This window comes from Pyrus communis, chromosome 16 (assembly GCF_963583255.1).
Source record: "Pyrus communis chromosome 16, drPyrComm1.1, whole genome shotgun sequence".
NCBI classification, from domain to species: Eukaryota; Viridiplantae; Streptophyta; class Magnoliopsida; order Rosales; family Rosaceae; genus Pyrus; species Pyrus communis.
Window position 1 is genome coordinate 17,414,940 of NC_084818.1, and position 72,089 is coordinate 17,487,028.

At 39.1% G+C, this 72,089-nt stretch overlaps 1 long non-coding RNA gene, 1 other non-coding gene and 1 pseudogene across 2 annotated transcripts; 1 reads left to right on the forward strand and 2 right to left on the reverse strand.

Annotated features, from left to right (window-relative positions):
* Positions 1-11,000: 11,000 nt before the first annotated feature.
* Positions 11,001-11,737, reverse strand: LOC137719653 (uncharacterized). The gene is made up of 3 exons (XR_011066429.1): positions 11,628-11,737; positions 11,385-11,486; positions 11,001-11,285 (listed from the first exon to the last, which is right to left on the reverse strand). It is a non-coding gene; the product is annotated as an uncharacterized lncRNA (long non-coding RNA).
* A 21,108-nt stretch (positions 11,738-32,845) lies between these two features.
* On the forward strand, positions 32,846-32,926 carry TRNAL-AAG (transfer RNA leucine (anticodon AAG)). The gene has a single exon. It is a non-coding gene; the product is annotated as a tRNA-Leu (tRNA).
* Positions 32,927-35,722: 2,796 nt separating this feature from the next.
* Positions 35,723-45,725, reverse strand: LOC137719452 (4-alpha-glucanotransferase, chloroplastic/amyloplastic-like; annotated as a pseudogene).
* Positions 45,726-72,089: the final 26,364 nt, after the last annotated feature.

The following is a 72,089-nucleotide window of genomic DNA, read 5'->3' on the forward strand; positions in this document are numbered from 1 at the left end:
CTTCTTCCTTCGATCGCCGGCAACGTCGCCGGCGCCGGAAACTGGGAAAACCTGCAACTCAGGTTTTCTCACTCATTTTTCAACCGTTTTTCGTGATTTTTGGACCAAATGAAAGCCCTACACTAGAAGAACAAGTCCCAACAAGTTTTAAGGGCTAAAACTAAGAGATTATACCTGCCCAAAAACTCCAAGTTCGGCCAACTTCGAACCAGGCCTTCCCAACGTCCAAAATCGTCCAACGAGCTTCTCCGACACTCCTGGGAACCTCACAAACACCACTACGAGTTCAGAAAACCCAAAAACTTAATGTACAAACTTTGCATGAACAGTACACAATTCGGACCACTTCGAAACGACGTGAAAATGGTAGTTTTCTTACCTGAAAATGGTACCACTAGACTCCTCTTAACTTCACGAGCTTGAAGGTGTACCTGGCTCCCTCGATCTACTAAGATTTGAGGGGTTTTGGGGTTGTCCGTACCGTTTCTAAGGAGAAGGGAGGAAGAGAGCACGGGAGAGACAGAGAGAAGACAGAAGGAGAGAGAGAGACAGTGTCTGTCTGTGGGAGTGTGTGTGTGGTCCAACATATGCCACACCACACCAAAACAACCCACAACGTGACAAAAAAAAAACGAACTAAGGGTAAAAAGGTAATTTCACACGTGCGTTTAATAATCCCGGGACGGGATGTCACATAAACCACACAACACCACAACCATTCAAGGGTACTTTAGTAATTTCACGCCATCAATACAAATATTTCGGGACAGGCTGTCACATATATATAGGTCCATTTTTCCACGTTCTTACAAGATTGTAATGGAATTACCTTTCTCCATTTTTGGCAAATAATATTTCCTTTCATCGACGAACAAAAGAACGTGACTCAATATCAATACAGCTCATTGATGAATTTAGTAGCTACCTGTAAAAACCAAAATTACCATTGGTTGTCATCAATCATTGATCCCATATTCTCATGTGCATGCACATGCATAAAAGCTTTTCATTTCTTTGGATATCCATTGCCTTTTCAAGGGCATTACACTATTTCTTCCAGGATAGTTATAATTTAGAGAATGCGAATCATAACCTCCTCTAGAGCGTTATAGAGCTGGGATTTTAATCTCCACTTCTGGGGTTGAGTCATTGGAACCTATATGTCTATCATGCTTCATGCATGAGACATCAATATTCCCATGTCCGCAGATTGTCCTTTTTGGGACATGTATCCATACAGTGACTGCCATGCTTCCGATATGCAACAATTATGCTTTAGGAATGCAATAGTTCAGTATTGTCATATTCTTCTTCTTTCGAAGTACTGAACCTTTTGAATCTAAGGGTCTGTCATGCTTCAGGCGAGTAACAGATTTGTTGCCACATTATTTTGTCCAACAGGAACATCAATTCATGTAAGCACATTTGCAACAAGTATATGTGATTTTATTACTTTTGTTGCATCATTAAATGCATCTGGCATTTGATTTGCATATCGTTGCATCATTCAATTATTCTCACTTTGTTTTTATATTGATTGCTTCATGAATCAAAATAAGACAAATTCTCTTTGTTCTTCTGGAACAGTTTTTTCTCATTATTCTTCTGGAATGATATTTTCTCATCGTTCTTCTGGAACGATGTTATTTTCTTCCCCTAATGGTGGGAAAATTGTCTTATCAAAATCCTAGTCTGCAAGCCACCCGGTAAACATATCCCCAGTCAAGGGTTCCAAATGTTGAATGAAAGATGTGGAATCAAATTCAACATAAATTTCCAATTTGCCTTCAGGCCTCATTTTTAGTACATTATGGCAGTGCAATAGGCACGTAGATAATATAATAAAAAAACTCGTACATGTCTAATGTTTGGCTGGTGCCCAAACATGAGTTGTATTGAGAAATATTGATGGTTGGTAACTGGTCTCAACCAAACTTAATAGTGAATTATGTATAATGGTATGTCCATGTGTAGAAAAACTTGCAATCTCATTTTCATGAGTAGAGCGTGGGTAATCAATTTTATCCACTTAATAAATGCTTCTGCTAAATCATTTTTTAGTATGAACATAAGGAACATGGTATTCAACATCAATGCCCAATGACATGGAATAATTATCGAAACTTTGAGATGTAAACTCTCCAGCAAAATGTATTATACATCAAGGAACTTCTGGTCCTTATTTAATAGCCTATGAATTAAGACTCTCATGGCCTTTATTACAATTAAGTTATGGCACTTCAGCTCTTCAAACTTAAGGTACTTATCAAGAAACTTCATGCCCGATCTTGAGGATCTAAGGACTTCATGCCTGATCTTTTTGCATAATGGAACTTCGAGTCCAATCATTTTATGTGATGGGGATCAAGAAACTTCAAGTTCTAATCTGATCAAGGAACTTCGGGTCCAGTATGTACTCATCGTAACAAAAAGAAGTACAATAAATAAATTAATGCAATAGGCAGTAATTCCAACCATGGTAGATAAATTGCTTTTAAGTAAATAAAGCTTGTGACAAGGGCTTTGATTCAACACCATTCAAATAAATATCAAAGTTTTAAAGCAAAGGGTAATAATTCTACCCACTATAAATAAATATAACTTGTGATAGGGCTTTAAACCAACACCATGCACATAAATATGCCAAAATAGAAAATGCAACGATTAAGTCCCCATCTTTTGCTTTTTCTTTTTATTGGTCTGCCACTTCTTTTGTTTCATTCTTTTTATTTTATTTTTCATTTCACAACTCTAAGTCTTTTTACTTACGCACGAAGTAATAGTAACAATAAATTCCAATTGGTGTTCCTCCTCCGGTAAATTTCGAAAAAGTCGAAACGGTTCCCATAAGTTTTGGAGTCAAGAGTGTATGCAACTTATGAGAAGATCAAACTGTTAGATTTAGCTCAAATTTTAATATGATATGGATAAGAGGATACCAAACAACTTTTGTGAACAAACAATTTCTATCTGAGTTACTGAAATGGAGGTTTGGTACTCATAAGATGCCTGTCCAATTTTCTGTGGAAATTGGAAACTGGTTTGATATTTCAAGCATCTGCGATGATCGCACCATTGGAATTTTCTGAAAATTTAATATGTTGTAGGTACTAGGCGGACAAACAACTTTGAAGAAGAAAGTATTTCAATCTGAGGTCTGCAAGTTGGAGTTTCGAGGTTGTTTACATGGCTCCAGATTCCCTACGAATTTTGAGTTTGTACTCTTTTGCTTTTGCAAAGGATTATATTATATACAATCATACAACAACATACATATATATATATATATATGCTTCAGGAAAATCAGTAGTACAAAGATTTTAAGATGAAATGAAAAGATTTTCTTATCTGTGAGATTTCAAGCGACAAAGGTGAACAGGATTTGTGGCATTGTGCTTTCCATTGACACGAGAGCTTCTCATGATAATAACGTCTTGTAAAACTGACGGTGTGTGCAGTGGAATAAATAAACAAAACACAAAATTTATGAGGTTCCTCTACAGTTAGTGTGATTGGAATACATCCTTGGGGCAACAGTGGTGCTTTCATTATTATCTAGAATAATAAGATTACATAGATAACTCTTTCTATTATCTCCTATCTTCTTCCTCTCTTCTTTCTTCCTCTACCAGCCGTATGTCTATCTGTGTGTATTTGCTCTCCTTCTTTTCATCCATTTTATAGACAAAGTTGTGGTGGGATGAACAGTGGATTGGTAGTGGGATAGGTGGCCATCCACAATGAATGGCCTGTGAATTACAACAAATTCTATTTAATTTATTTGTTAACAATGTTCTTAATAAAATTCAAATTTTGAGGGATAAAATAATAAATGTAATAATGATTGGTCATATAATCATGGTTACATAGATGCTTTTTATGTACTATTCTTAACTAAGTGTATAAGAAGATTGGTTCAACTAACTCATTTTTTTGATAGACGAGTGATTGATGGAATCACGAATGGAGTCGGTATTGCAATTTTTTTTCATAGGAGAGGGTATCAAATAAGCAGGGGGCAGTTGAATTTTTTCTTATCTTTTAGTGTATGTGTCTTATGTATTCACTTTGTTTGGATGAAGAAATTTAAGATTTGTGACAGCTCGTTCCAGATTTTTCGAACCGCAGGGGTGAAATGACGGTTTTGCCCCTAGTATGTTTGTTTCGTTGTGTGGTTGTTTTTGGGTTTTGTTTGGCTGATTTTGGACCACACACACACTCCCACACTCCCTCACTCCTTTCCCTGTCTCGTATCACTGTCCATTTCCCTCTCTTTCTCCCTTTCCTATCTCCATTTGTACGGACGACAACCAAAACCCTTGAAACCTTCACAGATCGAGGAAACAAATTACATATTCGTGCTCGTGAAGTCCCTAGGAGTTCAACCATACCCATTTCAGGTAAGGATACTTTCGTTCTCACGTCGAACTCGGGATCCCCCGATTTGGTCATTGTTCATGCACACGTTAATTCTTGTGTTTTTGGGAATTTCAAGCTTGTAGGAAGCTTGGTGAGGTCCTTAGGAGGCTCGAGGTGGTTCGTTTGAAGGTTTTGGACGTCAGGATCGTGAGTTACAAGTTTGGCTGGAGTTGGTGGTGTTTTTCCGACAAGATTCCTTGGGTTTTAGTGCTTGAAAGTGGTATGGATTTGTTCCTCTTGTTGTAAGCTTCATTATGGTACCAATTTTGTGAAATTTGGTTGAAAAACGAAGAAGATACAAGGTTTTAAAAATTTCCCGGTTTTCCGGCGCCGGAGTTTGGCCAGAGAAGATGACGGAATATTCCGTCAATTTGGACGGAATATTCCTAACGGCGTTAAGAAATCAGTTAGATTTAACGGAATATTCCTGACAGCGTTAACTGACGCCGTCAGTGTGCCAGGCACGTGCCTGCTCGTGGGCGACGCGTGTGGCCGTGCCTTGGCCGGTGCGTGGGGGCGCGTGTGGCGTCGGAAAATTTTTCTAAAAATATGGGGATGTTCCTGAGGTTGAGTAGATCACGTTGGTGTATTCATACACCCCATTTGAGCATTGTATGAGAAGTTATTTCGTAAGGTTGGTTATGTTCTTTAAAATTAACGTTTTTATAGTTGTTTCACATATAGGTGAGACTTATCCCGAGGATGAGCGTGGTCACTCGAGGCAAGGGGGTTACGACCCTTCTACATACCAGTGAGTAGGCTTTTGGTTTTTCGTATATACCTATATACTTACGTTTTTCCCAGAAAGTGAATGGAAACGTTTATACATTTACATGCCATGCATTATGTTTGCCGTTTGTTTATGCATTATTAGTAGCATATATATATATATTTGTATGTTGGTGCTGCGGGCGCACAGGTAAGTGCCAGGTGAGTATGATTTATGCTTATATTCAGTAGTGGTTTGAGATGCATAGAGAGCTCATAACCTGCACGCCCGGTGTTAGTGCCCCCGCCCAGAGTTGGGCACAGTCCTTCACGTGATGTTCACCTCCCGCACCACACGCTCATCTTGGATCCAAGTTAGGTGCACAGTCCTGTCGTACATACCATTTTAGGTGGTTCCGACTCGTAGGTGACCTGCGATTATTCGCCCAGCCTTCACGTGATCGTAGCACTTGAGTGTACTTATATTACACCCAGTCTTGTCGTACAGACCACTTTAGGTGGTTCCGACTCGTGTGCAGGTATAGTTAGTGAGATGGAGATTTGAGCTCTAGATTCAGCCGTACAGGTCACGTTAGGTGACTCCAGCTGACAGATTACATGGCATTGATTTGACATTTCCTGAGCACTTGCATTCTATTTAGAGGCCTTTGACATGGTATATTTCCGAGCATGATTTATATGTATGTATATTATATTTTCTGGGAAGTATACAGGTTTTAGGGCGAGGGGTTAGAACTTTGTTTATGAAAGGGTTTTTGAAAAGCTTTGTTTTTGCCCACTCACGCTTTCTGTTTTGCGCCCCTCCAGGTTCTAGTTGGCTAGCACTTTTGGTGGCTCCCCAGAGGATTTTCCCGGCATATCTGACAGATTATCACCAGTGTAGGACCACATTTGGGTGTGTTTATGTAGTGTTGTTTCTCCCGGACTGCATTAGGTCTTCGTGCTCTGAACTTTGTTTTCACACTTACGCTTGCACATGTATGTTCTTACTTTGTGTATAGCTGGTTTTTATTTATTCGTACTTTTATTATTATTTATTAGCTTCCGCACTGTGCACATGGTTACGTCACTTCCATGTGACGGCCAGCATGCCCTGATCTCGGTCGGGGTGTGTCAAGATTACTAAGGAATTTTAAAATAACGAAATTGAAATGATAAGATTTTATTTTCTAGAATTTTTTAATTTTCTTGTTTGGTTAACCTAATAGAACAATGAAATTGATACGGAATTTGTTATTTTTAAACTCTCAATCATAGAAATTGGGAAATGACACCTATTTACATGGAATTTAAACTTGGGAATTGGAGATCCCAAATTTCAAATTTTTTTTTTCCACGTGGAAATTCTAAATTTCTATGTTTATGAATCCAAACAAGGGAATTTGAGCATGTCAATTTATAAATTGGGACTTTAATCCAGATTCCAAGTTTATTTCCCTCATCCAAACACAGTGTAAAAGAACAATGGAATTGAATACGAAATTTGTTATTTTTAAACTCTCAATCATAGAAATTGGGAAATGACACCTATTTACGTGGAATTTAAACTTCAAAATTGGAGGTCCCAAATTCCAAGTTTTAGTTCTACGCGGAAATTCTAGGGGTGGTTTGATAGGAGCATATTTAGGTGACTTACTTAGCTTGTTTTCATGCATTTATAGTGTTAATTCCTAGTTGTTTTAGTAGTTTAAGTCATTTTCGTGTGTTTTTAGGTTCATATGGCTAAGGAAGCAAAAAGATGCATTTTGGAGCATTTTGGAGCAAAATTGGGCTTGGAATGGATAGCATATGCTTGGAGCCAAAGTGTTGGACGAATTTGAAGGCCTTGTATGCACTTTGGACATAAAACAAAGGGCCTAGCCCAATCAAACAATCCTTTGAGCCATGCAAAACCTCTAGCCCAATCAAACAACCCATCAAAGCCATGCAAAACCACCATCCATACACACTTCACACAAACCACAACCCTTAACCGTACCTTCCCATTGCATTTCCAGCATTCCACTTCATCATTACACCACATTCTCCCTCTTTAATCCACATGCATTCATCATCATTCACTCTAGTTTTAATTCACATGCAAACACATTCATTCTCCAACATTGCACATGCACTTTGCCTTTCATCATTGCACCACAAATCAACCACATTCACACATCACCCATTCACCCTTTGCCGTGCATCACTCCCATTCTTTAATCCAATTCAGCCATTTAATCATTCAACCATGCTTTCCCATTTCATTACTCATTGCACATGCATTCACACCCCTTTAATCCACATGCTTTCACAACCTAATTCACATGCACATTCAATCAAACACAATCAATGCCGTGAGTTCCCCCCCTAACATTTCCAGCTTTTCTTCATCTTTGCAGCCACACTTCCACATGCATTCCCTATTTTTCTAGTTGTTTTTCCATCATTATTTCATCCACATGCAATCTCAATCATAACAGCCACATTCACTCTTAAACAATCATCCACATATTCTCCCATTCCCCCTATAAAAACCCACGCATTCATACACAAAAACACACTATTCCATTCACCACAGAAATTCCATTCACAACACAACACACAACACAAACACTTCCCCTTTGCCGCAAATCCCCTTCCATTTCTACACAACTTCTTCTCGGCTTCATTCCATACACTCTCCCATTCGCAGAAACCATTCAACCTTAGCCGCTCCACCTTCATTTACAACACACTTGGAGCACCACACCGAAGGCAACTCTTAAGGGATTTCAACATCAGTTTTGCTTCAAGGGTTCTTTCTCCTTAATTCTATGTTCATTCATGTTGTATATTTTTATATCAAACATTCTGTAAACATGAAGTGTAACTAATCTCTTTCTAGGGATTCGATGTACCCTTGCAAGATTGCCATGTAGTTATTTTAGAATGCTCAGTTGATCCATCTATTTCTTGTTTCATTCTCTGATTTAATTGTGACTTTGTGTGTTGATTTTAATGTTTGATCACCATTTGATTTAACCACAGGTTGTTTAGCCAAGAGTAAAGCACACATCATGCATACTCTTGGTGGATATGTGAATGAATGAAGGGAATGCTTTGCAAACAACCTGCCGAGTGTTTCCTTTGGTTTTATGAAAGTTTCTTGTGCGTGTCATGTTCTTGATTAGGGACCAAAGTTGCACATCACACTTAGGTTCATGATTAGGAACATTTGATCAAATCCACACATCATATGGTTGATCATATCTAAGTGAAACAAACCCAAGAAATAGGTAGATGGATGAGTATAATCTGACTTAACAAGCATGGACTTGGCTTAGCAATGGTGAAACCGAATCCCTAGCTTCATCTCCATTTGTGCTATCTCATTTTATTAGTTGTTGATTCATTTATTTGTGTCTACTTCATTTTCTTGTGCTTTCAAGTTATAACAACAAATCTGCCTAAGTTGATTAGTTTTATTTCTCTTATAGAGTTCTTGCAAAACAAGTAGTTGTATAGGTCCAATTAGTCCCTGTGGATTCGACACCCTTACTTGTGCCATTATACTAAACATATTCTAGCACGAAGAAGGAAAACATCAATCATGGTTCGGTATGGGATACCATACCGAAACTAGTATCCCGAATCCCAAACCAAAATTTTTCGAGACGGGAATTTGAAGACCAATCCCAAACCAAATTTTCGGGAATCCCAAATTTCGGGAATCCCGAAATATTTTCGGGATTTTGGGACAAATCGGGAATCCCAAATTGAAATATGAAATTATGAATTGTTCTTCAAATATATAATTCAAGAACACATTCATGAACTAGGAATTTCATTTCATTCACACTTTCATTTCATTCACACTACCATATAATTCAAGAACACATTCATGAACTAGGAGAGACCGTTCAATTCAAAGTGTTTGAGTGTCTTTCACATCCTTCTTCATCTCTTGATTGTTATGCCATTGATGTGCTTGATTCGCTTGTTTTCTCTAAGTTCTTGCAGGCACAATCTAATGAACCATTACAAACTGTTTTGAGTCAATCTCAAGATGAGTTTGATGAAGAAGATGCACTCATGGAAGAGGTAGCTGCCTTGGAAGCATTGGCACCATATCCTTTGAATATTTTACCTCTTTTAGAGCCTTTAGAACCATCGAGGTCACATTTAACCCCTTCCACTGTTAAGGCACCAAAACTTGAACTTAAACCACTTCCACCACATCTAAAGTATGCATATCTAGCTGAATTTGAAACTCTTCCAGTTATCATAACTTCTGACCTCACCCCAAATGAAGAAGATAAACTAATTAGGGTGTTAAAAGAGTTCAAATCAATTATTGGTTGGTCTATTGCAGATATCAAGGGAATAAGCCCTACCATGTGCATGCATAGGATTCTTTTGGAAGAATGAGCAAAGTCAACCCGTGAACCACAAAGGAGGCTCAATCCACACATGAAGGAAGTTGTGAGGAATGAAGTGTTGAAGTTGTTAGATGTGGGGATCATATATCCCATTTCTGATAGCAAATGGGTGAGTGCTATTCAGGTGGTACCTAAGAAGGTGGGAATCACGGTGATGAAGAATGAAAACAAAGAGCTTGTGCCCACAAAGCCCACGGCTAGTTGGCATGTTTGCACCGATTACAGGAAGTTGAATTCTAGCACTAGAAAAGATTACTTTCCTATGCCTTTCATAGATCAAATGCTTGAGAGATTGGCAGGTTACTCACACTATTGTTTTCTTGATGGTTACTCAGGTTACAATCAAATTGCAATTGCTCCGGAGGATCAAGAGAAAACTACCTTTACTTGCCCGTTTGGCACATTTGCATATAGGAGAATGCCTTTTGGACTTTGCAATGCTCCAGCAACATTCCAAAGATGCATGTTGGCAATCTTTTCTGACATGGTAGAAAGATTCATTGAGGTATTTATGGATGACTTTTCAGTGTTTGGTTCCTCTTTTGATGAATGTCTTAACCATCTCTCTTTAGTACTTCAAAGATGTCAGGAAACAAATATGGTTCTCAATTGGGAAAAGTGCCAATTTATGGTGAAACAAGGAATTGTGTTGGGGCATGTAATCTCTAGCCAAGGAATGGAGGTGGACAAAGCCAAAATTGACATCATCACCAATATGGCAGCTCCCACAACCGTTAAGGGAGTAAGAAGTTTTTTGGGACATGCGGGTTTTTATCGTCGTTTCATTAAGAACTTTTCAATGATCACTCGTCCATTATGCAATCTGTTAGCTAAAGATGTTGTATTTCATTTTGATAAAGCTTGTATGGATGCATTCAATACTTTGAAACATGAATTAACCTCGGCCCCTATTATTATGGCACCAGATTGGTCTTTACTAGGGCTGGGCACGGGCCGGGCCGGGCCCAGTTTTGAAGGGACCGGACCGGACCTAGGTTTAAAGGAAACGGGACGGGCCGGGCCGGGGATTACATTTTCTAATATAAGAACCGGACATTACCCGACCCGGTTGAAACGGGCCGGTTCGAGCCAGGTCCACGGGTCCCTTTTTTTTTTTTTTTTTTGTTTGTTTGAAAAAAAAAAAAAAAAAAAGAATTGTACTTGCAAACTGCACAGATTGCAATCTGCACAAAAACTGCACAGATTGAATTTTGCACAGATTGCAATCTGCACAAAACTGCACAAAATTGCACAGATTGCAATCTGCACAAAATTGCACAGATTGCAAATGCAAACTGCATAGATTTGCATAGATTGCAATTGCAGAAAGTCACATACTGCATTTATGCAGATTTTGCACAAATTCACCATTATTCACATCCAATCTAAATACAAAGTCCAACATCCAAGTTCATAGATTAACAATACATCCAAAATAATAATATTACATCTTCCAACATCTAAAAATCAAATCAACATACAAAATTAATTTATGAACATATTATATATCAAGCATGATGAATCAACCGTCCTACGCAAATTATGTGCTAATATTTTCAAGTTACTGACTACCAAATATGGATTAAGTAGCCTACAAGGCTTGGCTACATTATTGCAAATATGCTGCATGATGGTAAATTTACCGTTGCTTTTCGTTCACCTAAACTGGCACCAATGGTCGCTAAGTTTGGATCATCTCTGTGCTTTCCCCAGGCTGCTTCGAACTGCATGCCTTTGCATCTGGCAATTACAGGAAGGGGGTTTGAATGAACAAACAATTATAAAGGAGGAGGTTTATACAATTGCCATATAAATATGAGGAGAAGGATTAATCCTTACTGGTGGAGCAGGATCAGTATCCGAATAACAAGATCTCTAATTCCTTCACGAGACCTTTTCAATGCTGCTTCTTTGTACAAAACAGCAAGTTCGTCCACCAACCTGAAACCAAGCAAAGCAATGACTTAATACGAAGAAATTGGTGCAATCTGGAAGTGGAGTAGGTCTTGAAGCAAAGATTTGAGATGCTGAAAATATAAGTCAATAAAATACCAAAGTTGCATACAAATTCAATCAAGTTACCTTTCCACATAGTGTGTGTTCCTAACCCATGTTAACTTTATAACTGTTTCAATCTGTTTGAGAACCTGCAAAAAGCAAAAGCAAAATAATTTCAAAACTATGGTAGAAATTATTGATGTTGACATAACAATTCAAAGCTTACACACCATGAGGAAACGATCAGTGTATTATGTAGATTTTGCTGTCCATCGGTAAAAGTTTTAACTACAAACCTCCATATCGTTCCTTCAATTTTAAAACAACATCCACAGAAAGTAAAATGCGTAATGAACATATAGCATAGAGACAAACAAGAATACCATGGACTACGAGGATTACTTTGCTGGGTACAAGTCACAATAAGCATTGACATCTCGACCACAAGTTCCCATATTTCATCACTAGAAGCAATATTCTGGCAGCATGCATCAAGGATCACATCTTGAAACCAACCAAGTTCGGCAGCATTCACGTTTTTCGCGATATGTATAAAGCTAATCATGTCGTGCCCCTGAAACAAAGCATGGAGGATGAGCATCATCCGTCTGCCTTAACACAATACATTTGCTACATTACAGAGAAAGTGACCGGTCGTAGTTTAAACACAACAAAACTGGAAGCTGAACAACCATATAACAAAAAACATACTTTGATCTCGGCGGACCAGTGATCAAGAGCCGTCAGTGCACAAGGAATAGCATCTACAAATCTAATTAAAAAATTCCTAAATTCCTAAACCAAAAATTCACATAAATAAAAATACCCTAATTCAGAATTTCCTAAATTTTAGCATGATGATGGTAGCAGTGTTCTCGATGGTGAATCGATGATGGTCTGGGACCTGGAATCAGAGGACTATGAGCACCTTAATTTAAGAACTCAACAAAACCCCTAAATCTAGAAAACCTTAATTTCATTTTGAACATAAAAATGTAAACCCAGAGAACTCACTCACCGCAAATCCAACTCACCCCCAACACATTTCAATAGAGAAACCAAACTAAATCCCAAAAGAACAAAAACCCAGCTCCAAAAATCAAATAAAAACAGACCCAGATGACCATTTCAATCAAATCACAACCAAAAAACAAGCAAGATCCATGTGAAAATCGCAGCAAATGAAAGGAAGCAGAAGAAAATATTTACCTTGCTGGGTACACGAGTTGTTCGACTTCATTGTTCGTCCCTTTAAGTTTGTCAGAGGGAGAGAAACTGATTTCCAGAGAGTGAGTCAGGAAAATAGATCGAAGCTTGATGATGATGGCAGCGGACGGAGGGAGGAAGATAGAAGCAAATTAGGATGAGAGAGGTCTGAGTGATGATGGTAGCGGTGGTGTATGGAGCTAGGATGATCGGAGAGAGTTAGGAGGAGAGAGGTCTGAGTGAAATGAGAGGAGTCGGGAGGAGAGTTCGAGAAGACTATGAAGAGGAAACAATTGCTTCTATTATTCATTCTAGAAACGGGCCGGGCCGGGGGCCCGTCCACTTCTATTTCAAGATCCGCCCCGCCCCGTTAATATGGTATACCCGAACCGCCCCGCCCCGTTTTGTGTTTAGAAATTTTGGACCCGGCCCTTACCCGCCCCAAACAACGGGTACCCGCCCCTACCCGCGGGTCCAGGACCCGTTTGCCCAGCCCTAGTCTATACCTTTTGAATTAATGTGTGATGCCTCTGACTATGCTATTGGTGCAGTTTTAGGGCAAAGGGTGAACAAGCTCCCACACGTGATCTACTATGCAAGCCGGACTCTAAATGATGCTCAACTTAACTATTCCACAACTGAAAAGGAGTTGCTTGCTATTGTTTTTGCCTTAGAGAAGTTTCGGTCATATCTTGTTGGATCTAAAGTTATTGTGTTTTCCGATCATGCAGCCCTTAGGTACTTGATGACAAAAAAGGATGCTAAGCCACGCTTAATTAGATGGATACTCTTACTACAAGAGTTTGACTTGGAAATTCGAGATAAGAAGGGAAGTGATAATGTTGTGGCTGACCATTTGTCACGGCTCAATGAAAACCATGGAGTTGGACAACCTTTGCCTCTAAATGAATCATTTCCAGATGAACAACTCCTTGTTATTCAAGAAAAAGAACCATGGTATGCTGATTTTGTTAATTATCTTGTTTGTGGTATAATTAGAAATGACCTTTCTTTTCAGGAAAGAAAGAAGTTCCTTGCCATGGTAAAGCACTACGTTTGGGACGAACCATATTTGTTTAAATATTGCCCTGACCAAATCATTAGGAGGTGTGTCCCAGAGAGTGAGCAACAAAGCATTCTAACGTTCAGCCATACATTGGCATGTGGAGGACATTTTGGTGCCAAAAAGACATCTCTAAAGGTTTTACAATCTGGTTTCTTTTGGCCTACTTTATTCAAAGATGCTTTTGATTTTTGTTCTAAGTGTGATAGGTGCCAGAAAATGGGGAACATTAGTCGAAGAAATGAGATGCCATTGAACAACATTTTGGTGGTGGAGCTCTTTGATGTTTGGGGAATCGATTTCATGGGACCATTTCCATCCTCTTTTGGTTACTTATACATATTAGTGGCAGTAGATTATGTATCCAAATGGGTTGAAGCCATTGCTACAATAACTAATGATCATAAGGTTGTTTTGAATTTTCTTAAAGATGTGATTTTTTGTAGGTTTGGAACCCCAAGAGCTATTATTAGTGATGGTGGCAGCCATTTCTGCAACAAACCCTTTAAATCCTTGATGAAGAAGTACAACATCAACCACAAAGTGGCAACCCCGTACCATCCTCAAACCTCAGGACAAGTGGAGATTAGCAATAGGGAGATCAAGAACATTTTGATGAAGACCGTAAGCCCTACAAGGAAGGATTGGTCACTGAGGTTGAATGATGCACTATGGGCATATAGAACAGCATATAAGACCCCCATTGGCATGAGTCCTTATCGCCTTGTGTTTGGGAAAGCTTGTCATTTGCCAATGGAGCTTGAACACCGTGCATATTGGGCCATCAAGAAGTTCAACTTTGATTACAAGGATGCTGGAATAGCAAGGAAGCTCCAACTTAATGAGTTGGAAGAACTCAGAAATGAAGCATATGAGAATGCCAAAATCTACAAGGAACGGACTAAGCTCTATCATGACAAGGCCATCCTACGGAAGGAGTTTCACCAAGGTATGAAAGTACTGTTGTATGACTCACGTTTGAGACTTTTTCCAGGTAAATTGAAGTCTAGGTGGGTGGGACCATTTAAGGTGCTGCAAACATTTCCCCACGGAGCTGTGGAGATAGAGAACATGAAGAATGGCACCTCTTTTAAAGTCAATGGGCAGCGATTGAAACCATATTTGGAGAAAGTGGAGGAAGAGCAAGTTTATCAAGTTGTAGATTTTCTTGAGTTTACAACACCGTGAACAAGCTACCATGTCTTGCCTAGACATTAAATAAAGCGCTTACTAGGAGGCAACCTAGTGTGGTTTGTGTTCTTTCTTCATTTTGTGTTTATGTTGTCACCATTCCATATTCTTTGCCTACTTGCATTACATACAATTTTAAGCATCGAGGACAATGCTTTGGTTAGGTTTGGGTGTGGGATGGAAGGTTTGTGTTTTTTTTTGTTTTTTTTTTTTTTTTTTTTTTTTTTTTTTTTTTTTTTTGTGTTAAGTTGTGTTAGTTTTGGTTAAGTGTGTTTTTGCTTACTAATACGAATGTATATGAGGGCTATGTTTGTAGACAAACTATTGGGTTGCTATGAAAAAGGGTTTTATGACACGGGACATGTCATAACTTTCGAAGGGGTGTTTTAAGTTCATGTCGGAGCACAAAGGTAAGCCGCCTCCCCGAATTTCAATTTTCTTTTATACTAATATGTTGTTAATGATTCAGGCATCCACTCTAGAATTTAAACCATTACCGGATCATTTCAAGTATCACCCTCCATTCAAAGATCAATTCCATGCCGTTTGATCTGATTTAAAAAAAAAAAAAAAAAAAAAAAAGAATAAAAATAAACATGGCAGAAAGATGGAGCCTTCACAAAGGATGTTTACGTGAAGCCCCACTACGAGGCGTCGGAGCAGAAGGCGTCGGAGCAGAAGGCATCGGAGCAGAAGGCATCGGAGCGGGAGGCATCGGAGCTAGAGCATTCCAAGCCTCAATACTTGGCCAAACGCTGGATGACCCAGGAAAAAGGTGCCTCTGGAGATAAGCCGCAAGCCTTTGACGGTCACTGTGAATTCGACCCTCAGATTCTTGCAGCTCATCAAGCTTCCTCTTCATGCCCAACGAATAGTTATTTGCAAGCACATGCAAACTTCTATTCTCGTACTTAAGCTGTTTGATCTCCTGCTTAAGACTTTCCACCTCTGCCATCAATGATTCCACTTGGCGGGAACGAGCAAGCAGGCGTTGGCCCATGTTGGACACAGAGCCTGCACATTGAACGCTGAGAGCGAGGGATTCTTGAACGGCCAACTCATCGAACCGTCCTGAAAGCAGCCTACTGTCCTTAGGAGTAAGGAGGTTCCTAACTACTATCGTAGCTGTTGTTGCATCTGTCATCATGGAGTCTTCACCTGAAAGAGGACCATTAGAAGATAAAAAAGAAGGGCACCATACATTACCTTGACGGGGCGCAACCGGATCGCTGCTGAGACTCAAATCTAAGCTAAGGTTCGATGAGTTAGTCATTTTTCAAAGGTGTTCAATGAGAAGGGGTGGATGGAGTTAAATCTCAAAGGGCCGGAATCGATTTTCAAGAATGGGAAATCTTCAGAGTGTGTATGTTGGGGTGATTGATACCTGTATAAAAAGCCAAGGCGACGCGTCCATCGATTCAAAAAGCCGGAATTTCTGGCGTAAGTTAGGCGACGCTTTCTCGGCTTTTCTGAAGACGCGTTCAACTTTGTCAAAAGATTTCTTCTTTTCAGAAAACACGTGGAGGCCATCATCGCAACTACACATCTTTAGCCGACAAGCGCAAAGTTCGGCGACGCTTTCTCTGCTTTTCAGAAAACGCGTGCAGCTTTGTCAAAAGGAGCCGCATCCGCACTACTACGTGTCGTTCAGAAAGCGAAGGGGCGCCTGCTCGGAAATTGAAGAGGCGTATTCAGAAATCGAAGAGGCGCTCACTATTTCAAAAAGCCGGATTTGCGGGATCAAAACGTTTGTCGACAAGGGTAAAAGAACAGTACCACCACTTGATATTATCTCTATATATGTCGACCTTCGTCTTTTATGGCAAGGCAAACCTGAAGAAAATGCCCAACTCTCCCTCACCTCTGAGGGCGCACTCCCAGCAAAGCCTTTCGAAATACTCAATTCTTTCTTCTTCCCCAAAGATGATACCAGATGCCTGGAGTACAGATGACCCAGAAGGAAACGGCGGATTGAAATATGCTGATTCATTCACCGCTTCTTCAAAAGCAAAGGTATCTCATATCATCAAGGTCAAAAGCAAAAGTATCTCATATCATGCTCTTTCCCTGTCTTTTTCTTTGTCCTTGTTCTTACTCGCATGGCAAAGTAAGAGAAGCAATCAGCCGGCACTTAGAGTCAGTCTTCCGATCTGGAGCCAACTGCCTGGAATCTATTCCTGATTGCTTACCTAGCGTTGCTCTCGAGTAGTCATCTTCAACGGTTGATACACTTCCAGAGAAGGGACCACTCCTGCAAAGATTGAACAAAGAAACAGATAAAAGGGATAAGCTCAGACCTTCGGGGGAGAACAAAAGAATCCTGCTGCCCAGTTAAAGAGTAGCACAAAGGAAAATCAACGATGGGCGGAAACCAGTTCAAGAGTAAGCCTGTGGAATCACCAAGATCAAGCCTCAATGCAATCACCAAGGAGAAGAGGGAATTTACACTCCATAACCAGATTTGCGTCCCTAAACTCTTCTCTTTGTTAATTACATTCTGCCATGTTTAGTATGTTTAGTTGCTTTTTGTGTGTTTACTTATGTTTTGTGTGAATCTATGCTTAAAACATTGAGGACAATGTTTGATTTAAGTGTGGGGGGGGGGGGTAACTAAGTATATTTGATGCAAATTCGTGGGATTTTATCACCCATAACTTCAAATGTTGTTCCTTGCTGTTTTAAGGTGTTTTTAAATTGTTTTAGAGTGTTTTAGTATTTTTAGTTTTATAAACTCCGAAAATCACATAAAAATTTGAAAAACATGTTTTGAAAAGCCTAAAAAGAGTGTTTTGAGTCGTTTTTGTGTGTTTGTGTCTTAGGATACCTTCCAACACAATGACGAGGATTTGGTTTGTAATTGCATGACTGTTAAAAAGAGTTATAAACATGGATGAAAGTTTGATTTACTCTTGGTATATGCTTGGTTATGGTTATAATGTATGACTTCACATGCAATCATAAAAGAAAAATTCATTTTTGTAACATGCTTGAAGGAAGGAACTCAAACAAACGCTACGACCCTGTGAGACTCGAGCCATTACCTTCTTTGGAGAGTTATATTCTGTGATTCTTTGTTTTCTAAAGTTGTTGCATGATCTCATTATTTCTTGCTTGGTTGCTACTTAGAATGCAATTGTATCATGATAGAACTAAATGCTAGAACTTATATCCGTTTCATTCAAAGCATGACATTGAATTGCATAACATATATCAAGATGAAGTTGTGTAGTTGCCACCATAGCCAAATAGCCTTACTTCCCATATTTCGTATTTGTTGTAAGTTTTAACCCCGTTGAGCCTCGTTTAGCCTTTATTCTTTGTTAACCCACATTATCCTTACCTAGCCTAGTTTAGGACAATCCACACCCTTGTTCTTAAATGATAGTGAGCATGACTTAAATGAATTCCTTTTGAGTTACATTATGAAAGAAAATGAGTGTGGGGGAGAGAATGTTTTGTTCTTAAGTGTTTATGTATGTTTTGAGAGTCAAAAGAAAAGAAAAAAAAAAAAAAAATTTGTGAAAAACATATGAAAAAGAAAAACAGAAAAGAAAAGAAAGAAAGGAAAAAGAGCTTGTTCCCCCTTGTTGTTCAAAAGATTGAGTTTTCATTCAAAAGTGAATTCTACGTTAATCCAAATGCTTTGCTCGCTATTTCTTTAAGAACCTTTGTTTTCCATATCCCTTCTTTGTTAGCCAAACACCTTTAGCCCCGTTTCAACCCTTATGCTTCTATCTTGATCGTTATGTGTTCAATAATGTGGAGTTTGGAATTGATATGAGCTTATGGAATCACTGGTTCTCATTCTAAGTAGTATCATTCCATTCATGAGATCATATATATATACATGTCATTAAATCCAAAAAATGCTTTCCTTGTTATAACCTATGTGAGTGTTCGTCTACATGTTTACATCAATCTTCTCACATGTACCTAGTGTAGGGTGTATAGTCAGAAAATCTGTGTGAAAATAGAGTGCATTCTAGTAAGGAATTGAGGAAATTCTCTAAGGCAGGTTACTACATTCGAAATGTGTTTTAAATGCTTAATTGTGAACTAGTATGTGGTGACTATGATTAAGAATGTACTTAAGTGTAAAGATGGCTAAAACCTGTGGGAATAATGATTTTTAACTTGTCATGTGCATTGGAAATCCCTGAGACGATTGTTGGAAGGTGTAGGTTGTGTTTTGTTCGTTTTGTTTTGTTTTTGGTTTCTTTTGTTTTGTTTTGCTCGAGGACTAGCAAAAGCTAAGTGTGGGGGAATCTGATATGAGCATATTTAGGCGACTTACTTAGCTTGTTTTCGTGCATTTATATTGTTAATTCCTAGTTGTTTTAGTAGTTTAAGCCATTTTCGTGTGTTTTTAGGTTCATATGGCTAAGGAAGCAAAAAGATGCATTTTGGAGCATTTTGGAGCAAAATTGGGCTTGGAATGGATAGCATATGCTTGGAGCCAAAGTGTTGGACGAATTTGAAGGCCTTGTATGCACTTTGGACATAAAACAAAGGGCCTAGCCCAATCAAACAATCCTTTGAGCCATGCAAAACCTCTAGCCCAATCAAACAACCCATCAAAGCCATGCAAAACCACCATCCATACACACTTCACACAAACCACAACCCTTAACCGTACCTTCCCATTGCATTTCCAGCATTCCACTTCATCATTACACCACATTCTCCCTCTTTAATCCACATGCATTCATCATCATTCACTCTAGTTTTAATTCACATGCAAACACATTCATTCTCCAACATTGCACATGCACTTTGCCTTTCATCATTGCACCACAAATCAACCACATTCACACATCACCCATTCACCCTTTGCCGTGCATCACTCCCATTCTTTAATCCAATTTAGCCATTTAATCATTCAACCATGCTTTCCCATTTCATTACTCATTGCACATGCATTCACACCCCTTTAATCCACATGCTTTCACAACCTAATTCACATGCACATTCAATCAAACACAATCAATGCCGTGAGTTCCCCCCCTAACATTTCCAGCTTTTCTTCATCTTTGCAGCCACACTTCCACATCCATTCCCTATTTTTCTAGTTGTTTTTCCATCATTATTTCATCCACATGCAATCTCAATCATAACAGCCACATTCACTCTTAAACAATCATCCACATATTCTCCCATTCCCCCTATAAAAACCCATGCATTCATACACAAAAACACACTATTTCATTCACCACAGAAATTCCATTCACAACACAACACACAACACAAACACTTCCCCTTTGCCGCAAATCCCCTTCCATTTCTACACAACTTCTTCTCGGCTTCATTCCATACACTCTCCCATTCGCAGAAACCATTCAACCTTAGCCGCTCCACCTTCATTTACAACACACTTGGAGCACCACACCGAAGGCAACTCTTAAGGGATTTCGACATCAGTTTTGCTTCAAGGGTTCTTTCTCCTTAATTCTATGTTCATTCATGTTGTATATTTTTATATCAAACATTCTGTAAACATGAAGTGTAACTAATCTCTTTCTAGGGATTCGATGTAGCCTTGCAAGATTGCCATGTAGTTATTTTAGAATGCTCAGTTGATCCATCTATTTCTTGTTTCATTCTCTGATTTAATTGTGACTTTGTGTGTTGATTTTAATGTTTGATCACCATTTGATTTAACCACAGGTTGTTTAGCCAAGAGTAAAGCACACATCATGCATACTCTTGGTGGATATGTGAATGAATGAAGGGAATGCTTTGCAAACAACCTGCCGAGTGTTTCCTTTGGTTTTATGAAAGTTTCTTGTGCGTGTCATGTTCTTGATTAGGGACCAAAGTTGCACATCACACTTAGGTTCATGATTAGGAACATTTGATCAAATCCACACATCATATGGTTGATCATATCTAAGTGAAACAAACCCAAGAAATAGGTAGATGGATGAGTATAATCTGACTTAACAAGCATGGACTTGGCTTAGCAATGGTGAAACCGAATCCCTAGCTTCATCTCCATTTGTGCTATCTCATTTTATTAGTTGTTGATTCATTTATTTGTGTCTACTTCATTTTCTTGTGCTTTCAAGTTACAACAACAAATCTGCCTAAGTTGATTAGTTTTATTTCTCTTATAGAGTTCTTGCAAAACAAGTAGTTGTATAGGTCCAATTAGTCCCTGTGGATTCGACACCCTTACTTGTGCCATTATACTAAACATATTCTAGCACAAAGAAGGAAAACATCAATCATGGTTCGGTATGGGATACCATACCGAAACTAGTATCCCGAATCCCAAACCAAAATTTTTCAAGACGGGAATTTGAAGACCAATCCCAAACCAAATTTTCGGGAATCCCAAATTTCGGGAATCCCGAAATATTTTCGGGATTTTGGGACAAATCAGGAATCCCAAATTGAAATATGAAATTATGAATTGTTCTTCAAATATATAATTCAAGAACACATTCATGAACTAGGAATTTCATTTCATTCACACTACCATTTAATTGAACACTGGCATGCCTGACTGTTTTTATCATAGTCAAAATTCAAATTAATTAAACCCTTTTTGCAATATGTTGAGAGACAAAAGAATCAAGCATTCTAAAATCATCAACCATGGCAGCAGCAATAATAAAATCCACATGAATATCAAACAAAACATGAAAAATATGCAAGGTGTAGGGCATTCCAGGTTGCAGAGCATGAATTAGAAACTACTAGCATCAATTATAAAAGAATAATATATATAATAATTAATATTATATATTTTCGGTTCGGTATGGGATTCCCGAAATATCGAGAAGCCAATCCCAAATCCCATACCAAAATTTTGGGATCGGTTCGGGATAGCATCCTGAAAATTTCGGGAATTTCGGTTTGGGAAATTTTTGGTTTGGGATCGAGATTTTTTCGGTTCGGTTCGGGATTTTTGGGAATTTTTTCCACCCCTAGGAAATTCTAATGTTCTATGTTTATGAATCCAAAAAAAGGAATAGGTGCATGTCAATTTATAAATTCTGATTTTTACCCAAATTCCAAGTTTATTTTCCTCATCCAAACATAGTGTAATTGTTTGGGAAAATTTTGGAGTGGCAAGAATACATGCATTTACATTAATTTTTTTTTTTTTATAATAAAAACGTGATAGTATTGTTCTAGCAATGTGATTATGTAAATTAGAGGTACAAATCATATAGGATTTAGAATTTCTTCTCTTGTATTACTTGTATAACTTGGAGGGCATGTAATAAATAAAGGCACAAGCTCAAGGTGAATGCATAATTTTAGAAACACATAGTCATTTTTCTCTCTCTAGCTGACCCTTTCTCTCTACCTTCTCCCAAATATTCAAAACTATTCAAAAGTAAAGATAATCTTTTCTTTTTGAGTCCAAAATGACTCAAAAGGGGTCATCTTTTTAGGTATTATAATTTGGTGTCATTTTTGTAAGATTTCATTGTAAACTTGGAAAACAGGTTATGTTTGTTGTCTTGTTCATGTCCTTTTGATGTTATACTCGTTATCTTGACGGATCATGTCCAAAACTATTCAAAATAGGTCCTTTTTTAATTTTTTATTTTGTCAAAGGATAATATTATTAGATATGAACATAAATGTTTACATCAACAGCCAGAGTATTAAATAACCACTCTAGCTCCAAGCAATCCCACAAATGAGAACACCCTATACGCGTGACAAACTTTGCCACCAAATGTGCAGCCTCATTACAGGCTCAAGGAGTATAAAGAAATTCCACACAATCCAATTGGTTTTTTACTATACTCAATCTCCCATAATATTCCTTCAATGCTAGCCTCTGGCAAAAGAAGGCCATTTAACATCTCCACAAGCATCTTCGAGTCAGTTTCAATCTGAACCATTCCATAACCACTCTCCATACAAGCCAACAAACCCCACCTCACCACCTCCACTTTTGCCAAGAAACTAGACCCACACAAGACACCCCCACACCTCCGGCCCCTTGGAAAATCCCTATAAAGTCTCTAGCCACCCACCTAAATCCACCAATCCCCGTTCGAGAACACAAAGCACCATCACAATTAACCTTAATGGTTTGAAATGGAGGCTTCACCCATCTCTCCTGAACCATCTCCCTACCCTATGCTACGGCCTTGTGACAAGTCTTTGCTCCCTCCTTCTCCCTCAAGCTCACTCCATAGTCGAAACAAAGACTCCAATGCTGACTGAGGCTCCACTATAACCTTCTTAAAGACCACGGTGTTCCTACATTTCCAAAGACGCCACAACCCATATACCACCCATTGCATAAGCTTATCTGCCTCAACCTCGTCACTATATTTCTTACTCAACCACTTCCAACATTCTAAAAAATCACCCCCTCCACCAAATTCACATCCAATTGTAATGGTGATCTAAACCAAAAAACTCTAGCAAATGAGCATCTCAAGAAGAGATGTACTTGTGTCTCTGTATCCTCCCCATACTGTGGGCAACAAGTCTCGAACCAAATCCCCCTGCGTTGTAAATTAACTCGAACCGCCAATATATTTTTGCATCCCTTCCAAATGAAGTGCCGGAGCTTCGGGGGTACCTGCAACTGCCACACATCAAGCCAAATGGGGTCCTTAAGATGTCCCTCACTTGACTGACCCATCCCCTTACGGCCCAGTTCACCATTACTCTTTATCTCCTGAGCCATCTTATATCCCAATTTAACTAAGTATAACCCATTCTGTGTATAATGTTAACTAATACAATCTAGACAGCCAAATCTACTAATCGGCAGGCTTAAAATAACACAGGCTTCATCAATATTAAAGAAATTTTCAATCACACCCTTTTTCCATGTACTGTCTGGTGCCAGCAGATCCACAACCAACTGCGGCATCTCCGGAGATCTCGAAGCAAGGCAGAACGAACAAGGAATAGGTAACCATGGATCCACTTGAATTCAAATATTTCGGCCGCCACCTACCCTCCATTGTAAGCCTCCCTTCAATATTCCGGCCTTGCAAAATACCCTTCCACCCCTAAGAAGTTCCTTTAGGTAGCGTTTGGTACGCAGACGGGACGGGACGGGACGGGACAGAACGGAACAGATGTTCTGTGTTATGTTTGGTACGCGCAGGACGGAACAAGATGGTTGTTCCGTCCTGCGTTTGGTAGCACATGGACGGAACGGAACCAAAAGATTAAAATGACTAAAATACCCATGTTTCGCTGTTGTTTGGTACAATTTTATGGGCGGAACGGGACATGACTCTTTTTTTTTTTTTTTTTTTTTTTTTTTTTTTTTTTAAGTTGTTCAAATTTGAACACTATTATCCATTATTTGTTTTTCTTGGTCCAAATTTTAATAGGTATATATTGTGTTTCACATGCAAACCCCTTTAAAATTTGTAATTTTTCCCGTTTTCTACACCTCCATTCGAATTTTCACCACAAACCCATCAAATTTTATTGTGCAAATTGCAAAACCCACACCCCAATTCAATTTTTAGTCCCTAATTTTGGTCCTTTCAATTGTGGGTTGTTGTTTAGGGAGTTTAGGTTCTACAAACATTAGAATTGGCCTTGTTTAGAAGGACACCCCTCTAAATATTCCCCATTGCAGGAATAAGGCAAACCACATAAGAGCACATGACAAATGTTGAAAAATATATAAGTTTAATGATCATGCATATCGTAAACATTTTAGGGTTTAAACATTTAGAACTTAAACAAAGAAAATGAAATATGCATAACTTAAACATGAAATTTCCGAAATCAAACATTCGTCCTGACTTAAAAAACAAATAATGTCTTGCTAAAGTAATAATGAAAACACTTAGAAGTTGATAAAGTTCCCCATACTAAAACCACAAATACTAAAACACTTAGAAGTTGATAAAGTTCCCCATACTAAAACCACAAATACTAAAACCTCAAAGGCTCTCCATAAACACTTTAATGAAATCTGGCTTCTGTGAGTCATCCAAGGTGGTCCAAATACCCATCAGATCGGTATCTTTCACTAACTTTAGCTGCAAAGAAAACAAATAATACATTTATATACCTTTAGCACAGAGAGTTCCAAGAATCAGAATCGAAATTCCAAAAATCTGAAAGGGACAGTTTCCCGAATCTGGAAAACAAAATGCATCAAACACGCACAATAACGATCCAACAAAAAAAAAAAAGATCCAAACCATATAAGCTGATAAACATGCAAAACTCACAGATAAATAACGATATTGGGCTGATTTAGAATCACGATTCGTAATATTAGTCTTCAGACCTGTAAGAGACCAACAATCTGTCAGATCAATACCATTTTGTTTTTCCAATAATCCACATGAGATCAAACCCAAACATGTCAAAAAAATTTGTGCCTTTCAACACAGTCAACACATGGATTAGTCCATTGACATTTAGAATGAACCATTGTTCTTTACCACATGGCTGCAATTTTTATATACAAACATTAGTCTTCTAACACAAATTTCAAGATTGTCTGCGTGTTCACCAAAAACACAAAGGTTTCCAAAATTCCAACGACCCTTTTAATTTCTTCTCAAAAATTCAAAATCCATTTTAATCCAAACTGGAAAAAAGAAAAACTATAAAAAACCACACGCAAATAATTTTAAAACAACTGCACTCACACAGTTTATATTTTTGCACAACAGCAATAATGGTTTCACTTGTTTTGAGGACTAATCAGCACCATAACTCCTGTACTTCCCTAGTAGTCTTCTCTTTCACAACCTAATCTTTTCACTATATTTCAAATGCACCGACAGTTTCTTTGCAAAGGCAAATCCTTATATTTTATCAATAAACCATTAAAAAAAACGTAAAACAGAAACTCCGAAAATCAAGAGTAGGGCTTGAGAGAGAGGAAAGAAAATCCTATTCCCTAATAAACTCACCCACACAAAAGAGGACCTTAACTGGGCAGTTTTCAGATGTTTGTTGGTTGTTACAAAAAGAAAAACCTAACTCGAACTTTCACAGTTTACAAATCAATATTTATTAAGAAGATCATATCAGTGGTTCATAGATAGAGCATATGAGTGTTTTGTCCTTACAAGAAAAGAGTCCAAATCTTGACATCCCTATACCTATGTCATCCTCCTATAGAGAAAAATTGGTCACGTCTATCGTTTTTCAAAGATGAGAGTACATTTCTACGAATTCTGTTATATCTACAAGCTCTTGAACACTGAATTGGTCCCTTCATTAGGCCTAATCCAAACATTTGATCTAAACCTAGCACTAAAACGTCATGAAATTATATTTAACCACATAAGCTAGCTTTATGTCATCCTTCTAAATTCATAATAATACCAATTCAGAAATTGAATTGAATGGGAGATATATACCAAATTATGTATATACCAAATTAGGTGTTTTAGTGAATCAATATTCTTCAAAGCAAACAACCAACTGCTCTAAGCAGATGTATAATAGCAGAAAGCCTGCTCTACTACTAATAAACGAACCAAAATCAACCCAAAATCCATAGCAAAGAGGCCAGCTAATAAAAGCCTGGTCTACTGCTCTACTACTCGATACCCTTCTCTTGGTTGTTGGAGAAAATGAAATAAAAAGATGCATTGACTGCTAAATGATTGTCAGTGGCCAAGTCATTAGAAACAGGACAGAACAAAAAACCAAGCATAGTCAATCCCTAGATGCCTGTTTGTAATATTTTTTACTGGGTTGTTAAGATCCCACTCAACACTAATTCTTTACCCTGTCCTTTTCCTTTTCATTCGAAACCGACAATTCGACATTTGAATTAATAAACTCCCATTTCCTTCTCTGTTGATCTTAGCTAAACCCAGAATGCAAATCCTCCATTCAAATCGCAAACCCATAAAAATATTAAAATCTGAGAGAAACCCAGAACCTAAAATCACCTCAACTTTCATTGTATCATCCAAATAACCCTATCACAAGATTTTCTCCAAATTAGAATCGACTACTAATTAAATAATAAAACAATTTTCTTAAAGCAAACCAACCAACATAAATAATCAAAACCAAAATTATCTAATTCAGCTGGGAAATAAACTACGAATCCATAAATCCAATAATTACCAATCCATATTTATTGTAAACAGAAATAGTTTACAAATGAAATCAGGCACTTATTAATACTGTAACTGACAAACAAATCTTGATTTTGTGATCACCAATTCAAACATTCAAGTTACCCAAAAATACAGAGGAGAGAGAGAGAGAGAGAGAGAGAGAGAGAGAGAGAGAGATACCTGAGGACCACCAAGTTCGCAGAGCTGCTACACGGAAGAGAACGAGGAGGAAGGTTGCGAAGGGGACGAGGAGGAAGGTTGCGAGGCTGCACAGAAGAAGATGAGCAGGAAGGTTGCGAAGGGGAAAGGGATGAAGATGAGCAGGAAGGTTGCGAAGGGGAAAGGGATGCAGAGGTGAAGAGAAACGGCTGAGAAGAAGAGATTTTGTTTTTAGGGTTTGTTAACTGATTTTGAAGTTGTAAATTTTGAAAAAGACCAAGGGCATTTTTGTCTAAAAATATTGGAAATTTCTGTCCCACAGACGTGGAACAACCCGTTCCAGGGTGGGGGTGTGGAACAAAAAATCATCCAAAATCTGTTCCGTGGAACAGCGCGTTCCACTCATTTTAGGAGCACCAAACGCGGGACGGAACGCCTCGTCCCACTCTGTTCCGTCCCGTCCCGCGTACCAAACGCGACCTTAGGTACCGTTTGGTACGTGGGACGGGACGGAACAGAGCGGGACAAGGTGTTCCATCCCACGTTTGGTGCACCTAAAACGAGTGGAATGCGCTGTTCCATGAGACGAGTTTTGGGTGAATTTTTGTTCCACCTCACCCCCTGGAACGACTCGTTCCACATCTGTGGAACACAAATCCTCGATTCTATATCCACTAAAATCTTTAAAACCCCTCCTCTCCCATGGTTACCTGTATCGATACTCAGACCAACCAACTTTCTCGGGATCCCAACAAGTCCAATTCTGACAAAGACCGTTACCAATTCATGAACTTCTGCTGCCGCAACTTCTCCGATCAAGTTTCCTGCGCACCCATTTGCCAGACATGCAGAATCGTGAAGGATCTCGACCCAGATGAAGATCTATGGCTCATAATGTGGGACAAAGCTTGCTTGGATATTGATGATGAACGTATCTTGTCAAATTACTATCACTCGCCGATTCGAGAGGTACCCACTTGGTTTTTCCCATCGATTTGTTCGAAATCGGTCTGAAAGATATCTTATCTGTTCCGTCCTACGCGTACCAAACATACACGGAACCTCCGTTTCATCCTGTCGCATCCCGTCTATGTACCAAACGGTATCTTACCCACCAGAGCATCCAAGAAAGACGAAGAAAGATAATATTTCGCTTAAAGGGTCTTCGCTAATAAAGAATTCGGGTTGCACAGAATTTTCCACCCAACCTTCGCTAACATGGCTAAATTAAATGAAATAATTTCCTTAAACCCAAGGCCTCCCGCAGTCTTACATTCCGCTAATTTGTTCCAAGTCATCCAATGAACCCCTATGTGTGTTTTCTGGTCTCTCCACCAAAACCGAGCAATTACTTGCTCAATTTCCGTAGCCAACCGAATTGGAAGTTGAAAACATGACATAGTATAATTAGGCAAAGTAGTCGCAACACTTTTCAAAGCTACCTCATTCCCAGCCACTGATAAAAACTGCTCCGCCCAACCATTAATTCTCTCTTCCAGCCTATTCCATATGTCTTCAAGCACCTTCGTTTTAGAGACCCCAAAATTTGCTTGTATACCTAAATACTTACCAAATGTCACCTGATATTTAATTCCCAATATTTCTAATAACCGATTCCTCAACGTTGAGGAACAAGTAGAGCTAAAGAAAGCCAAGCTTTTCTCCAAATTCACTAGTTGACCCGAACCTTCAGCATATTTCTGAAGCACACCATTAATATTAATAGCCTGCATCTCCATAGCTTGACAAAATAAGACTGAGTCATCTGCTAAAAACACATGAGAAAGAGGTGCGGCATTATGGCCAACCGTCATACCCCTAACTCTCTCAACCCTCTCTTCATTTTGTAGAAATGCAGGTAGTCCCTCGACACAAATAAGGAATAAAAATGGCGATAAAGGATCTCCTTGCCGTAGACCTCTACATGGTGTTATGTTCCTGGATGCTTCCCCATTAACTATCACACTATAAGAAACCGTTTGGACACACTCCATCACCCACTGACAAAATATATCATCAAAACCCAACTTATGAAATAATCTTATACACCACGTTGCACAAAGATATTGGCCGAAATTGGGATATTTTCCTTGGATTATCTACCTTTGGGATAAACACAATATTTGTGTGATTCAATTCCTTTAACATGCAACTATTCTGAAAGAAAGTTTTAACCATACCAATGACCACACCACCCACCGTTTCCCAATGATGCTGAAAGAAACCAACATTAAACCCATCAGGACCAAGTGATTTGGTTGGGTACATCTGATAGATAGCATGCTCAATCTCCACATCCAACACCGGAGCAACCACCAAATCATTTTCTAATCTTCCCACTCTACTTGGCACACATTGTATAACTTCCATAAAATGAGAGTTCCTGATCGTAGTGAACAAAGTTTGGAAATATTGGATGGCAATACCTTGAATACCCATACAATTCGTACACCATGTTTCATCCTCCCCTTCTAACCCTCTGATAGTATTCCTTCATCGCCGTTTCATTGTTTGTGCATGAAAAAACCTTGTATTCTTATCCCCTTCCTTCAACCATTGCACTCTTGACTTCGTACGCCAATAGGTTTCCTCATTTTCAGTGGCCTGTTTAAGCTCCACTTCCATTGCTCTAATTCGGACTCCATCAAAGACCAGTTGTTGATAAGCACTTCGAAGCTCCTCCTTCAACCGACATATCTTCTTTTGCTCATTCCTTCCAGACTTCTTACGCCACTAAAGCAAACCATGCTTGACTTTCCTCAAGTTAGATACCAGTATATGTGCTGGAGCACCGTCATGCACCCTACCCCACTCCTGCCTCACCACCTCACTACATTGTTCATCCTCATTCCATTGAGGATCATACATAAACTGTCTCTTCCTACAAGGTTGCACCACCTCTGTAGAAAGGACTAACATCGCATGGTCCGACCTTTCCAGCACCACATGCTTAACCACGGCGTTCGGATAACAATTCACTCAATCATTTGTATCAAGTGCCCAGTCAATTCTCTCCTTAATAAATCCCTCGTCACGTCGATTACGCCATGTGTACGAGTACCCCTCAAACCCCAAGTCTAACAATCGTGAGGTAGTAACAAAATTCCGAAATAACCTCATACTTGCTGTCGTCCGCATGTTTCCTCCATCCTTTTCCAACTCTGATAATAAATCGTTAAAATCTCCCATTAAAAGACATGGTTCCAAATAATTTGCTAAACAATCAGACAAAATGGCAAATTGTTGAGCCCTTTTTATTATCATATGTACTTGCATAAACTATTACAAGCCGCCACTTGTTATGGTGAATCCCATCCTCAATCATAATTTCAAAAAAAAAAAAAAAAAACTCTCCATAGTTAACTAATACCACATCATTAGCATCTTTCCAAAATACACACATACCACCCCCAATACCCCTAGGCTCTATAGCATGCATACATGCCATTCCAAGCCTCCGCCTTAAGTACTGATATCTTCGACTTTGATTCTTAGTTTCCATGAGAGCCACTACCTCAGGGGAGTGAAGCCAATTCTGCTCCAAAAGATTGTCAACTGTTAGGTCTCCCCCGATACCCTGACAATTTCATCATAGGATATTCATTGCGATCGTGGAGACCTCTCGTAGGTGGCCTCAGCTTGATCCTTCTCAGACCTGGGGTTCTTTTTCACATGAGACAAACCATCCTCAACGATCACCACATGCCTATCATCATCATCCTCACAGCTCCTCTTTGGTCCACCTCTCAAAACTGCCTCAATTATGGGTAGTAGATTAAATGATTAGAATCCTGAGACAATAATCCACCATCTGTCCCCATACCCTCCACCCCCGACTCTACCAAAGTAGAGGGGTGATTTTCTTGGTCCAACACCACCAGCAGATTGAGATCAATGACAATACCATTTTAAGTAGTCCCCGTACCACCTTCCGCAACCACAACCTCCTCGGGAGGCTCTTCCAACACTATGGAGCCCGCCTCAGGAGTAACCACTCCCCTTGGTCCAATCCATCCCGCATCAAATGCCCTTTCTCGTGTCACCTACTGTCACTTTTTCTCATCCGCCTCCCTAGCACGATTATGCTATTGAGCAGTACTGCCCCATCAACCTACCTCCTCCGAGATGAGCTAAAGGCCGACCCATTCCTTTCTCTCACTCCCTTCTGCATCTCACCTAACCCCACCCTCACATGTTGACCCCTTCCCGCAAACCAATTTCCCCCTCAGGTTAAACTCAGCATCAAGGCCCTTAAATGCATATAGAGCCTCCACATCCTCCACTGAAGCACATTCCCCAACAGCTTCCTCCTTGCACCACCTAGTAACATGTCCCATTTTACCACAAATAAGACAATAATTAGGCAGCCCCTCATAGCGAAAATCAACCCATATCTCGCCATCATCCGGGAACTCCACATTCACTCCCCACATAAGAGGATCACGAATGTCAAATAAGATCTTCACACGAAGAAACCTTCCAATACAGTCCCACCCATCATCTTTATCCACCTTGAGAACCGAACCAATCAAGCCACCAATGGCAGATGCCACTGCCTCCGTCATGTTCAACAGGGGTACATTATGCAATTGTACCCACATCATAGTAAGGAAAAGAGGTTCCGCCCACCTAGTATGGCGAGCACCATCCGCCACCAATACTAAATCATCTTGAAAAACCCAAGGCTTATCTGCCTCCAGCACCCTAACCATATCGCGACGACCCACGAAACGAGCCATGAATCGAGCCCCTCCCAAAGCCCGAATTGAGACACCCTCCTTTCTGCGCCAAAGAATTGTAAATTGATCAATGAAACCATTCTCATTGATAGCCTTAGTTGAGAACACCTTCGCCACAATACTGTGATGGAACCATAATAAGCTCCATCAGTATCATTCTTCTCAATTTTGATTTCACCCCTCTCCTTCTCCGACAGGGAAACACTGGACCCAAAGCGCTTCGCCAACGACTCCATACTCTGTCCTACTCCCCTTTCCATTACGCGCTGCAACGTAGCAAGAACTCTGCACCGACCTGCTGCTTGAACCCTTGCCATAACCGCCGTCACACCTTACACCCTCTGGAAAAATTACACATGTCACATAAAATCGCACAGCAAACTATCCGAATCACCACTATTTCTGCATAAAATCCCATTGAAAACCCTAGACCACCCTGCGCCGTCATAACCCTTTCCACAAGAAATCTTAACCCTAACCCTCCTTACGAGGACACATTTGGAATATAGGTCATTTTTTGGATATTATAATTTGGTATTATTTTTGTAAGATTTCATTATAGACCAGGAAAACGTGTCATGTTTGTTGTCACTCGTTATCTTAATTAATCATGTCCAAAACTATTCAAAAGGGGTCATTTTTTTTTAGATATTATTATTTGGTGTTATTTTTGTAAGATTTCATTGTAGACCTGGAAAAGAGGTCATGGTTGTCGTATTTGTATTGTTTTGATGTCATACCCGTTATCTTAACGGATTGTGTCATATCGAACCCGATATCTTAACGAATTCTTATCAAGTGACTCGATAATGACCTGACTCATCAATGGATAGTGTCGTATTGCTCACTTCCCAAACTGTTCGGCTAAAGAAATAAAGTTAAGGGGATAAGAAGTACAACACAGTTGATATGGCCGAGTTGGTCTAAGGCGCCAGATTAAGGTTCTGGTCCGAAAGGGCGTGGGTTCAAATCCCACTGTCAACAATAATACTTTTTTTTTTTCTTTTTTTTTCTTTTCTTTTCTAGTCTTTCTCTAGTTTGCGAATTGGAGCTTCTTCCTCAGCTGCTCCTGGTGTCGACCTCAACACCCTCCAATCCGCCATTGCAAAGGTTCTTCTTCTTCCCTTTCATTTATTTTTTTTTTCATTATTTGTTGCAATGGAGTTAGTAATTTCTCTGAGGAAAATCACTCGTTATATAAACCTAAATAATTCATTAATGCATTTGAATCATTGATTCTTCTCCGAGGAAAATAAAAACATCCAACTCAAAATTTACAATATTAATCTCTTGGCCATTGGCATAATTGGCATTGCTATATATGTATTGACAAGAAGAGGAAGGATACGGTTGACAATAAGCAAGTAATGTATACGCATTTGGTTGCTGCAGAAAGATAGCAGTGCGGTTAAAGAGGCACTTGATCAGCTAGTGAAATTGGTTGGGCCAAAAAATTGAGTTCTCAGCCATATGTCTCGCAGCGTACCGTCAGTCTCCATCACAAGTACTATACTTGAATGAATGATCTGTAAGATCAATATATGCGGAATAAGTAAATCACAGTACCAAATTAACCACTAACCTTGTGACGCCATTGCTGCAATGAACTGAGGGTTCTTCTACTCTCAACACAGACCGAATGCACTGCTACAATCAATGGGGCTTGATATCTTTTTGTGCGTAATTAGTGTGAGAGCAGGGGACCCTGTTATATATCCTAAATGGTGGTGTTTGATAAGGATACTTCCCATCATGTAATCCTTATCAAACTATCAAACTGGTAACCCTTATCACCACGAAACCATAGTATTCATATCAGTACAGATATATCTACTCGTATCAGAATTACTTTAGCTATATATCAGTCCACATACATTCCTTGATAGCTTACAAACATAGTCAATCCTAATCTCTTATGATCTCAATCCCTTAAGCACGCGTTAAACAAGTGAGCAGCTCTAACAAAGCTTACATGATCATCATCTTTTCAAAGTGTATTCTATCATGATTCTTAATTACTACACCATTTATTTACGTAATTGTTTTGATTTCAAATCCTAATTTCAAGTGGATTCAACATTTATGCATGCATTGGACCGTGCAGACATCGCTTATGGAGCTGACAACTCTTGGGATTAAAAATGCAGAAACTCTTGCAGTTCCCAGTGTCAGAAATGATGCAAGTATTACTGGTTCGGGTTGCAATACTTGCATTCTTTCATCATGTGCCAAAATCTTTTAACATTTTCGTCACAGCTTCTTATTCTTATGGCCTTTTGTGCAAACATTGTCTTCTTGTCTGTCACTGCCATTTTGTGAATCCGAAATTTTATGAAACACGGGCTTTGTATCAGACCAGTTTTCTGTGAAGTGTTAATATTGTTCAGTGATACTTACAGGCGGCCTTTCTATTCACCGTAGTGGGGATAACAGGATTCTTAGGTCTTCTTGCTGGTCAACTTGCTGGGGTAAATTTGATTACATCTCCTTTTCTCTGTAAGTCCACATATAAATTATACATCAACTATCTCAACAGTGATTAAGTAGGAGCCATTTTCGTATTCCTATATATATACTTTTGCAATGATTCTTTTACGGAATTTTGTATAGTTCAGATGAAAGTATGCGTTTTGCTACTTGCAAGTCAATAGAGGAAAGTTGTCTTTGCAAACCTCCCTCTTTGATCTTGTGGAAGAGATAGGAACATGGTGCGTCAGAATATTACTTGTCTCTCTTGCATCATCTTTCGTTTAAGTAGAAGGCATTTTCTTAGTTCCTTTGCTTGCGAATGTAGTCCTAGTGTATCCCTCCAATTCTGCGATAGGCATCATGTTGAATCCATAACTTTTATGGCGTTTTAGGTTGGCGGTTGTAGCAATGGCTGGATTTGCAGCACAAGGTCTGAAAGATGACAAAGTGATTGGCCTATCTGCTCATCTTTTCACTCTACAGGTTAACAACCATTTTCCTAAGATTAATTGTTTTCTTTCATGACAATATGTTTATGCTACCCCAAGTTCCGAGACTTTCCTATTTAGTTTCCTATAATAAGTTTACTTTCATGCAAGGTCCTTGCCTTCATCAACGTGTGATGAATTTTTCATCAATATGATATTCATTCTCAACACGCCTTCTCACGTATAGCTAATTTTCAAGCCAAACCTCTTATAAGCCCATGCAAGGTGCAATTGAGAAAGCTGCTTGATTCAAACTACTTTGCTGTCACGAAATCTGACTTGCGTTTACTGCTTGATCTTTTTGGTACACTCGGTCTTCTTATTTTGCAGGCTATGAAACCTGCGAGTTACCTTTTCCCTACTGGATGACTAGGTATATTCATTCCATCTGTATCACATCCTAAGGGCTGCAATGATCACTGTTTTATCCTTTGTATTCATGCATTTCCATTTACAAGCCTAAGCCCGTGTGATCCGAAACTACCATGTACATCATGAGAACTAGGACTGTCACCCGCACTGGTGTGGCCAGGAATGTCCAGGATTCGTGCACGCATCAGCGCATGCTCGCATGCACAATGGATCCTCGAATTTCCAGGTTGTATCATCTTCTCACTTTTGTACCAATTTAGCAGTGAAAATAGAGAATGTGGTGAATTGTTTTGTACAAGCTGCTGCATCAGCAACTATGTTACTCAACATCAGGGCTTGTGACTCAATTGATTTAGATTTAGATTTAGATTTAGATTTTGAGCAATAACCAGGGACATAGTGGGTTCAAGACGAAGCCCTAATCACCATGGCAATCTACCACTAGAAAGATTTCCCTCCTGCGTTCATCTAAACGAAGAGAACAAAGAAATAAACAAAAATCGAGATGGCACTTTATTTTGGGGTGATTTTATTCAACTGAACTTTATATGATTCCAACGTTTTTATTCAACTAATTTGTTGGCTTTCATGATTAATATCTGCATATAAGTCCAATTTGTGTCTCTGACTCAAGCGGTCGGCGGCAAGATGAAAGCGCTAATTTAGGCAAGATGAAAGTACCTGATATTCACACTACATGTTGATGATATTTTTCTTTCTATGCGCAGTTTGGAAACTGGGGTTGGAGGATACCTAGTTCCACGAGCTTTGATAGCTTGGAGTCGGAAGCTTGGCAACTGAGGGATATGTTGTCGATGTATGGGCGGCTGTAGATTATGGATGCTGATTTTCTCTCGCCTTCAAGCAGTTGCAAACTAATGTCAGATTAATGAATTGACTTTGTTATGCTGACCATAAAACAGAAAAGGCTAGGATATGAGCACACCAAGCATGACAATAATCTGATTTGGCCTATACTCGGCCTGCATTGATCTCTATCCCCTAACCATTCTACCGCCCAGGAGCCCATTACCAATCTATCTGCATCTATGTTTGGATTTTATTTTTATTACCTGTGTAGCAGGAATGTTCATCCTCGCAGAATTTCCTAACCGAAGAATATCTTGCATAGGTATGATTGCTGTTCAGGCCACAGAAGATAATGCAGCCCTTGTGAGTTCCCATGGGATATCATCTTCTTCGGTGATTGAAAGATACTTCAGCACCTGGAATAACAATAAAACTTTATAGAAACATGAAAAAGTAGCTAAATCTTGTTTCACACATGTAATGCAGAGCTACGTATGCCAGGGAGAAGTTTCAACAACAAAAAAGAAAAAGAAAAACCCACATTGGACTTCTCTTCTTGCTTCAAAACATCTCACCAACCTCGAATCTATAAGACAAGAACACAAACTATTAGAAGGGATAAGAATAAACAGATGTCAGAATCATGGGATTGGAAAAACCACGACAATGTTTTACCGTGTCATTATCATGAGTTCCAGTGTAAACAACTTGATTGGGCTCATGATTATGAGGTAAATGAGGGTTAGCACCGTCACTTCCAAAACCTACAGAGCAGGAGGTTATGAGAATACATCTAAGCTTAAGGTTATTTCTTAAAGCTAATTATAGAATACAGTTATGTAATCAACTCGAAAAAAAAGAAACTCATTACCAAACTGGAGGACGGCCATTCCAGGTGCCCCGATGGATTTCCTTAGCTGAATTACATCCTCAGTGATAACTCCCTGCCATGCCACAGTGGAGGATATGAGAACACATCAAGAAGATACTCAAGAAAATTACAATAAATGGGTACTTACACAATCTTCACACGCTTTATCCCAATTCACAAAAGTTCAAGTTGTTTGGATGTCAACAATTATTTTATATTTCAACAACACTCCCCCTCAAATGTGGACCTTTCCACCACTAGATTCCAACATAAGGAGTTTAACGTAGATAACGTGACTGTAAGGTACTGAACTCAGGAAACAGGACCTCCTACTTTCATACCATGATAAATTTTTCGGTTCAACACTTTCCAAAAGCTTTACTTGTTTGAAAGTGGGCAAAATTTTTATTTGAAAATAGCAATCATCAATTGCAATGACCTTTCTCAATCGTGTCATTGTCTCTCGCTTTGACATTTTAATTTCAAAGAATCAGAACTGTGCAAGTAGAAAACCAATTTTAGTTTCCATAAGATCAGCCTAATTCGAAATTTAACTTCATGGAACAATCTACTTTTCATCTTCTATCTGAGATAGATCTGAAAATATGTTAACAAAAAATTGAGATATCACATTAATCTTTCCAAATTTTTTGGATATGGCATCAAAAAGTAATTTCGTATACAAACAACTTAACATACCAAGTCTTCAGCTATTATGTTCATCTTCCCGACAGCTCTGTTTAGGGTGTCAAAAAAGGATTTTCCAGGTCCTTCCTACCGTCATTCAAAACATAAAAGTTTCAGTTTCAATGAAGGGATAGTAAATTACAGAACCGTAACTAGAAAAAGAAAAATATGGGAACCTGACCTTCCATCGTCCGACCGTTGCAACTTTTGCTTCTGTGCACACCATATATTAGTGTAATAAAAACATAGATATGTTACAGGAGACAAGCACAAGAAATACAATTGGTAATTTCTCACCAGAAGGAACAGCCCAAAAACCGGCGAGTCCTCCAAAATGGTCTATCCTGAATTCGTCATATATATATTTTGTACTCCGTATGCGGCGCATCCACCATGAAAATCCTTCTTTCTCCATTGATTTCCAATCATAGAGAGGGCTTTAATTCAAACATTAGAGCTTCTTCAGCGTTGGAGTCCCCCAGGCTATGCACTATTAAATCCACCTTATGAACAATAACTGTCCTTAATGAACAGTAATAGCCTCGACAATACCATTTGCATTTCCACTGTTACACTTCAATAACCCTGACAATACGTAATAAAATATTAGTATTTTTTTATTTATAAAATAATACAAAATAATTTTAATTGTAATTTCAGATAAGATTTTTAAATTGTTCTCATTGCACCACGTGTCATTATCTGAAGTATTATTAAATAATACAAAATAATTTTATTTGTAATTTCGGATAAGATTTTTAATCGTTATCGTTGCGCCACTTGTTATAAAATCCGAAAAGACAATTATTGGGGATGGATTTCCAATAAATTTTTTAATCGTATTTGTTATGCCACGTGTCATTGTCTGAAAATACAATTATTGGTGATGGATTTTTGATAAGATTATTAACCAATCACGTCGCGCCACGTGTGATAATCTGTTTACAATCTTTGAGGATAGATTTCCATGAGGTTTTTAGCGAATGACGGCATGTCACATGGCATTATGTACAACCTAATCCTTTCTGAATCCTCCATATAATCCACCATAACAAATCTCACACCAATTTTCTCAAGATCTCTATTATTATTCATAGTTTCTGTTTCCTTCTTTACAAAAATTTGTATCATTATTCATAATTTCTGCTTCTTTCTTACAATGTCTTCTTCTTCCTCAAGGATGATGTGGGAACTCGATCAAGAAGAGGAAGAATTGTTTAACCAATCAGAAGGAATGTTCAATCACCATGGGGCAAAAAATGAAAGGGAAGAGGATGAGGAGCGTAGAAGGAGTGATGACGAAGTAAGAATGGGCAAAGCCTCACATTCCCGTCGAGTCATCTAAGCTGTGGCTCAGATCTGCAGGCCCAGCCATTCCGGAAACCTTGATAGAAGCAGGCAACGACAAGGTATGGAACTCTTGGACGATTATTTTGTCCCTAATAGTGCATTCCCTGATACGTACTTTAGACGTTTTAAAATGAAACAACATTTGTTTAACAAAATCATGATTGTTGTTTGCAACCATGATTCTTAATTTATACAAAAGAAGGATGCTTTTGATGCTATGGGTCTCCTTCCTCAGCAAAAAATTATTGCTGCCTTGCGGATGCTTGCATATTGAGCATCTGTAGACCAAGTGGATGAGATAACAAGAATGGGGAAATCAACCATTCTTGAGTCCCTGATGAGGTTTTACAGAGCAATCGAATCTATCTACACCGCTGAGTACCTCCGCAAACCTACAAACATGGACTTGGAACGGCTGCTGAAGAAGGCCGAGATGCGTGGTTTTCCTAGGATGATTGGAAGCATTGATTGTATGCACTGGATGTGGAAAAACTGTCCAAGTGCATGATAAGGCGCTTATGAGGACAGAAAAGGAGCAAAAAGTATCATTCTGGAGGCGGTGGTATCTTTTGATACATGGATTTGACACGCCTTTTTCGGGGTTCCGGAAGCTCAAAATGAAATCAATGTCCTTGCCCAATCCCTAGTGTTCAACGATGTCCTGTAAGAAAAGACACTAAAAGTCACGTATGAGGTCACCTGACGTATGTACGACGGGCCATATTACCTAGCTAAAGGCATTTACCCGCGATGGTCAACATTTGTCAAAACAGTGCCACGTCCGCGAAGTGCAAATGAAAAACACTTTGCAAGCTGTCAAGAGGGGTCCAGGAAGGATGTGGAGCGTTATTTCGGTATCCTTCAAGCTCGTTGGGCGATCGTCAGGGGTGCTGCCAGATTGTTTGATGTAGAGTCATTTTGATCCATCATGATGACGCGCATCATTCTTTACAACATAATTGTGGAAGGTGAATACGATTATGAAGCCGTTGATGAATATGAGCCAGACACGATAAACAATTCAAAAACATGTATATATTGTGCTCATGACGCCACCGATGAGCCCGTGCAACATGAGCCATTACAAAGGGATAAACGTTACAATGAAAGGCTCATTAAACGATATACTGTTGTGAAGAATGATGCACGTCATCATGATGGATCGAAACGACTCTACATCAAACAATCTGGCAACACCCCTGACGATCGCCCAGCGAGCTTGGAGGATACCGAAACAACGCTCCACATCCTTCCTGGACCACTCTTGACAGCTTGCAAAGTGTTTTTCCTTTGCACTTCGCGGACGTGGCACTGTTTTGACAAATGTTGACCATCGCGAGTAAATGCCGTCAACTAGGTAGTATGGCCCGTCGTACATACGTCCATTGACCTCATACGTGACTTTTGGTGCCTTTCCTTGCAGGACATCGTTGAACACTGGGGATTGGGCAAGGACGTTGATGTCATTTTGAGCTCCCGGAATCCCGAAAAAGGTGTGCCAAATCCATGTATCAAAAGATACCACCGCCTCCAGAATGATACTTTTTGCTCATTTTCTGTCCCCATAAGCGCCTTGCCATGCACTTGGACAGTTTTTCCACGTCCAGTGCATATAATCAATGCTTCCAATCATCCCAGGAAAACCACGCATCTCGGCCTTCTTCAGCAACCATTCCAAGTCCATGTTTTTAGGTTTGCGGAGGTACTCAGCGGTGTAGATAGATTCGATTGCTCCACAAAACCTCATCAAGGACTCAAGAATGGTTGATTTCCCCATCCTTATTATCTCATCCACTTGGTCTGCAGATACTCTATATGCAAGCATCTGCAAGGCAGCAGTAATTTTTTGCTGAGGAAGGAGACCCATAGCACCAAAAGCATCATTCTTTTGCACAAAGTAAGAATCATGGTTGCAAACAACAATCATGATTTTGTTAAACAAATGTCGTTCCATTCTAAAACGACGTCTAAAGTACGTATCAGGGAATGCACTATTAAGGACAAAATAATCGTTTAAGAGTTCCATACCTCGTCGTTGCCTGCTTCTATCAAGGTTTCCGGAACGGCTAGGCCTGCAGATCTGAGCCACAGCTTGGATGACTCGACGAGAATTTGAGGCTCTGCTCATTCTTACTTCGTCATCTCTCTTTCTACGCTCGTCATCCTCTTCCCTCTCATTTTTTGCCCCTGATGATTGAACATTCCTTCTGATTGGTTAAACAATTCTTCCTCTTCCTGATCGAGTTCCCACATCATCATTGAGGAAGAAGAAGACATTGTAAGAAAGAAGCAGAAACTATGAATAATGATACAGATTTTTGTAAAGAATGAAGCAGAAACTATAAATAATGATAAAGATCTTGAGAAAATTGGTGTAAGATTTGTGAGGATGGATGGTGGATTATATGGAGGATTTAGAAAGAATTAGGTTGTACATAATGTCACGTGGCATGCCATCATTCGTTAAAAATCTTATGGAAATCTATCCTCAAAGATTGTAAACAGATTATGACACGTGGCGCAACGTGATTGGTTAATAATCTTATCAGAAATCCATCACCAATAATTGTATTTTTGGATAATGACACGTGGCATAATGGGTACGATTAAAAAATTTATCGGAAATCCATCCCCAATAATTGTCTTTTCAGATTTTATGACAAGTGGCGCAACGACAACAATTAAAAATCTTATTCGAAATTACAAATAAAATTATTTTGTATTATTTAATAATACTTCGGATAATGACACGTAGCGCAACGAGAACGATTAAAAATCTTATCCGAAATTACAATTAAAATTATTTTGTATTATTTTATAAATAAAAAAATACTAATATTTTATTGCCTATTGTCAGAGTTATTAAAATGTAACGATGGATATGCAAATGCTATTGCCAAGGCTATTACTGTTCATTAAGGGCAGTTACTGTTCATAAGGTGGATTGAATAGTGTATAGCCTGGGAGGAAGGCACCGAAGTTGCTCTTAGACTTACAGTAAGCCCAATGATATTCTATAGAATAGCACAACTGACCACAACTAAAATTGAAGGATTATGTATGAGTTGTATAAACCTGTTCCATGGCTGACCAGTTTCATTGAAAGCATCAGGGAGAACGCCACTAACTTGAAGAGGAAAACCATTTCTGTTCTGCAAGACTAATATATGATCGGTAACAGTAATTGACACCTGGTACAGCATGTTGTGGCATGAACATGTTCCTGTACCAATTAAAAATTACTCACCAGCAAAAAATGCTTTCTACTGCCCCAAACATCTGCACTGTGATAACCTACGTAAATAGGCATGTCTCCCATGATACTAATTCCCTTCATCTGTGCATACTTGTGAACTTTCTGCCATTGCCTTTGGAACAAAAATTGTTCGGCAATGAAGATACTTATCTGCACAAACAAACGGTGAGGGGAAATGGGCAATGAAGGAGTTCCTAACACTTAAGTATATATCAATGTTTTAAAAGGCTCGCTTCAGGACGTGCCTAGGCACCCTTTGAGGCTGGGCGTGAGGGTTGTCGCCTCTATTTTGAGGGAGTGGGCCAAAAGCGTCGCCGGAGCCGCCTAGGCTTGCCTCATGGCCTTTTTTTTTTTTTTTTTTTTAACTCCCAAACCCAAATTTTGGGTAGAGTTTTAACTACCTCATACATCTTCCTTGCACTATCGTCTCTCTCCCCTTTTTTCTGATTTTTATTTTTTTATATAATGGATGTGTGTGCTATCTGCGTGCATTGTTATATGTGTGCTCATTGTGCTTTTCATCCTCTATTTTATATATATATATATATATATAAAATATATGTGCGCTCAGGGTGATTATTGATTAATAATTCTCTTCTTTTTTAATATAATATACATGTACGCTCAGTGTATATATTAAAAAATTTAGGTCCAGCGAAGCTTCGTCTCAAGCCTAGGCCGGGCTATCCCTCGGACGCCTCGCCCACACCTCACGCTTTTAATACATTGGTATATAGACAACAGCAAACTATTAATCAATAAGTAATAGTCAGTCACCCAGATCTCACAAAATGCTGTTTGCTCTGGTAAATTTCTTCCAGTGCTGCGAGATGGCGATTTTTCAAAAGTTCAGGCCACTCGTACCAACTGAAAGCAGTGAAACTGCTGTCAATTGCTGCAAAATAAGCTGCATCCTCAAGCCAGCCTACAAAATTATGAAACAAGAATCACAACTGAAAGGGATACAAATCTCCACACAAGCAGCACCCTGGTTCTGCATTCTTAATCTCTTAGTGCAAAGTAACTGCACCAGGGACCACTTAAGATACCAAGTTCAAGAAATTGAAAAACGGGATAGCTTTTCACCAAGTTAGAAACCAAAAACTAAATACTTTCTTGAAGTAAAATAAAGAAACTAGTGGCAACCCAACACCATCCATGGTATTTCTCTGTGTGTGTCAACACACTCACCTGTGTCCTTTTGTGTGTGATTATATATGTCTGCATGTATTAATGTATGTGCATGCATTCAAACTGAAAGAACCCAGAACAATTAGAATTATGCCAATCTGAAGATTGTCCAGAACTAAGTTTAATGTAATTTTACTACAGCTAGTTTCAAATCATAACATATACAAACTTGTCAGCAACAGTATAAAATATATGATACAATTAGTGCACAAGAAGAAAGAAAATCCCACTTCATATATCAGTTAAAATGTAAGATACAATTATTCGTGCGCAAGATGGAAATCTCACTTGATATATCAGGGTCAGTATGGAAAGCTTCAAGCTGACTTTTAAGTTCACCTTCACTCCTAATAAGCCTCTATGCAGCCTGAGATTGAACTCAACTAAGAAATTTTCTCTTGGTATATAAAAAGGATCAACTACATTTTAGCCCCCAAGAATTGGGGATGGTTTCCAAATCTGGTCACGAGATTTCAATTTTAGCAATTTACACTGAGGTTTTAAATTACATCAATTTAAACCTTTCATCCGAAAAACAGTTAAGTATGCTGTTAAATTGGGGATATGGCGACTACATAACCCACATCACTTATCCTGAAACGTGGATAGAGAGGGGCTATACAACTGGTTGCATGGTAGAATACGCCCAGTAGTGGTGGGCATGCTGGAATGAAGAAGAGCTTGTTCCACACATCAGCACAAAAATAGGCCCCGCAGTTGCCACATCATCAATTTAAGAACAGATCTAATGGTCAATTAGAGAGAAGATTTAAACTGATGCAATCTTTAAGTTAATAAAATGGACACCTCTTGACAATCAAAGTCTCATGGAAAATACATCCAACTGGCTCAATGGCCTTCATAGAAACCCGGCCATGAAAAAAGAAGAAAACAAAAAAATCAAGAAAGGTACCTTGAGAAACTCTAAGAATTATGTTGGTGATAATATGGGTAGACAACACTTGCTAGTTTCACCAAATGGCAAAGACACAATCAAGATTGGTACGTCGTAATTTTAGTAGAAGAGTCAATGTTAAAAAAGGGGTTGTATTCAATTTGAAAACAATTTATAGTTTTCAAAATTGATGAATGTAACTAAATTACACAATAATACTAAACAGCTGCTAAATTTTTTGCTCCTTTTGAAATTTATGGGTAGTTATCCAGGCTGCTTTCGTCTAACCACAATAACAACTTCAGTTTCACCGTCCGACATAAAAAATTGTTCACTAGGCAGTCTGAAGTGAAAGTCATGGATCGGAATCGCATAAACTCTAGTAGTAGCAATATTGTTTACCTTAGTTATTAGAGGATCCTTAATGTCAGCAACAGTTGAGTAGTTCACACGCTCAGAATCACTGCATTGAATTGAATGAGTGTCACAATACCATCCTAGAGAGAGAGAGAGAGAGAGAGAGAAAGTAATACTGAAAGCGAATGGCAGGCTCACACTGGTTTTGGAAGCTCTTCCTTTGTCAACAAACCATCCTTAACAAGCTCCTCCACAGATATCAACAAAGTGTTACCACAGTTTGCATCCTGAAAAAGTCACCATCCATCCATCCATCCATCAACCACAATTAACTTAAGGGGACGTTTGATAACCATTTTGTTTTCAATTGTTTTTGTTTTCACTATTTTCAAAAACTGAAAACTAAAAGCTGAAAAGTGAAAACGAAATGGTATCAAACGGCCCCTTAATTACCTAAAATTTGCAATTTCGAATCATCAAATATCGGCTTCGTTTTTATCACAATTCAATTTATTTCGCGTCCCAGAGTAATGAAATGAATCGGAGCTGATAAGCTTAGCGATTGGGTTCTTAGGATGAATATTTATACCTGACCAGAGTAAGGATCCCTCCTCATTGGCCTTCCGACCAGGAGGGACAAGCGGAATCACCTGCCAAAGGGAGCACCCGGCCTCATTAAGCCAATCTATGAACCGAAACGCCTCTTCTCCGAGATCGCCAATGCCGTGGGGCCCACGGAACGAGGTCGGGTGCAGCAGCACGCCCGCTCTTCTGCGCTCGCTTGGATCGGCCTTGGGGAAGATGTCGCCGTAGTCGAAGGGCAGGTTCTCTCCGACGCCGACTTCTGCGGCAAGAGTCGAAAGGGCGGCGGATTTCATTGGGCAGTGGTTTTGGAGGAATGGAATAATTTTGGTTTTGCTTTGGAAGTGGGTGGGGGAGAAGAGGAAGGGGGAGGAGGAGGAGGAGGAGTTGGAAGAGAGGTTGGGAGAGAGAGTGGAGGGGAGGAGTGAGAGAGAGCTATTCAATTTCAAGGCCATTGGTTTTCAGACTTCACATTAGAGAGAGAGAGAGAGAGAGAGAGAGAGAGAGAGAGAGAGAGAGAGAGAGAGAGGATGTGGATGATGAATCAATGAAGGCGTTAGAGAGAAAGAGCTGGAGTATGTATAGTTGTTGTCTCTTTCCAAATGTTGTATGAATCTCGACTGCGAGGCTAAGCTTTTTTTTTTTTTTTTTTTTTTTTTTTCCTCCTCCTCCTCCTCCTCCTCCTCCTCCTCCTCCTCCTCCTCCTCCTCCTCCTCCTCTTCTTCTTCTTCTTCTTGTTCTTCTTCTTCTCATAGTATAAATAATATCGTTTGTTAAAATAAAATTAATAAAAAAATATTTTTGAGTCTCAATAGTATTTGAAAGTACTTCTTTTATCCTGCCAAAAAAATTAATTAAAACTAAGTTCTTTTTCATGATTCAATTGTTGTAAGTGTTTCCTTCTGTGATTACATGTGAATTCATAAACTATAACCATAACCAAGCATAAACCAAAGCACAAATCACTTCCAGCCATGTTTACAACATTCTCTAATAGTCATGCAATTAAAAACCAAATCCTCATCATTGTGTTGGAAGGTGACCTAAGACACAAACAAACACACAAAAACAACTTAAAAACAACTCTTTTTGGGTTTTTCAAAACTATTTTGTAATTTTTTTGTAAATTTTTCGGATTTTCTGATCAAAAGACATAAAAACACTCCAAAACACTCTAAAAACACTTAAAAACAGTGTGAAACAACATTATAAGTGATAGGTGATAAAATCTCACGAAAATCATGTAAAATCATGCAAAAGCAATTTGTTTACCCCCCCCCCCTCACACTTAAATCAAACATTGTCTTCAATGTTTCACACAAAGACTCACATCCAAACAAACAATATAAACTAACTAACATGACAAAAGTAAAAATAATAAAGAGATAGAGATTGAGGAACGCAAATCTGATTTTGTAGCTTGAATTGGTGAATTGCCCACTTCCTCTCTCGTTGAATGCATGGGTTGCCTCCCAAGAAGCGCTTGCTTTAACGTCGTGCAGCCGGACGAACGTTCTTCTTATCCTCACTTGGAGCCCACGGCATGGAGTGGAATGTCCTCCACAACTTGCCCTTCAACACTTTCGTAATATGGCTCTATGAATGGGAGGGGATAGTGATCCTCCCTAATGGTGGTATTTTGGTTCCGGAAGTCCATGTAAATGCTCCCACCACCTTGAAATCGATTTGGAACCTGCACCAAAGAAGGTAACAACCGATTAGTTGAAATGGGAATTGGAATTGGGATTGGAGACTTACTAGGATGTTGTGGCAATGCCCCTAGGGCAGCCACCATCTCGCCAATTGTATCCTTAAGTACGGCCAGATTGGGTGTTTGTAGGGCAATGGCGTGCTTCTTGTGCTTCCCTCCAATTCCTTCCTCGATGGTGGTTCTAGACGCATCCTTCTTGATAGGTGTTGAACGTTCCTGCCATATATTTTTAATTGTACCAATGGCAAAACAAGAACGAACATCATTAGGATTCTCAATGGATTCAGAAACTTTAAAGTTAATCGTATCACCACCAAACTCCATAGTTAAGGCTCCCTTGGCCACGTCAATCTTGGTGTTGGCTGTTTTCATGATAGGTCGTCCAAGTAAGAGTGGTGATGGTGGAGAGTGGGTTGAATCCTCCATGTCAAGCACATAGAAATCTGCAGGAAAAATCAAGTGGTCTACCTGCACCAAAACATCTTCCAAAACTCCTCTTGGGTATGCATTAGATCGATCGGCTAATTGAATAATAACACCATCATTTTTAAGCTCTCCTAGATTCATAGATGCATAAACAGAGTATGGCATGACATTAATTGATGCACCTAAATCTAGCATAGCATGCTCGAACCTTGTATTACCAATTACACAAGGGATAGTGAAACTACCTGGATCTTTACATTTAGGTGGCAGCTTTCTTTGCAACATTGCAGAGACATTCTCACTTACATGTACCACCTCCTTCTCCCGAATCTGTTTCCTTGTTGTACAAATCTTTCTTAAAAACTTAGCATACTTCGGAATTTGCTTTATTGCATCAAGGAGTGGGATATTGACATGCACCTTCCTAAACGTCTCCAGGATGTCTTTTTCATCCTCCTCCTTCTTTGTTTGCAAAAATCTGTGAGGAAAAGGAACATTGGGTGGAACGGGGTTAGAATTAATCAAATTTGAACCCAACTTACCTTTGGTGGCTGAATGGGATGCATTGGATGAAGTAGTGTCCTTAGGTGCTTGCGGCAAAGGGGATTGTGTCCTTGCCGTGGGCTTGTTTGCAGCCTCCTCTTCATGTTGCAACGTCTCGTCTTCATTAGGACTTGTTTTGGATGGTGTGGATGTAGTGCCAACTTCTTTTCCACTCCTCAAGGTGATTGCGTTGGCCGTTTTGAACCCTCCCTTTGGATTGACAATGGTTGAGCTTGAGAGCTTGCCTTGGTCTAGGAATTGTCCCACAAACTCCGCAATCTGCCCTATTTGCTTCTCTAAGTGGTCCATCCTTTTGTCTTGGTTTTGCATTGCCTTTTCGTGGTTTTGCAATACCTTTTCTTGGTTTTGCAATACTTTGTTTTGATTTTCTTGCCCCTGAGACAAACTAGTAAGTAACTTAAGAATCATAGCATTATCTAAAGACGTACCTTGATGGTTTTGGGCGGATTGGGGTTGGGTTTGGTCTTGGCCGTGGGTGTTGGTGTAAAACCCCGGGGGTTGCTGCCTAAAGCCTCCTTGTTGGTAAGGTTGTTGAGGCTCCCTCCACTTGAAGTTTGGATGGTCTCTCCAACCCGGATTGTATGTATTGGAATATGGATCATTCCTTGGTTGATTTTGGCTTGGAAACCCAATGGCGTTTACACTCTCCCACCCACCATTCTCAATCAATTGAGGGCACTTTTCCGAAGGATGACCTTGAATAGAACATACGCCACATACAATTGGACTTTGGATCTTCATTCCTTCGGCCATCTGAGACACAAGAGAAGTAAGATTAGCTAATTGAGTTTGAAGATCGGATTGAGAACTTACCTCATTCAACTGTTGCCGTGGGGGGTCCCTTTGCCCAATTCCTTCGTATTGTTGTGCATTGAGAGCTCGGTTTGCAATGAAGTTCTTGGCTGCCATAGGGGTTTTATCCACCAACGCTCCTCCCGCCGAAGCATCAAGTATTTGTCTTTCAATAGGAAGAAGACCTTCATAGAAGTATTGAATTAGAAGCTCCTCCTTTATTTGATGTTGAGGACATGATGCAACAAGGGTTTTAAAACGCTCATAGTATGTTGGAAAAGACTCCCATTGACTTTGTTGAATTCCGCTAATCTTCTTTCTCAAGAGAATGACTCTTGAATTAGGAAAGAACTTTTCAAGAAACGCCCTCTTCATGCTCTCCCAAGAGGTGACAGTTCCGGGTGCTAACTCGTATAACCAATCCTTGGCCTTCTCCAAAAGTGAGAACGGGAAAGCCTTCATCTTCAAAATGCTACCATCAACGTTAACTGCAGTCATGCTCGAACACACCACCTCGAACTCCTTCAAATGCTTGTTGGGATCCTCCATGGACAGTCCATGGAACTTTGGAATGTGGTGCAACAAGCTTGACTTCAATTCAAATTCGTCGGTCTTGTCTTGAGCCGCCCTTGGGTATTGGATGCACAAGGGTGCGACATTGGCCATTCCCGAAGCGGAAAGCTCCTTGATTGTACGGTTGTCCACTGCCATGGTTTCTTCCTCTTGTGTCGTGGGTTCTTCTTCCTCCCTTGGCGTTGGCTCTTCCTCCTCCTCAAGGTTGGGAGCCGTACTAGATTCTGGGTTCTTCTTCTTCTTCCTCAAAGTGCGCTCAAAATCGTCGTCAAAATCCAAGATGTTTGCACTAACAGGTTGAGAACTACGAGTCATAAACTAGTACCTATAAACAAGAAAAGAAACTAGGTCAGTAGCTAAAACAAAAAGAAAACAAAAAGAAACAACGGGGGATTAGCAAAATTGCTAATCCCCGGCAACGGTGCCAAAAATTTGATGTGATAAAAGATAGCACTCAAATTAAACCCTTTTTTTGACAATTGTAGTATAGATATAAGTAGGGATCGTTCTAGGCCGGGGATTAGGATGGATTGCTAATCTAATGAAAATTTACTCAAAGATGTAAAAATATGTTTTAAAACACTTTAAATAGACTCACAAGACTCTTACTAACTTATATAACTCAAAACAAACTTTAAAGACTCAAAACAACCAAAAACAACCAAAAAGACTCAATTTAGACTCTAGGACTTAATTTGGACGAAAATACACTTGGTTTTGACTCTAAAGACTCAAAAAGACTCTTTTGGACAGATTTGGAACAAATAAGAAAGGGGGTTTTGATTTTGGACGAATTTAAAAGAAAACAAGTGACTTAAAACTTTAAAACAAATTTTGGACGAAAATAAGAAAAACTAATGGATGATGGGATAGCCAAGGGATACTTCTCCACACATGATACTTTCTAACATAAATTGATTTCCAGTTGCTTTTCCGATAAACCATGAACCTCAACACCCCAGATTAACCGTGAATTGCACTAATTAACCCTAAGATTTTCCTCACGTTATTGAATTGGATGATTGCATACAACAACCCAAAGCATTCCCCACAAGTTCCCTACATGAATTGCATAATAGAATACAAGCAAGAATCATTAAGTTCTTTGAAAACCATAAGCATTGACGAAGCACTCGTTACTATGAATTGCATGAAACTTATGCCAAGAATTTACTTAACATGATTGTGAAAACAACCTTAACTACTTGTGAATATTAGTTTGTGACGATTATGTGAAACACCCTAATATTCTAACCCCAAATTCAAGCATGCAAATTAAGTAGGCCTCCCTAATAAACATACAAGAATAAGTTATTCGTCAAACGGTTAAGTAAATTGCGTTCACAATTTATGAAATCACAACTGGACTTAATCAACTCATATTATAAATGTAATCATGGTTTCAAAGCATCCCTAGGCTAAAACGAGTTTAGCCTCTCATGTTCATGACAAAACAAAGCAACATAGATTTAAACATTAACAATAAAGGATAGATTACACCTAGAAACGTCCAACACTCCAACTCGAATGCACAAACGCCCAAGGCTTGGTCTTCCTTCTCCTCCTCCTTGCTAAGTCATGGCAAAGGGTCTATGGTGGGTTTGTGGATGATTTTCTAGGTTTTTGGATGGATTTAGGTATGTATGGTGGTGCGGCAAGGGTAGATGGTGGTGTATGGAGGTATGGAAGTAGGGGAATGATGGATGGGTGGTTGCAAGGTCACGGCAAAGGATGGTTGTGTTTATGAATGAATGATTGTTGTGTGAAGGGTGGTGGTGATTAAATGGCACGACAAAGCTGTTTATATAGGCTAGTTTGGCACACTTAGTGAAGGAAAAGGATTGCCTAATCCCATTGTAAAAAGGTTAACTCAAGGCAGAAATCAAGTGGGATTGGGAATAGGAATTTCGGCTAGGAATTAGGGAGTTCTAGAAGGCTAGGTGCGGCACACATGTAGGGATAGGATTAGGTGTTCTAGAAACTGTGTTTAAGGCAGATTTCCTAATCCTAAAGGGCCTAGGACATGTGATATAGGAGTAGGAAAAGGATTGTGATTCCTAAACCTACAAGGAATGGTGATTTGCGGCAATGGTATGGATGAGTCTTCTAGAAACTGAAATAGGTGTTTAAATGTGTAATTGATTCTCCCTAAGTAGCTAGGTTTAGGTCCCAATTTGATTTGGATAGGATAGAATAGGATAATGTTAGAGATAGGATAGGATAGGGTTTCTAGGATAGGATAAGATAAGGTTGGATAAGGTTGGATAAGGTTCCTTGTTTCTTGCTTCTTCCTCATCTTCATTGTATTAGGACTTCTTCCACCAGATTTGTAGCCTTTCCTAGCTCTTCTAGTCTTCAATTTCATCCATCCTCTTTGCTCCATTGTTAAGCTATCCAATCCATGCCCAAAAATGCTCCAAATAGCCTCAAAATGCACTTTCTTGCTCCTTTTGCCATTAGGACCTAAAAACACACGAAAATAGCTTAAACTACTAAAACAACTATGAATTAACAACATAAATGCACGAAAACAATCTAAGTAAGTTGCCTAAATATGCTCCTATCAGGTCACACGGACCAAATTTGCTCAGCCCCCCTTGGGCTTTGGCCTATATTTTTGGGCCCTAAGCCTCGTTGTTTAATACTTTTAGACAATTTGGGTTTTATATATATATATCACCCACACTTTAAATTTTGGCCCGAAGTTCTGTTTGCATATTTTTGTTGCATCTTGTTGTGTATATATTTGTGTTTCTTGCAGGAACATACGAACCTGAAGTTCATAATTATTTTGAAACCTGAAGTTTCTTATAAACATACCTTATTTGAAAACTTGAAGTTTTCTTTAAAAATATCACCCATGAAAACCCGAAGTTTTTTCATGTAAATTTAAACCAATACATGTCTATTAGAACCTAAATGTTCTACTCCTATGTGAATGGATTAATTTGTTTCTCCATTACACTAACCACATCTTGTCTATCTACTTTGAACATGTCGAATTTGAACAAACTCGACTTCACCAATGTAGAGGTCATTGGAAGGAACTAACTCAAATGGGTCCAAGATGTGAAGCTCCACCTCACTGCAAAGAACTTGCGTCCTGCCATTGAAGAAGAGACAGACAATCTTGTTAGCGAAGCTGGAAAAGCCATTTCTATGATATTCATCTAAAGACATATCCATGATGCCTTGCAAACTGAATACCTTGCTGAGAATGATCCATGTGCACTATGGGTCGCTTTGGCTGATAATTTTGATCACCAAAAGGACATATTTTTGCCTAAAGCAAGACATGATTGGCAGCATTTGCGCTTCCAAGACTTTAAGTCTGTGAATGAATATAGTTCTGAAGTTTGTCGAATTTGATCACTTCTCAAGTTTTGTAATGAAATTTTGACCGAAGATGATCTCTTGGAGAAGACCTATTCGACCTTCTCTGCTTCTAATATTGTCCTGCAACAACAATATACAGCTCAGAAGTTCACTAAGTTCTCGGAAGCCACCCCATGAAGGTCAACAGAGTCAAGGCCTATCCAAGGGAGGAAACAAAGCCCATAAACGCTCAAACCTCTCTCCCAAGGCCCCGAACTTCAAGAATAAGGGCAAAGCACCTGAGACCATGGATGTGGATATGTGCTATCGTTATGGTTCAAAGGACCATTGGTCTCGTGTTTGCTGAGCTCCCCAGAAGGTTATAGCTGAATATTATTCTCGTTGTAAGAAGTTTAAATCAAACTTTGTGCAGGTGGACGAACTAAAGACTACAAAGATGGAGGTTTCTGAAGGATACCACCCCTATGGAAGATTAGAATCTTAGACATAAACAATTTTAGTAAGTTAAATTTGCACAATGGGGTCGAATTCCACCTAGTGGCCGAACCCCCCCTTTGTTTTTTGGTTGATTTTTGAACAATTTTCCTTTATGTTTGAATTATTTGTTGGTGATTTATTTTTGGATATTAAGTTTTAATTAATTACAATCCTTGAATAAATGAAATTATTTTGAATTGATATTTGTTTTTAGAACTTTTATGCATGTGACCGATTCAAATTAATTTTTCATTCTAGGTATAACTAGTGGGGAAGTTAGTTGTCTGGCAGACAGTGCAACAACGCACACAGTTTTGCGTGAACACATCTATTTCACTAACTTCATACCTAAGAATGCACCTCTGACAACCTTCTCAAGCCCATCCAACCTGATATAAAGATACGGTAAGACACGTATAATGTTGTCCAATGGTACAATCTTGACCATTTCTGAGGCACTCTATTCGATTGGATAATGCTAGAGAATTCACATCTAAAACTTTTGATTACTATTGCATGTCGGGGGTTAAAGTTGAACATCCCATACCCTATGTTCACACCTAGAACGCCCTGGCAGAGGCTTTCATTAAACGCTTACAAATGATTGCTCGATTATTGGTCACACGTACCAAGCTCCCGATCGCTGTTTGGGACCATGCAATATTACATGCAGCAAAGTTGGTCTGCCTGAGGCCTATTGCGACATAACCATTTTGTGTCATTTAGTTGGTTATTGGATACGAACCCGACATATCGCATCTGCACATTTATGGTTATGTTGTATATATGTCGATCTCACCACCCTTAAGTACAAAATTAGGGCCTCAGCGTAGCATGCGAATCTATGTCAGATATGATTCTCCTTCAATTATTCGTTACTTAGAACCTTTGATAGGTGATCTGTTTACCGCTCGTTTCACGAATTGTCACTTCTATGAGACAGTCTTCCCACCGTTAAAGAGAGATAAAAACGTCAATGTTCATGAAGAATGACGCAAATTATCATGAACGACCCCTGCTTTGTCTCATTTAGATCCCCGTACTGCTCAGTCTGAAGTTGAAGTGCAGTGCATATTAGATCTCCATAGCATAGCTCAGAGCATGCTAGATGTTTTCACCGATTTCAGCTGCAAATACGCCTGCAAAGATGGACGTACCAAATGTACGATGGACTTCCCTCCTGGAGGCCAGGATGCCAATCTTGGTGATCCACGTACATTAGCGGCTAGCCAATCATCTGCCTTTACACAAAAGTATGGAAAACCTCTTGGTTTAAAAGATTCACACCTCCGGAAGAGGAAATCCACGGCACAGGGTCCCGAAGAGCCTACCGTAAATCCGATTATCGCTTACTCATTCTATCCAACTCATGAGGAAATTCTAGATTATGGAAGTGTTCTTGAAGAGACGAATCATCCTCCCAAGAATCGTGAGATTTCGGTCTATTATACTAGCTTAGATGATGTGTGGTGTAGAAATTAGATAATTGTCGATGATGCATTAGGATATGCAGTAGCTACTGATATCATGTTGAGTGATGACATTGAACCGTGTTCCATTGATGAATGTCAACGTAGAACTGATTGGTCAAACTCGAAACAAACAATCTAAGTTGAACTTGATTCGCTTGCAAAACGTAATGTGTTTGGACCTGTAACTCCTACTCCTCCACATGTGAAGCCAGTTACCTACAAGTGGGTTTTCGTTCGGAAGCATAATGAGAAGAACGAAATTGTGTGTTACAAAGCTCGTCTTGTTGCACAAGGTTTTTCACAACACTTCAGCATTGACTATGACGAAACTTATTCACCCATTATGGATGTGATTACTTTTCGCTACCTTAGTAGTTTGGTAGTTTTCAAAAAAACTAAGTATGCAGTTGATGGATGTAGTAATTGCGTCAAAAAACTAAGTATGCAGCTGATGGACGTAGTAATTGCGTATCTCTATAGGGATCTTGATACGAAAATTTATATGAAAGTTCTCGAAGGACTTACATTAACTGGTTCAAATATTTCCAAACCCCGGAACATGCTCTCAATTCGGCTGATGCGTTCACTCTATGGTTTGAAGCAATCCGGAAAAATTGGTATAACCGTTTGAGTGAGTATTTGACTAGTCAGGGATATGTGAATAACGAACTATGCCCTTGTGTGTTCATTAAGAAGTCACATTCTAGATTTTCGATTGTTGCAGTATATGTCGATGACATGAACCTTATTAGAACTCCTGAAGAGCTCGCAAGAACTGTCGTGCACCTGAAATTAGAATTTAAGATGAAAGATCTAGGTAAAACTCGTGTCTCGGTCTCGAGATAAAGCATTGTTAGGATGAAATCCTAGTACATCAATCAAACTACACCTAGAAGGTGTTGTGCTACTTTAATGAGGATAAAGCGAAGCCTTCGAGTACTCCTATGATCATTCGATCGCTAGATGCAAAATGAGATCCTTTCTGTCTGAATGAGGATGATGGAGAGATTTTGGAGCCTGAAGTTCCTTATCTAAGTGTGATAGGCACTTTATTGTACTTAGCTCGATGCACTAGACCCGACATCTTCATCGCTGTTAATCTTTTGGCAAGATACAGTAATGCACCAACGGGCAAACACTGGACTAGCGTGAAAGACATCTTCTGCTACCTTAAGGGTACTACGGATTTGGGCTTGTTCTATCCCTATGAATCCTCAAGTGATACCGCACCCCCTGCTTCTCGAGTTATTTCTTGCCTTGTTGGTTATGTCGATGCAAGATACTTATCTGATCTGCACAAGGTGCATTCTCAAACGGGTTATGTCTTTATCGTTGGAAGCACCACAATCTCTTAGAGGTCAACTAAACAGACCTTAGTTGCCACTTTGTCTAACCATGCTAAAATTCTCGCCTTACATGAAGCAACTCGGGAATGCTTTTGGTTAAGAGCAGTAGTGGGCTATATTCGAAGCTCCCGCAATCTCTATCCCGTCGTTGATGTCCCGATGACAATCTTTGAAGACAACGCAGCATGCATTAAACAACTTAAGAAGGGTTACATCAAAAGAGACAACACCAAGCATATTGCGCCAAAGTTCTTATTTTCACATCAATAACAAGAGCTTCCGAAGATTGAAGTCACGCAAATCTGTTCACAAGACAATCTAGCCAACCTCTTCACCAAATCATTGACGAAGACGACGTTTCAAAAGCTTGTTCATGGAATTGGTATTCGTAAACTTTTTAAGTTGTAACGTTGCTATTTCTCTTTGGAACTGTGTCAAACTCAGAGGGAGTATCCTGAAGATACTTGCTAGATCTTAACGTACTCTTTTTCCCTACAATTAGGAGCATTTTTCCCTCTAGGTTTTTGCTACCTAACTAGGTTTTAACGAGGCATCCACCTTGGGCTGGTCATATCCCTAATGACGTCCCGTACATGTTCTTTTGACTTTGCATTTCTCACGCATTGTTCCTTAGACTGGATTTTGTCCCTCCTCAGGTTTTTGCCATAGCCATAGGGTTTTTTAGTGAGACTTACTTCTTTATGCAAGTTCATACCTTATTGAGAATAAGCGTTGTTCCTTAGAATCAGTGTCAACGAGTCGACTTCCTCAACTTCTGCATAATGCTAAATCTACCTTGAGTATTTACACACTCAAGGGGGAGTGTTGTAAACTTTCCTAGTTTAAGTGTGATTGTGTAAATCCTAGATTAGATTTTATTCTAGTTATCATTTCCTATTACAACTTGTATTCATTGGGGATGAAGGAATTCATTCTCTCCTTTTACTACTATAAATAAAGGCACTATGTAGGAGGGATAACACAAACATTCCCCTACAATTCTACAAACACATCTCTCTCAATTTGTCTACCCTTGCCGCCGGCCCTATTCCCTTTGTCAGATAAAATAAGATACAACATCAATTACATTTTTATTAAATATTAATTCTAAAGCATCTTAAACAAAACACTTTAAATGAATTTTAAAAATACTTTCAAAGGGCCTTTGTATATTACTGGTGTATAATAGCACAGTGATGTTCTGTTTTAAAATATAAAATTATAATTGATTTCTCTTCACATGTTCTTGTATTATTAGCTTAAAACGTCACTTTGAATGTGTAGTCTTACCATACAAGTCATGTAAGTAAACCATCGGGATCTAGGTGCTTGCTTTTATTCAAACTCAAGTTAAGCCACCGACTGTTTTTGGTGTATAATAACATGGGGGGTGCCAACATGTACAACATTCTTGTCTTACAAATTTTAAACACTCGTTTATATTTCATAGACGACAATGGTTGAATACTAGAAAATGAGAATTTGGAAACATATTAGACACACTTAGCATTAGCATAACATGCTCAAAGATAATGTTGAATTCACCAAGTTTATACTGCAAGATAAATATAGGACATTATAACATAGAAAAAGAGAATTAACTCATTTCCTCTCAAACACGTCTTTTATTTCTAGTTATTGAATTGAATAAATTATACAGAAATAGCGACAATGATTAAATGAAAGGATAATGAACTCATGAGCTTAATTTGATACTATATTGTTTTTGGAAAAGAAAAAAAAAATCATTTTACTAAGGGAAGGGAAAGAGTTCAAAACTATTACAATAATTTATTACTATGTGTGTATTGTTGTAGGCCTATTTGATTGAACGATCTAGGGTTTAAAGAGAGAGAGGGGTTCGGCAATATTGAGAGAGAAAAGAGGTTGATTTAATTGTGAGGTGTGTTTGATTCACCCCATTGTGCCTTTATTTATGGTAGTAGAAAGGGTAAAACCTTTCCCTTTAGGATTACAACATTTAATAGGTAATCTAATCCTAATAGGAATATATAATACTTTCCCAGATTCCCTAGGATTTACACAATCACATTCCTATTCTAAATATGACTGCAACACTCCTCCTTGAGTGTGTAAATACTCAACAAACCATCGCATCAAATCTTCAGCAGATAAGGTAGAATAGTTGATGAAGTCATCGGCACAACGGGTGTGAGTCTCAAATTTACTTTGAAGTATGCATTTGTAAAAACTCATAAAAACCTTACTATGGTAAAACCCAAGGAATGGGGAAAACCTATAGACTAAGGAGAAAAGTAAGAAAATATGCATAATGTCTAAAACGCTCGTCAAACTGGACGAAGGTAGTGAACTCAACGGAGTATGATCATCCCAGGATGGGTGCCTCATTAAAACCTACTTAGGTAGCAAAAACACAGTGGGAAAAATGCTCTTAATCGTAGGGAAAAAGAGTACATTAAGATCATGTGAGTATGTTTCAAGATACTCCTCCTGAGTTAGACATAACTTCTAAATAAGAAAACTACAAGCGATTTGACTTAGATAATTTATGCATACCGATTCCTTGGACGAGCTTCTGAAATGTAGACTTGGGCAATGACTTGGTAAAGAGATCGGCCATGTTATCTTGGGAACGGATTTGCTTGACTTCAATGTTCTAATGCTACTGCTGCCAGTGTGAGTAAAAGAACTTCGGCGCTATATGCTTGGTGTTGTTTCCCTGGATGTATCCCTTCTTCAACTGCTCGATACATGCTGCATTGTATTCAAAGATCGTCATAGGAAAGTCAACGACTGATGTAAGACCACTAGTGCTTCGAATATGTCCCATAACTTTTCTCAGCCAAAAACACTCACCCGATGCTTCATGCAGGGCAAGAATCTCAGCATGGTTAGACGAAGTTGCAACTAGCGTTTGCTTGGTAGACCTCCAAGATATAGTGATGTCTCCAACAGTAAAGACATAGCCCATTTGAGAACGTGCTCTATGTGGGTTAAACAGATATCCAGCATCTGCGTAACTAACAAGGCGAGAATCAATCTGAGAGCTATAGGGGGTGGCAACACTCAGAGATTCGTGTGTATAGAACAATCCCAAATCCATAGTACCTTTGAGGTAATGGAAAATGTCTTTAACACCATTCTAGTGTTTGCGTGTGGGCGCATTGTTGTATCTAGCCAATAGATTCACAGCAAATGAGATGTCGAGTCTAGTGCACTAAGCCAAGTACAATAAAGCCCCAATTGCACTTAGGTAAGGAACTTCGGGTTCCAAAATCTCTTCCTCATCCTCCTTTGGAAGGAAAATTTCTCGTTCAGCATCTAAAGTCCAATAGACCATGGGTGTACTTGAAGGTTTTGCTTTATCCTCATTAAAACGACGCAACACATTTTAGGTGTAGTTCGATTGATGTACTAGGATTCCATCCGAACAATGCTCGATCTCCAGGCTGAGACAATATCAAGTTTTCCCAAGATCCTTCCTCTCAAATTCCGATTTCAGGTGTGCAGCAATTTCCTCAAGCTCTGCAGGAGTCTCAATGAAGTTCATGTCATCGACATAAACTGCAACAATTGCAAATCCGGAATATGACTTCTTTATGAACACGCAAGGGCATAGTTCGTTTTTCACATAACCCTGAGTTGTCAAATATTCACTGAGACGGTTATACCACATTCGCCAGGACTGTTTCAATCCGTAGAGTGACCTCCTCAACTTAGTTGAGAGAGTGTTCCGTGGTCTAGAACCATTTGAACCAGTCAATAGAAGTCTTTCTGGAACTTTCATATAGATTTCCATATCTAGATCCCTATAGAGATACACGGTTACCACGTCCATAAGTTGCATATTCAGTTTTTAGGAAACTACTAAACTGATTAGGTAACGGAACGTTATAATGTCCATTATAGGGGAATACGTATCCTTGTAATCAATCCCAATGAGCTAAGAGAAGTATTGCGCTACGACGCATACTTTGTATCGCACTATTTCATTCTTCTCATTATGCTTCCTCATGAAAACCCACTTGTAGCCAACATGCTTCATGCGTGGTGGTGATAGGTCCAAACACTTTATGTTTCGCAAGCGAATCGAGTTTGACCTGGATTGCTTGTTTCTAGTTTGACTAATCGGTTCTATGTCGGCATTCATTGATGGAATGTGGTTCAATGTCATCGTTAAGCATGATGTCGTAGCTACTGAGTACACGAATGCATCGTCGACAATCATCTTATTCTTATTCCAAGCCTCATCCAATACTGTGTAGTGGATTGAAATCTAGTGATTCTCGGGAAGCCGGCATGTTTCGTCTGAAGCATCACCATAATCTAGAATAACCTTATGCGTTGGAACAGACGAGTGAGCGATGGTCGAATTCAAACTAGGGTCACTAGTTGGTGCCATTTTCCTTTTTCGGGGTTGGGAATCCTTTAAACCAAGGGGTCTGCCACGCTTCAGGGTCGAAGCAGATGATTGGCTAGCTGCCAATGTACCTTGCTACATGGAAGGTGCGGCCTCCCCACCTTCGGGGACGATCCAGCCTTCCCAGGTAGGTTGTTGACGTACGCAGGGTACATCTATCCTTGCATGTGTGTTTGTAGCGGGTACATGTGATCTTGTCACCTTTGCTAGATCATTAAAAGCATCTGGCATGCTTTGAGCAATGCTCTGAAGATCTATAATTTGTCGCACCTCAATTTCAAACTGGGCAGTGCGAGGATCTAAATGAGACATAGTGGGAGCATACCACGACAATTTGCGGCGTTATACAGGAATGTTAGCATGCTTATCTCCCCTTAACGATGGGAAGACTGTCTCATCAAAGTGACAATCCGCAAAACGTGCGATAAAGAGATCTCCTATCAAGGGTTCTAAGTATCGAACAATTGATGGTGAATCATAACCGAAATAGATTCCCATTTTTCTCTAATGACCCATTTTGGTACGTAGTGGCGGCACTATTGGCACATAAATAGGGCACCCAAACACCTATAAATGCGAAACGTCAAGCTCCTATCCAGTTACCAACTGTAACGGTGAATGTGGTTGGGTAGCGGTGGCCTCAGGCGGACCAACATAGCTGCGTGCAATATTGCATAGCCCCAAGCAGATACCGACAGTTTGGTTCTCATAACCAAAGTCTGAGCTATCAATTGAAAACGCTTTATGAAAGCTTCTGCCAGGCCGTTTTGGGTGTGAACATAGGCACAGGATGTTCCACATCAATCCCTACTGACATGCAATAATCGTCAAGAGTCTGTGACGTAAACTCTCCAACGTTATCCAATCGAGTCGACTTAATCGAATAATCAGGGTGGTGAGCCCTTAGCTTAATGATTTGAGCCAGGAGTTTAGCAAACGCGGAGTGGCGTGTGGATAACAAGCAAACATGTGACCATCTTGTCGATGCATCAACCAACACCAAAAAATATTTAAATGGTTCATAGGTTGGTTGGATAGGTCCACAAATGTCCCCTTGAATCCTCTGAAGAAATTTAGGGGGGTCGTGAATAATCTTTGTATGGGAGGGTTGAATATTCAACTTCCCTAAATAACACGCTTTGCATGACAGAAATCCAACATAGGGATGTAACTTATGCCCGTGAGAAGATTTGAGGATACGACGCATCATGTCACGTCCAGGATGTCCAAAACAATCATGCCAAAGTAACAAAGTGTCTTGGAACTCAGGCATATGGCTGGCCACACTGTGGGCTTCTATGCTACAAATGGTTGTGATGTACAACCCAATCGCTAGATGTTCTAACTTTTCGTGAATATGCTTCTGGCCATATTCGTATGAAGTGATACAAAGAAATTCAGAACCATGATCTTCAGTGGTTTCAAGATAATATTTATTATCTCGAATATCTTTAAAACTCAGTAACGTTCTGCCGGAACGTGGAGAATAGATTGCCTCCTTAATGGTCAAGATTGTACCATTAGACAACATGTGCAAAGTTAGACTCACGACGAGAATGATACTTGGCAATGGCCTCAGGGGAAGCTCGGCATACACGTGACCTATGATCCCTTGATCCACAACAATAGCACATGTCCAGTTCAGGAGAAGTAGCCTGAACGAGAGCTTTGCCTTTGTTCTTGAAGTTTGGGACCTTAGGGGCAAGTGGTGGACGCTGTTGGGTCGCAATTCTTCCCTTAGGTGCGGCACTCTGTTGACCTTGGGCCCATGGTTGGGCTTGCTGCCCATTGCCATAGCCACGATGGTTCTTTCGTCATCTATGGCTACTAGAATATGTCTCATGTGCTTCAAGCGCGGCGTTTGAGTCAGTGGGTGGAGCTTGATGATTCTTCATCAAAAGCTAGTTCTGCTATTCAGCGAGAAGTAAAACAGAGATCAAATCCGAGAACTTGGTGAATTTTTGTGCCCGATATTGTTGTTGCAGGACAACATTGGTGGCATGGAAAGTCAAATAAGTCTTCTCCAGGAGATCTAATTCGGTTAGTTCCACTTTGCAAAATTTCAACAAAGAACGGATTCTACAAACTTCAGAGTTGTATTCATTCACAGACTTAAAGTCTTGGAAGCAAAGATGTTGCTAGTCGTGTCTTTCTTCAGGCAAGTATATGTTTTTTTGGTGATCGAAACGATCGGCTAGAGCAAGCCAGAGGGTGTGTAGGTCCTCCTTAGCAAGATACTCAGTCTACAATGCATCATGGATATGTCTTCGAATGAAGATCATTACAGTAACCTTCTAAGCTTCGTCAACAAGTTTGTCAGCGATATGTGCCTCAATGGTGGCCCTAGTGCCCTTTGCAGTGAGATGGAGCTTCACGCCTTGAACACACTTCAAATAGTTTCTTCCAGATACTTCTAGAGCGGAGAAATCGAGCTTGTTCAAGTTCGACATATCCCCAAAATGGAGGGAGAAAACGTGATTAGTCATATGGTAAGCCATAAACATATATCGTAGAACATACAGGTTCTATAGACATATTGTGGTTTAATTTATGCATGAAAACTATGGGTTTCATGTGGTATGTTTTGAATGAAAACTTCAGGTTTCAAAGACACTAAATTTGAAACTACAGATTCAATTTAGTTTTTATGAACAATTAGTTCATAATGAGAGGTTCCTGCAAGAAACACAGAATGCAATATGCTGATTTAAGTATAGTGGATTTGAGTTTCTTCAGGAACTCAAGTGTGAGAGCTTCGTTACTACGAAAGTCTGTGACAGTTCAAAGTATAAAAATAAATTATTGAATCGTTAATGTCCAAAAGTGATCTTCAGGTCAATAATTTTGGATTCATTATCAGATTAATGGACTGCATGTCACTTTTAATTAATTCAATAAATCTGGTCGTACCGGGTCGATTGTAGAAGCAAAATAATATTAAAATAATATCAGGTTGAAGGCCTGGGGGTCCAAGTAGATGCAGCATAGCCCAGAGGGCTGCTACCGATGTTGTGCCGTAGGGGTGGTGCCATCCAATGTCCAATTTCCCTTCTTTTTTTCTTTTTCAAAAAAAAAAAAAAAAAAAAAAAAAAAACCCTAAATATGCTTCTAATTTATTTTATATAATTTGACTCACAAATTACACATAACAATTTAATTGTGCGATGCATGAAACAAATATATATATTGAAAAATATATGAACATATACAATATAAATATCAGAAGGAAAATGTAAACATAGGAGGTTCATGCATCATGAGGAATGTTTTCATGCTTCATGGACGTTTCAAATATCTTCCTTTATTTTAAGCGTACCTGATTAACAGAAAACGAACAAGCCCTTGAATGTGGTGGATGATAGCCTCCTCCTACGATGCATCAATTCCTCAGTTTCTGGCAAGAGCATACTGATAACGTGTTGTAGGCCTATTTGATTGAACGATCTAGAGTTTAGAAAGAGAGAGGGGTTCCACAATATTGAGAGAGAAGAGAGATTGATTTAATTGTGAGGTGTGTTTGATTCACTCTATTGTGCCTTTATTTATAATAGTAAAAAGGGTAAAACACTTCCCTTTAGGATTATAACATTTAATAGGTAATCTAATCCTAATAGGAATATATAATACTTTCCCAGATTACCTAGGATTTACACAACCATATTCCTATTCTAAATATGATTGCAACATGTATGTGTGTGGTGTATACATACATACGTATATACATACATACATATATATATATATATATATATCTCTTCACTAAAGGAAAAACCGACAAGAACAACCAGTAGCAAGACGATCAAAATCAAAACCAGGGAGCACAGATAGGAAGAGCACGATCCTAAACACAAGTATCAAAAACACCAATTCCTAAACTAGTGATAATATCAGCAAGGAAACGGCCTCCAAAAAAATGTGATACCAAGAAATGTTCTGAAAGGAAGACGCCAAGCTTCTAATATCCCTTATAATGGATCGAAGTTGGCGTGGTATTTGGAATCTCCCTTCAACCACTTCAATGACAAGCTTATGATCCCCCTCCACACAAACATTCTTGAAACTCCTATTCCAAGCAGCTACCAAAGCAGAGCCTCATGCAACACAAAAGCTTCCGCAACTGAAATTGTGCTTTGTCCTACACTGGTTGCCCCCGCAACAATAGGACTTCCACAATCGTCTCGAATGACAAAACCAATAGCAGACTTGGGACTCACCACTGACCCATCAAAATTTAGCTTCAAATAGTTCAGTTCCTTCTTCTTTTTCTTCTGGTTAGCCTGAGCAAATTCTCTCCCCACCACAGCAGCTCGCAAAGGAACTTTTAAAACTAAAATTGTTTCTCTCATTATTCCAGATTTGCTAGCAAATAAGCAGGGCAAAATATCCTAACCATTTTCCACAATCCATCTTAGTCTCTTGAGTAAAACATTTCTACTTTTGAAAATTACTTTCCAGGTTAGGGAATGATTTTGCCTTACTTTTTGCAGTTAAAAAGTCCTCTTGTTGTAAGTATTTTTGTTTTACAACTCATACCCACCAGTTTTTGTTATCAGTAAGAATTTTGCAACCTAATTTAGCTAAACAAGCGTGGTTAAATTGATCCAGTCTTTGAACACCTAGACCCCCAACAGACTTGGGTTTGCACACATCCTTCCAGCTAACAAGAGCTAACCTCCCTTCCTTACCCCCAAAGGAACCTTCTACACTCTCTGTTTAGTTTCTTAGTAATCTTATCTGAGCATTTAAAACGTATCATGACATGATGGGCATACCCAAAAGATTTAACTTAGCCAGAGTAAACTTCCTAGCTCTAGAAAGGGTGTCAGCTTTCCACCTAGCAAGTTTTTAATTCACTTTGAGAATCATTTCTTTGGCATTGATAGGGTCCTTCCAGAAAATGATATCATGAATGCCTGAATACTTGCCAATGGTTGTTGTGTGTTGAATTTGCAGAGTATTAACAATGTCTTTGCGATTTTGAGGCATGAGGGCCTTGAGAGCACCAATGCTATTAACAGCATTCCGAATTTCTTCATTTGTTACTTCGCAAGTGAGCGTTAAATTTTGTTCCTGAGTGATGAAGGGTTGAATTTTATCTACAAAATTATGGACTATGTTTTCACTAGGGACACTAGAGAAAGAAAACGCAGTTTAAAATTCTGCACAAAAACTTCCTTCAGTCCTTCCCCTTTGACCCACCAAAGACCATTGCTATCCTTGCCTTTGGAGATTTCATTTCTTTTCCTTCTAATGTTTGCAAACGTCTGAAAATACTTGGTGTTTCTAACTCCTAATTGTAACCAGTTAGCTCTTGCTTTCTGAGCCCACATAATCTCCTCATTCTTCAACAGCTCAGTCAGTCGATCCCTTATGAATTGCTTACTTGTAAACTCACTATTTATAGGTGCAGTGATCATGTTCCTCTTGTGGATAGTATTTAACTTTTCAAGTAAGTTTTTGATCTGGATTTGGATGTTACCAAACAAAACCAAAGCAAATCGCAACACTGGTGAGCTGATTACATCGATTCTAAGCCATTGTGATTCGTTTGTAGTTTATCTAGGCAAACCGTAATGTACGGTTTGATCCACTTGGATAAGAGATTTAATGATTAAGTCTAATGCCTTAGTGTTCATAACAAGTTGCTAAATTTGTGTGTGTTGCAACTCATTTACGTTACTCCTTTCGTTTTCGTTTACGTTTCAATTGCATGTCACTTTAGCACTTCAATTATTCTTTCAATAGCTTCTTCCTCCCTCCCTTTTTTACTTATCCAATTACTCATCCTATGTTTGTTTGGTTAGTTAGTTGAGTCTTAATTGAAAATTCCTAAATAGAATTAGAAGTCATATTTTTGTTTCTATATTTTGCACATAAGATAGTTCAAGATTGTAGCGCATTAAACAATTTTGCAATCCAATAAGTTTTTGCCACACTTCGACCCGGAATGTTCACTTGGACATTCGAATCACGACATGCTGGCTAACACTTGGAAGGTAACAAAGCCATAAAGTGTAATGATGTGGAAAATGGGAATAACTTAAAACCTAAAAGTGACTAATTTAGAGTGCGCTTGTGAGCGAGATTGAACCCTATATCACATAAGCGATGTTAGAGCATATATAAATTGCAGTAAAAGAAGAGTAAGGACATTTATACTAAAAGGAGAAGTCTCCTACGTAACAACTTTTACCATGAATCCTCGTCGTCACGAAACCTCTGCTACTAAAATCCTGAATGGGCGAAAAACAAGGGTAAGTGGGCCTGAAAATAAAGTTTTGTAAAATCTTTTCGAAAAGTGTAACCCCTTGCTGTAAAACAAATATATGGATTCCCAAAAATATTATAATAATAGTATGTAATAGGTACCCTGCAGCAGAAGTGAGTCAAAGATGTAGGGTACAACAAGAAGGTATCTTATCATTAAATCTCAAACCGTTATTACAAGAAATCAATGCTCATTAATTTATGTAGGCATACAAGTCCATTGCAGACATAATCGGACAATGAAACAAGCTGGGTGTAGGTTTTACAGTCTAGTACTACATCACGTGAGCTGCGCTAGTCGCATCACATACCACTACTACAAAAAGGCCTTATAGTGTCAGTAGGTGGTGTCGGTTTAATTTAATATAGTGGCGGACAACACAGTTACGACACTAACTAAACATGATGTCAGATTTACTGTTGCTTGTAAGCGTCACAAAATGTCTGTGTCGCTTTTAAATCAACGTAAACATACATTTTAATAATTTTTAAATACTGGTGTCGCTTTTAAGCGACATAAAGTATGAGTGCAAGGGCAAATGGATTGGAAGAGCTTTTTCAGTCAGTGTTAGCGTCGGTTTTAACCGACACAAAGTTTCCTTATTTCAATGCCACATCTAAGTGCACTGACATGTCAGGCTCACGTCAGTTTGAACCGACGCAAACTTGTCTTATTTTGAGGCCGCCTTCTACGACTATCAAGTCTATCAGGGACATGTCGGTTTTAACAGACACAAACTTGTCCTTATTTTGACACCACACAAACTTGTCCTTATTGTGACAACCCGTTTTAAATTTTACATTTTTATTTTATTTTAAAAGCGTGAATTTACGAAATTGCCCTAGAAGTAAGGACTTTGACTTCCGTTGACCATCGACTTGAGAGATGTGGAACTTATTCTTTTAGCATATCCTCGTAGTACTCGTTGGTACGAACGTATAGGCGAAAGCCGTTTGCGAATCCGGATTATAACGGTATAGTTACGGACGTTCGAAATTGGTTATTCAAGGTTTAGTGTTAATTAAATTAAATCCCCACTTCGTGGGGTGAAGCCAAATCAGAAATGAGGAAAGAAAGAAAAAAAAGAAAAAAAAAAAAAGAAGGGAAGTGGCTTTCCCGTCCACCCATACCCACCACAAGTTCCTATTTTCCAAGGCCGATTTCGGCCAATTCCGGTGGAGTTTTTCGACGCGACCACACCATCTTGAAGCTCTCATTCCCCTCTACAAAACCCACCCAAGAACCACCTTGATTAACCATGGTATGTGGCGGTTTGAGGCCACGAAAGTTGACAAAAATCAACAGTGCTCCGGCCACTCTTTTTGATTTTCCGGCAAATTGGCAAAGTGATGGCCGATGCCACCACTTGGGCTTTGTAGCCCATCATTCCAGGAGAAAAACCCAACCAACCTTGACCCCGTTGGACCACTGTAAAAGACGAATCAACATCGGGAAGTTTTAGGCACCCGCCGACTTTGTGGGCAAAATTGACCATCTTCCGTCCACTTTTGGACTTCGTGGCAGGTATGAAAGTTGATCCACTCATTGAGATATTCATTTCTGTGAAGTTTGAGAATTTTTGGAAATAGTTGGATTTTCCGGCAAGTCGAGGTGGCCGACCGCCACCCGCGGCGGCGCGTGGCTAGTAGGCCGCCAATGCTATTTTCAGGCTATGTCGAATGTCTTGAATTCAGTTTTGTTATTTGAATGACATAGGTTGATCGTTGGAACCTAAATTCGTTACGATACGTTACTTGATAAAAATGTGAATCGACGATCCGACCGTTGGATCGTCACCAAACTTGGATACATTATAATACGTAATATTTAAAGATCATAGAAATTTATGGATCGGGAATCCGATGTATGGATTGGGAATCCGATGTACGGATCTTCCCGAATTGAATTTGTAGGTTAGTAAAATAAATGTTCACGTTCACTTGGTTTTGGGCAAATGGCAGAGATCCAACCGTTGGATCGTAATGAAATTTTAATATGTTATTCTAGAAACATATTGTGGATCATTGGGTGTTGCGGATTGGAAATCTGATATGCGGATCTTCCAAATCGAGCTATACAGGGTTGTAGACCCTATCGTCGATCTTTGATCGACGGTTGACTTTTGGTCAATGGGTCTCAAATTATTCTTGAAGGTCCTTGAGGATATTTTTTATGTAAATTATGTATTCTATCGGTAAAACCTTTGAGACGTGATTTGATAATTGGTCACAGGCGACGATAGATCGTGTGTCTCGATGTGCGTGCAAGATAATCATAGCGTGGACTCCAGGTGAGTGGGCCTTTTTCTTTCATAGGCATACAATTGATAGTTCCACAAGCACTTCTATAGTGATCTATACTTGTTACCTACAATTAATCATTTCGAACTACGAATGGCTTGATCCTTGTTTAGGGTACGTAGGCAGTCTAACAAGATGTTAGATGCAGCCATATAATAAATGAGATTAAATAATTGAGACAATAGCCTTGTTTAGTGAATTGAGCAATGTGAAGGACATTGGTGGGAAGTGTGAGATTTAGCTTTATGATTTGGCGATTAATGTTGATCATGAATCAATGCGTGAAGAATCAAGAAATTGAAGTAAGGAAAGGTAAGTAATAATAGTTAATGTAACTAGGGTCTAATTGGGCTTAACACTGATGATTTCTCTCAAAAGTAAATAGTTTGGGAGTAGGGTGTTATTGATTGTACATGTTACACCGTATTATATATTTTGGGAATATCATGAAATGTTTGGGTATAGATTGCATCATGGTATATTCATATGGATATTACCTGAACCTAACTATTGTGAATGCTTTGAAGTGCTATATGATGCCGCGGACGCCTAGGTAAGCTTCAGGTGAGTACATGTTGATGTTAATGATGGTAGTGAGTATGATTTTGTTGAGATATAGTATAGCTCGTACACCTGCACCCCGGTGTTAGTGCTCCCGCCCGTGGCCAGGGCACAGTTCTTCACGTGATGTTCACCTCCAGCACCTTACGCTCACCTTGGATCCAAGGTAGGTGCACAGTCCTGTCGTACAGACCACTTTAGGTGGTTCCGAATCATAGGTGACCCGCGATTATTCGCACAGTCTTCACGTGATCGTAGCACTTGAGCGTATTTATTTACACCCAGTCCTGTCGTACAGACCACTTTAGGTGGTTTCGACTTGTGTGCAGGTATACTTATTGAGCTATTGGCTAGCCATGATTGATGAGATATGGATAAGTCGTACAGGTCACTATAGGTGACTCCGACTTATATGCTAGCCATGATTGATGAGATATGGATAAGTCGTATGCTAGCCATGATTGATGAGATATGGATAAGTCGTACAGGTCACTATAGGTGACTCCAACTTATATGTTAGCCATGATTGCATGATTGATGAGATATGGATAAGTCGTACAGGTCAGTATAGGTGACTCCGACTTATATGCTAGCCATGATTGATGAGATATGGATAAGTTGTACATGTCATTGTAGATGACTCTGACTGATATATCATTTTGTATTGATTAAGTTCATTTGGCCTACTTATTAATGTATGGTGGAGTTGATGGCAAACCGTGGTTTTGGTCATTTCTGAGTATGGTTTGGATATATGTATATATGTTGTACTGTCCTATAGAAAACGATAAGGGAATTACAGTGAGGGGTTATTACTGTTAGAAAGGTAATAGTTTGGGGAAGCTTGGTTTTACTGCTTACTCACACTTTCTGTTTTGTACCCCTTCAGGTTTTGACTGCTGAGTTCGTATCGACGAGGATATATAGCTAATCTTAGTATTGGTGGCTACTTTTAAGGGTATGATTCTTACCCACACTATTGTACCTTACTTATGCTCTGACATCGCGTGTGAAATGGGTTCGCTCCCACTCGTAGCGCACTCTGGTATTTAGACACTTTTAGATTCAAATTTATTCACTTTTTATACACTATCACATTTTATGGCTTCGTCACCTTCCAGGTGTCGGCCAACGCAGCTCGATTTGGGGTCCTAGTGGACATTCCGGGTCGGGGTGTGTCACTTATTCACTACAAAAAAAAGTAGTCATTACCGACAAAGATTTTCCGAGGGCCCCAAAAAATTGTCATAAAAAGCACATTTTGTGACCATAAAATATGGGTCGTCTGTAACATGGCAAGAAACAAATTTTTATTACCAACGTACATAATGTCCTCAGAAAAAGTCTCAAGTTTCATCGAAAATGCACTTTTGTTTGGAGGGAAGAATTGGCGCCAGTTTGTATTAACAACGAATAAAGTTCTTATCGGACATAGAATTGTTATTTCCTAAGGTTTACTCATGTTGACGAAATTCATTTAGTATTTTCGAGGGAAAAAAAGTTCTCTCGGTAATGTTTTTATATTTTTGAGGGAAAAAAGTCTTTTTGGTAATGCTTTTATATTTTCGAGGGGTGATTAGCTGTTGTCGGAAGTAATCATATTTTTTCTGACAAAATTTTTTCTTTGTCAGAATAAATTTTTAAGCCATATGGTTTTGTTGGAATCAATTATCACATGTGTCGTAGGAATATTCTTCAAATAAGTTTGATGCTTAATTTAAATTCTACAATAAATAGATAATATAACTTAGAATACATATGGGAAAAAACAAAACACAAAACTGTATTAAAATAGTACTATCCATTGCAAATATTTTAAATTGAAGATCGAATTTGTTCATTGTACTCTTATGGGGTTGAGGAGTGTAGTTGTAAAAAATCAGCAAAATTGGAGTTAAAATAACCATTAAATCGTGAGTTTTCGTTATAACCGTAGAAAGATTTTGTCCCGTTACCTAATATATGAAAGTCTGTTTTTTGTGATTTTTTACGTATGCGATCTTGGAGCATATACAAACAAGTTTGAAGATTGGATCTTTGAAACTAGTTTTGCAGAAGGTGTATCCCTTCAAAATTATAGATTCCACAAACAGTTGGAGTTTATTTTATACTTCCATTAAGTAGAACATAATAATTTGTGGTATCCACTAGTGTAAATATTTTAAATTGACGATCAAATTCGTTCATCGTACTCTTATAAGGTTGAGGAGTGTAGTTGTAAAAAATCAGCAAAATTGGAGTTAAAATACCCGTTAAATCGTGAGTTTTCGTTTATAACCGTCGAAAGATTTCGTCTCGTACCTAATATCTGAATGTCTGTTTTTAGCGATTTTTTACGTATGCGATCTTGGAGCATATACAAAAAAGTTTGACGGTTGGATCGCTGAAACTAGTTTTATAGAATGTGTATCCCTTCAAAATGATAGATTCAACAAACACTTGGGAATTTATTTTATACTTCCATTAAGTAGAACATAATAATTTGTGGTATCCACTAGTGCAAATATTTTAAATTGAAGATCAAATTTGTTCATCGTACTCTTATAGGGTTGAGGAGAGTAGTTGTAAAAAAACCAGCAAAATTGGATTTA